This window comes from Lissotriton vulgaris, chromosome 1_1 (assembly GCF_964263255.1).
Source record: "Lissotriton vulgaris chromosome 1_1, aLisVul1.2, whole genome shotgun sequence".
Taxonomy (NCBI): Eukaryota; Metazoa; Chordata; class Amphibia; order Caudata; family Salamandridae; genus Lissotriton; species Lissotriton vulgaris.
In genome coordinates, this window is record NC_141685.1 from 1368764527 (window position 1) to 1368831104 (window position 66578).

Here is a 66578-nt window from a genome sequence, read left to right on the forward strand (position 1 = left end):
GTGCTTTATATTTTTTCCTTGAAGAGCTATATAATAAAGGGGTCCGGGAAAGATTGCATTTATGGAAGATAAAAGAAGGCCCACTTGTCTCACCAAATGCTGTAGAGAAACCTGATGTTTTACTCAAGTTATCCTTAGTTCGTTTTTGTTAGACCTTGCATTCTTAAGGTGGTCCCAACCCCACCTTATTGCTTTTCACCTCCGCATTTTGCGGTATCTTTTTGTTGGCCTTAGGACTCTGATCACTTTATCGCTACTAATCAGTGCTGAAGTGCACATGCTTCTTCCCTAATCATGTGTATAATTGGAGTATACCTGACTGACAGATTTAATTTACTTGAAAGCCCCTTGTAAAGTGGTATACCATATACCCAGGGACTGATTGTGCCGCCCAAAGAAATAGCATTTCAAACCTGTTTCAAGCCTGCTACTGCAGTGCCTGTGCTGCAGTGTACTGCCACTTCGACTTGGCATTTAAAACTACTTTCCAAGCCTTACACTCCAATTTTATTACATATCAGTAACCCCTAAGGTAGGCCCTAGGTAGTCCTAGGGTCATCATGCTATGTAAGTAAAAGGTAAGACATGTACTGTGGTAGTTTGTATGTCCTAGTAGTATCAAACAGTCTATTACATTTTTCACTACTGTGAGGTCTGCCCCTCTCATAGGTTAGCATTGGGTATTCCCTTATACTTTTTGGGGGGTAATTCCATATCAGAGAGGAGAAGCTTTATTTATTTATTGATAAATCCTTTCTACTGGTGAGGTTGGATTTAATCTTACTATTGTATAAATGCCATTTTTAGAGAGTGAGCATTTCTCTGCACTTACTGCTCTATTTGCATGAAAACCTGTCTTCAGTTGACGTCTGGATTGGGCTGCGAGACAGCTACATATGTGCATTCCCTGTAGACAGCCACAACACAGGTCACTCAACTGCAACTGCATTCATCTGCATTCTGATTGGCCTGGGGGAGAGCTCCGCTCCCCTTACCGCAAATATGTTCAAGAACGATAATTTATGTCAGTAAGTACAGTATACCTACATCTTATAATCATGTGTGTTTAAATAATTTGTCGTTAGATCGTTTAAATATTGAAAAGGATCTGTTTTTAATAGACATTTTACAAAAACAACTGGTACATTTGGGAATTCTGTAAAGGAAAAACCCAACTGCTGTGACATTGCCAACCACAATGCCATGACTCGGATTCGAACCGAGGTTGCTGCGGCCACAACGCAGAGTACTAACCACTATACGATCACGGCGAGCTACTTAGGCTCAATAACGTACAGAGACATGAAGAAATTATAATTCGGAACACTCAGGGCTACTCCTGTGATAGGCTGAATGTGTTCATTGCTTCCTCATTCCTTATACAAAGGCTTTATCTCCTCAGTGGTTGATAGGCTGAAAACGTTTCCTGGCCGCCTGCTTGTGAACTGGCAGGAGTCAAAGATCACACATACACTGGTGGGCCTGTGATGGGACACCAATGCAGAGAAACACACCTGGCGCAGATATTCTATTCTGTTTATTAGACCTGCATCTCCACTGTACCTCCTCAAGCCATCTGTATGTGAAGCAAGAAAGAGTTAAGGAGCGGTCCATCTACACTTTTATTGGGAGGATGCTGCCGTGAGCTCCTCCCAGCTAATCACACAAACAGCAGTAAAGCAAGATAACTACACAGTTAGGGGGGACTGCATGGTTAGGTTTTTGAGGAATTATTGAAACTGACCTCAGTGACCCATAATCAGAGCTGTGGCTAATGACTGCATGCCTAATTATGATGAAGCAAGCACCATGGCTCGTAGGGGCCCCACAACACACTTTTCTTAGCTCATTGAATTAAAGTATAAACTTCTGCCATGTGTGAGTGGTAAAGGCTTGTTAATTTTGTTGCTTTTCAAATTCACGTCTGACAACAAGACGAAGGAACATTGGGGCATCAGACGCTTTGGAAAGTAGCCACCAACCGCAGAGAAAGAGAGAAAGAGGGAAAAGACAGTTTGAGGTGTGGAGAAAACAGCAGCAGGTACAAGGAGCTCAAATGAGATTAATGGCGCCTAAATAGAGCACGTAGAGGGACAGTTACAAATCTAAGAAAAGGGAAAGAAAAGACTAGGAAAAAACACAGAAACAGCTTGTAGATGAAATTCTCTTCCAGGAACAGCAGGTTAAGAGAAATTACACAGGGAGCAGTTAAGCTTGTAACACGGGGTAGAATAGAAAAGAAAATGCAGTTTTATGAAGTGTGTTTGCCTAATCCAGCTAGCACTTTTATTTTATTTCTCTATTTGCTTCTATTATTGGTAAAGTAAGTTTCAAGTGCATGCGCAGGTATGACCGAGAGAGCCAGGGTATAATAATTTGAAGCGTTTACACCAGCGCTAATGAAGGACGAGAGTTATAGCAAAGATATGAAAGGGGGAGCGATAATAAATATGTGATATGGCAATAGTGACACCAAAATAAGCCACCTATTTATAAAACTGACATGGAAGAAATACTAAAGGTTAACTTCTGAAATTGTAGCCGATGTTAAAAAGATTCTCGTTGTCGACAGGATTCGAACCTGCGTGGGAGACCCCAATGGATTTCTAGTCTATTGCCTTAACCACTCGGCCACAACAACTGACTGTAAGGCATGTGCACATAATCTGTATGCAAGTTTTCAAGGTGACCCACAGCAAATTCCTGATATTCTGCAATGCACTTTTTAAAAATAATGTTTTTTTCAGCAGGCACATTCTCTCCTAAAAACAAAAATTGCATGCGAATATCTCTAGTTTGGAATACCATAGGCTTGCATGCATACTCTCATGGGTCACTCAAGTTTTTTGGACCCTACTGCACTCTGTTTTCGTGCTGCTTTTAGTATATGGCCCATATTACAGAAGTCTACCATCTTTGAGTATTTGCGGCTCCTTTGTAAGTGCTTTATATTTTTTCCTTGAAGAGCTATATAATAAAGGGGTCCGGGAAAGATTGCATTTATGGAAGATAAAAGAAGGCCCACTTGTCTCACCAAATGGTGTAGAGAAACCTGATGTTTTACTCATGTTATCCTTAGTTCGTTTTTGTTAGACCTTGCATTCTTAAGGTGGTCCCAACCCCACCTTATTGCTTTTCACCTCCTCATTTTGCTGTATCTTTTTGTGGGCCTTAGGACTCTGATCACTTTATCGCTACTAATCAGTGCTGAAGTGCACGTGCTTCTTCCCTAATCATGTGTATAATTGGAGTATACCTGACTGACAGGTTTAATTTACTTGAAAGCCCCTTGTAAAGTGGTATACCATATACCCAGGGACTGATTGTGCCGCCCAAAGAAATAGCATTTCAAACCTGTCTCAAGCCTGCTACTGCAGTGCCTGTGCTGCAGTGTACTGCCACTTCGACTCGGCATTTAAAACTACTTGCCAAGCCTTAAACTCCAATTTTATTACATATCAGTAACCCCTAAGGTAGGCCCTAGGTAGTCCTAGGGGCATCATGCTATGTAAGTAAAAGGTAAGACATGTACTGTCCTAGCTTGGAAAACGAAAACAGATCAATCCAGAAACAATATTTTAAACATATATAATCAGGATCAATCAACCGTCTCTTCAGATGATGTCGCAATAAGAAAGGAATTCTTCAATTTCTTCACTTCAATATATAAGGAGGACACAAATCCAACAGAAGAAGAAATTGAAAATTACCTTGAAAAGATCCAACTCCCGCATTTGACGGAGGAAGAGGCGGAGCTTATGAATTCTGAAATAACAGTAGAAGAAGTAAGGAGCGCCATAAGTCAACTAAAGAAAGGAAAAGCGGCAGGTCCAGACGCATTGCCCAACGAATTTTATACCGCGCTGAAAGAAACACTAATCGAACCTCTAACTGAAACGATGAACAAGATATATCTGGAACATGAAATGATCCCAGACTCATGGAACGATGCCACGATAAGCATACTGCTTAAACCAGGAAAAAACCCAAAGATCTGCGCATCATATAGACCAATATCGCTCCTAAATTGCGATTATAAGATCTTCATGAACATAATAGCAAAAAGAGTATCTAAAGTTATGCCTAAATTAATCGATCAGGACCAAAAGGGTTTTATAAAAGGCAGACAGATACAAGAAATCACGCATGAACTAATAGCAACAATCGACATAGCGATACTGGAAAATCTTTCTCTTACACTTATCACATATGATGCCGCCAAAGCTTTCGATCGTGTAAATTGGGCTTTTCTAATCAAAAGCATAGAGAAAAGCAAGTTCGGTTTCAACTTCATCCACATGGTTAGCGAAATTTATTCGAACCCAAGAACAAAGGTAGCTGTCAACGGCAACCTTACAGAAAATATTGAGATCCAAAGAGGCACAAGTCAGGGATGTCCTTTATCTCCATTACTTTTTAATTTATATATTGAACCCTTGGCATGCTCCATTAGAAATAACATCAATATCACACCTTTCAGATATTTACAATGGACAAGGAAAGTAGCGCTCTACGCAGATGACCTAATGGTGTTCACGGATAATTACAATTTCTCTAAAATGGCAATTGATGAAGAAATGAATAAATTTGGAAAAGTTTCAGGATATCTGATAAATACTGACAAAACGGAGATAATGAGCTGGAACTCACAATTAACTTCACCGCTTTTGAAGGATAAAATAAAATATTTAGGAATTACCATAACACAAGATCTTGGGAAACTAGCGGAAATAAACCTCAACCTAATTATGAATGAAACGAGAAGGCTCTTCAAAATCTGGTCAGGTCTACCATTAAGCTTTTTCGGTAAATCTAATATAATTAAAATGTCAATTATTCCAAAATGTACCTATCTTTTCAATAACATTCCATTAGAATTCGAGAAGGATGCCCTAAAAAAAATACAAGGAGAAATATCTAGCTTTATTTGGTCATCAAAGAGTGCAAGAATTTCATGGAATAAACTCAGGAGAAAGAAGGAACAAGGGGGCATAGCAAGTCCAGATTTATATGAATATTACAGATCCTTCCAATTCAAAAACGCTAGAGTCTTACTGAAAGCACACCAAGCATATCCAATATACTTGCAATACCTGACAAATGGCGAAGATTATTTCCTCTTCAAGTTTGGCCACCCTAAATTTTTCAAAAAAGTCAAACTAAAAGTTCTGAAGAATGCCGTCAAGATCTGGAATCAAATAAGATCCATTACACAGATTCCATATTATAGTAATATGGCTCCAATTTGGGACTCCCCAGGCACCCCTGACTGTTTAAAAGACTCTTTATCAAAACCACTTAGGCAGCATGGCATTGAAAAATGGAAACAACTTTTATCTGGACACTCCCTGATATCATGGGATCATTTGCAAATAATTACAGACCGCAAAATTTCAAAATTTAAATATTATCAACTGAGCAGTTGGGTAAGCAACATTCCAAAGGGAGCCTCAGATCCGGAAAACCTAGAACTAGAAATGGTGGGTGAAACGGTATTAAAGAAGGAAGTATCAAAATGGTATTGGGCATTAATTGAAACAGAAAAAGAAGAATTAACAACTGCTGAAAAAATATGGAAGAAAGACTTACAATATGAAGCTTCAGACCTTTGTCAATTCTGGAAAAAATCAGTAGAAAAATGTTGGTTATGTGTAAAGGCCGCCCCACTAAAGAGGAATCACCTTTTCTCTATACACAGAGCGTACTGGACCCCCAAAAAGTTATCAAAGTTCAAAGGAACTTCCATAAAATCATGCAGCAAATGCGGAGAGGAAAAAGCGGATGATATACATATGTTCTGTGGGTGCCCCTCGCTCACACAATATTGGCAAGAAATTGGTAAGACTCTAACCGCAATACTGGCAACTCCAATAACTGTGAGTATTATTTTAATTATTTTTGGGATATATTGCACTACTCAACTGAATCAGATAAAGTTAGACAATCACCAAGAAAACTTATTATTTGTCATGATCTTGTTAGCTCGCAGAGAGATTTGTATTAATTGGACAAAACCGGTTCCCCCAACACATGAAAGCTGGTTAAACACGGCAATAAGAATTAGTAGTCTAGATAGAAAAGGGAAACAAACCAAAAAAATGAAATACTGGGAGATCCTGGAAAATTATATTAAATCTAGACAATAATCAATAATCTCTTCCTGCCAGAGGCCCCTTTGCCGGTTTCCCTTTTTCTTTTCTTTTCTCTTTTTTTCTTTACTTTTTTTTCTTTTTTTTTTTTTCTAATTCCAATGATTAAGCGGACAATAATTCCTGGCATGACTTGAAGTCTGTCAAACATCCAAAGGGTCACATAACTCCTGAAACAGTGGAATTATTGAGTAAGATGGAGGTGTGCAGAGGAGAACTGATCAGATCAAGAACGAGGCCTACCACTTGTACCTCCCGATAGACGATCAGGGGCAGTTTTGTGAAACACCTTGTTCAGATGTGTATGATCCCCCAAACGCCTTTCTTTTCTTTTTACTTAACCCGCAAAATGAGGATAAAAAAAAAAAAAAAAAGACATGTACTGTGGTAGTTTGTATGTCCTAGTAGTATCAAACAGTCTAGTACATTTTTCACTACTGTGAGGTCTGCCCCTCTCATAGGTTAGCATTGGGTATTCCCTTATACTTTTTGGGGGGTAATTCCATATCAGAGAGGAGAGGCTTTATTTATTTATTGATAAATCCTATCTACTCGTGAGGTTGGATTTAATCTTACTATTGTATAAATGCCATTTTTAGAGAGTGAGCATTTCTCTGCACTTACTGCTCTATTTGCATGAAAACCTGTCTTCAATTGACGTCTGGATTGGGCTGCGAGACAGCTACTTATGTGCATTCCCTGTAGACAGCCACAACACAGGTCACTCAACTGCAACTGCATTCATCTGCATTCTGATTGGCCTGGGGGAGAGCTCCGCTCCCCTTACCGCAAATATTTTCAAGAACGATAATTTATGTCAGTAAGTACAGTATACCTACATCTTATAATCATGTGTGTTTAAATAATTTGTTGTTAGATCGTTTAAATATTGAAAAGGATCTGTTTTTAATAGACATTTTACAAAAACAACTGGTACATTTGGGAATTCTGTAAAGGAAATACCCAACTGCCGTGACATTGCCAACCACAACACCGTGACTCGGATTCGAACCGAGGTTGCTGCGGCCACAACGCAGAGTACTAACCACTATACAATCACGGCGAGCTACTTGGGCTCAATAACGTACAGTGACATGAAGAAATTATAATTAGGAACACTCAGGGCTACTCCTGTGATAGGCTGAATGTGTTCATTGCTTCCTCATTCCTTATACAAAGGCTTTATCTCCTCAGTGGATGATAGGCTGAAACCGTTTCCTGGCCGCCTGCTTGTGAACTGGCAGGAGTCAAAGATCATACATACACTGGTGGGCCTGTGATGGGACACCAATGCAGAGAAACACACCTGGCGCAGATATTCTATTCTGTTTATTAGACCTGCATCTCCCCTGTACCTCCTCAAGCCATCTGTATGTGAAGCAAGAAAGAGTTAAGGAACGGTCCATCTACACTTTTATTGGGAGGATGCTGCTGTGAGCTCCTCCCAGCTAATCACACAAACAGCAGTAAAGCAAGATAACTACACAGTTAGGGGGGACTGCATAGTTAGGTTTTTGAGGAATTATTGAAACTGACCTCAGTGACCCATAATCAGAGCTGTGGCTAATAACTGCATGCCTAATCATGATGAAGCAAGCACCATGGCTCGTAGGGGCCCCACAACACACTTTTCTTAGCTCATTGAATTAAAGTATAAACTTCTGCCATGTGTGAGTGGTAAAGGCTTGTTAATTTTGTTGCTTTTCAAATTCACGTCTGACAACAAGACGAAGGAACATTGGGGCATCAGACGCTTTGGAAAGTAGCCACCAACCGCAGAGAAAGAGAGAAAGAGGGAAAAGACAGTATGAGGTGTGGAGAAAACAGTAGCAGGTACAAGGAGCTCAAATGAGATTAATGGCGCCTAAATAGAGCACGTAGAGGAACAGTTACAAATCTAAGAAAAGGGAAAGAAAAGACTAGGAAAAAACACAGAAAGAGCTTGTAGATGAAATTCTCTTCCAGGAACAGCAGGTTAAGAGAAATTACACAGGGAGCAGTTAAGCTTGTAACACGGGGGAGAATAGAAAAGAAAATGCAGTTTTATGAAGTGTGTTTGCCTAATCCAGCTAGCACTTTTATTTTATTTCTCTATTGCCTTCTTTTATTGGTAAAGTAAGTTTCAAGTGCATGCACAGGTATGACCGAGAGAGCCAGGGTATAATAATTTGAAGCGTTTGCACCAGAGCTAATGAAGGACGAGAGTTATAGCAAAGATATGAAAGGGGGAGCGATAATAAATATGTGATATGGCAATAGTGACACCAAAATAAGCCACCTATTTATAAAACTGACATGGAAGAAATACTAAAGGTTAACTTCTGAAAATGTAGCAGATGTTAAAAAAAATCTCCTTGTCGGCAGGATTCGAACCTGCTCGGGGAGACCCCAATGGATTTCTAGTCCATCGCCTGAACCACTCGGCCACAACAACTGACTGTAAGGCGTGTGCACATAATCTGTATGCAAGTTTTCAAGGTGTCCCACAGCAAATTCCTGATATTCTGCAATGCACTTTTTAAAAATAATGTTTTTTTCAGCAGGCACATTCTTTCCTAAAAACAAAAATTGCAGGCGCATATCTCTAGTTTGGATTACCATAATCTTGCATGCATACTCTCATGGGTCACTCAAGTTTTCTGGACCCTATTGCACTCTGTTTTCGTGCTGCTTTTAGTATATGGCCCATATTACAGAAGTCTACCATCTGTGAGTATTTGAGGCTCCTTTGTAAGTGCTTTATATTTTTTTCCTTGAAGAGCTATATAATAAAGGGGTCCGGGAAAGATTAAATTTATGGAAGATAAAAGAAGGCCCACTTGTCTCACCAAATGCTGTAGAGAAACCTGATGTTTTACTCATGTTATCCTTAGTTCATTTTTGTTAGACCTTGCATTCTTAAGGTGGTCCCAACCCCACCTTATTGCTTTTCACCTCCGCATTTTGCTGTATCTTTTTGTTGGCCTTAGGACTCTGATCACTTTATCGCTACTAATCAGTGCTGAAGTGCACGTGCTTCTTCCCTAATCATGTGTATAATTGGAGTATACCTGACTGACAGATTTAATTTACTTGAAAGCCCCTTGTAAAGTGGTATACCATATACCCAGGGACTGATTGTGCCGCCCAAAGAAATAGCATTTCAAACCTGTCTCAAGCCTGCTACTGCAGTGCCTGTGCTGCAGTGTAATGCCACTTCGACTTGGCATTTAAAACTACTTGCCAAGCCTTAAACTCCAATTTTATTACATATCAGTAACCCCTAAGGTAGGCCCTAGGTAGTCCTAGGGGCATCATGCTATGTAAGTAAAAGGTAAGACATGTACTGTGGTAGTTTGTATGTCCTAGTGGTATCAAACAGTCTATTACATTTTTCACTACTGTGAGGTCTGCCCCTCTCATAGGTTAGCATTGGGTATTCCCTTATACTTTTTGGGGGGTAATTCCATATCAGAGAGGAGAAGCTTTATTTATTTGTTGATAAATCCTATCTACTGGTGAGGTTGGATTTAATCTTACTATTGTATAAATGCCATTTTTAGAGAGTGAGCATTTCTCTGCACTTACTGCTCTATTTGCATGAAAACCTGTCTTCAATTGACGTCTGGATTGGGCTGCGAGACAGCTACATATGTGCATTCCCTGTAGACAGCCACAACACAGGTCACTCAACTGCAACTGCATTCATCTGCATTCTGATTGGCCTGGGGGAGAGCTCCGCTCCCCTTACCGCAAATATGTTCAAGAACGATAATTTATGTCAGTAAGTACAGTATACCTACATCTTATAATCATGTGTGTTTAAATAATTTGTCGTTAGATCGTTTAAATATTGAAAAGGATCTGTTTTTAATAGACATTTTACAAAAACAACTGGTACATTTGGGAATTCTGTAAAGGAAAAACCCAACTGCCGTGACATTGCCAACCACAATGCCGTGACTCGGAATCGAACCGAGGTTGCTGCGGTCACAACGCAGAGTACTAACCACTATACGATCACGGCGAGCTACTTGGGCTCAATAACGTACAGTGACATGAAGAAATTATAATTCAGAGCACTCAGGGCTACTCCTGTGATAGGCTGAATGTGTTCATTGCTTCCTCATTCCTTATACAAAGGCTTTATCTCCTCAGTGGTTGATAGGCTGAAACCGTTTCCTGGCCGCCTGCTTGTGAACTGGCAGGAGTCAAAGATCACACATACACTGGTGGGCCTGTGATGGGACACCAATGCAGAGAAACACACCTGGCACAGATATCCTATTCTGTTTATTAGACCTGCATCTCCCCTGTACCTCCTCAAGCCATCTGTATGTGAAGCAAGAAAGAGTTAAGGAACGGTCCATCTACACTTTTATTGGGAGGATGCTGCCGTGAGCTCCTCTCAGCTAATCACAAAAACAGCAGTAAAGCAAGATAACTACACAGTTAGGGGGGACTGCATGGTTAGGTTTTTGAGGAATTATTGAAACTGACCTCAGTGACCCATAATCAGAGCTGTGGCTAATGACTGCATGCCTAATTATGATGAAGCAAGCACCATGGCTCGTAGGGGCCCCACAACACACTTTTCTTAGCTCATTGAATTAAAGTATAAACTTCTGCCATGTGTGAGTGGTAAAGGCTTGTTAATTTTGTTGCTTTTCAAATTCACATCTGACAACAAGACGAAGGAACATTGGGGCATCAGACGCTTTGGAAAGTAGCCACCAACCGCAGAGAAAGAGAGAAAGAGGGAAAAGACAGTATGAGGTGTAGAGAAAACAGTAGCAGGTACAAGGAGCTCAAATGAGATTAATGGCGCCTAAATAGAGCACGTAGAGGAACAGTTACAAATCTAAGAAAAGGGAAAGAAAAGACTAGGAAAAAACACAGAAAGAGCTTGTAGATGAAATTCTCTTCCAGGAACAGCAGGTTAAGAGAAATTACACAGGGAGCAGTTAAGCTTGTAACACGGGGGAGAATAGAAAAGAAAATGCAGTTTTATGAAGTGTGTTTGCCTAATCCAGCTAGCACTTTTATTTTATTTCTCTATTGCCTTCTTTTATTGGTAAAGTAAGTTTCAAGTGCATGCACAGGTATGACCGAGAGAGCCAGGGTATAATAATTTGAAGCGTTTGCACCAGCGCTAATGAAGGACGAGAGTTATAGCAAAGATATGAAAGGGGGAGCGATAATAAATATGTGATATGGCAATAGTGACACTAAAATAAGCCACCTATTTATAAAACTGACATGGAAGAAATACTAAAGGTTAACTTCTGAAATTGTAGCAGATGTTAAAAAAAGATCTCCTTGTCGGCAGGATTCGAACCTGCGCTGGGAGACCCCAATGGATTTCTAGTCCATCGCCTGAACCACTCAGCCACAACAACTGACTGTAAGGCGTGTGCACATAATCTGTATGCAAGTTTTCAAGGTGTCCCACAGCAAATTCCTGATATTCTGCAATGCACTTTTTAAAAATATTGTTTTTTTCAGCAGGCACATTCTCTCCTAAAAACAAAAATTGCAGGCGTATATCTCTAGTTTGGATTACCATAATCTTGCATGCATACTCTCATGGGTCACTCAAGTTTTTTGGACCCTATTGCACTCTGTTTTCGTGCTGCTTTTAGTATATGGCCCATATTACAGAAGTCTACCATCTTTGAGTATTTGAGGCTCCTTTGTAAGTGCTTTATATTTTTTCCTTGAAGAGCTATATAATAAAGGGGTCCGGGAAAGATTGCATTTATGGAAGATAAAAGAAGGCCCACTTGTCTCACCAAATGCTGTAGAGAAACCTGATGTTTTACTCATGTTATCCTTAGTTCGTTTTTGTTAGACCTTGCATTCTTAAGGTGGTCCCAACCCCACCTTATTGCTTTTCACCTCCGCATTTTGCTGTATCTTTTTGTTGGCCTTAGGACTCTGATCACTTTATCGCTACTAATCAGTGCTGAAGTGCGCATGCTTCTTCCCTAATCATGTGTATAATTGGAGTATACCTGACTGACAGATTTAATTTACTTGAAAGCCCCTTGTAAAGTGGTATACCATATACCCAGGGACTGATTGTGCCGCCCAAAGAAATAGCATTTCAAACCTGTCTCAAGCCTGCTACTGCAGTGCCTGTGCTGCAGTGTACTGCCACTTCGACTTGGCATTTAAAACTACTTGCCAAGCCTTAAACTCCAATTTTATTACATATCAGTAACCCCTAAGGTAGGCCCTAGGTAGTCCTAGGGGCATCATGCTATGTAAGTAAAAGGTAAGACATGTACTGTGGTAGTTTGTATGTCCTAGTAGTATCAAACAGTCTATTACATTTTTCACTACTGTGAGGTCTGCCCCTCTCATAGGTTAGCATTGGGTATTCCCTTATACTTTTTGGGGGGTAATTCCATATCAGAGAGGAGAAGCTTTATTTATTTATTGATAAATCCTATCTACTGGTGAGGTTGGATTTAATCTTACTATTGTATAAATGCCATTTTTAGAGAGTGAGCATTTCTCTGCACTTACTGCTCTATTTGCATGAAAACCTGTCTTCAATTGACCTCTGGATTGGGCTGCGAGACAGCTACATATGTGCATTCCCTGTAGACAGCCACAACACAGGTTACTCAACTGCAACTGCATTCATCTGCATTCTTATTGGCCTAGGGGAGAGCTCCGCTCCCCTTACCGCAAATATGTTCAAGAACGATAATTTATGTCAGTAAGTACAGTATACCTACATCTTATAATCATGTGTGTTTAAATAATTTGTCGTTAGATCGTTTAAATATTGAAAAGGATCTGTTTTTAATAGACATTTTACAAAAACAACTGGTACATTTGGGAATTCTGTAAAGGAAAAACCCAACTGCAGTGACATTGCCAACCACAATGCCGTGCCTCGGATTTGAACCGAGGTTGCTGCGGCCACAACGCAGAGTACTAACCACTATACGATCACGGCCAGCTACTTGGGCTCAATAACGTACAGTGACATGAAGAAATTATAATTCGGAACACTCAGGGCTACTCCTGTGATAGGCTGAATGTGTTCATTGCTTCCTCATTCCTTATACAAAGGCTTTATCTCCTCAGTGGTTGATAGGCTAAAACCGTTTCCTGGCCGCCTGCTTGTGAACTGGCAGGAGTCAAAGATCACACATACACTGGTAGGCCTGTGATGGGACACCAATGCAGAGAAACACACCTGGCGCAGATATTCTATTCTGTTTATTAGACCTGCATCTCCCCTGTACCTCCTCAAGCCATCTGTTTATGAAGCAAGAAAGAGTTAAGGAATGGTCCCTCCAAACTTTTATTTGGAGCATGCTGCCGTGAGCTCCTCCCAGCTAATCACACAAACAGCAGTAAAGCAAGATAACTACACAGTTAGGGGGGACTGCATGGTTAGGTTTTTGAGGAATTATTGAAACTGACCTCAGTGACCCATAATCAGATCTGTGGCTAATGACTGCATGCCTAATTATGATGAAGCAAGCACCATGGCTCGTAGGGGCCCCGCAACACACTTTTCTTAGCTCATTGAATTAAAGTATAAACTCCTGCCATGTGTGAGTGGTAAAGGCTTGTTAATTTTGTTGCTTTTCAAATTCACATCTGACAACAAGACGAAGGAACATTGGGGCATCAGACGCTTTGGAAAGTAGCCACCAACCGCAGAGAAAGAGAGAAAGAGGGAAAAGACAGTATGAGGTGTGGAGAAAACAGCAGCAGGTACAAGGAGCTCAAATGAGATTAATGGCGCCTAAATAGAGCACGTAAAGGAACAGTTACAAATCTAAGAAAAGGGAAAGAAAAGACTAGGAAAAAATACAGAAAGAGCTTGTAGATGAAATTCTCTTCCAGGAACAGCAGGTTAAGAGAAATTACACAGGGAGCAGTTAAGCTTGTAACACGGGGGAGAATAGAAAAGAAAATGCAGTTTTATGAAGTGTGTTTGCCTAATCCAGCTAGCACTTTTATTTTATTTCTCTATTTGCTTCTTTTATTGGTAAAGTAAGTTTCAAGTGCATGCACAGGTATGACCGAGAGAGCCAGGGTATAATAATTTGAAGCGTTTGCACCAGCGCTAATGAAGGACGAGAGTTATAGCAAAGATATGAAAGGGGGAGCGATAATAAATATGTGATATGGCAATAGTGACACCAAAATAAGCCACCTATTTATAAAACTGACATGGAAGAAATACTAAAGGTTAACTTCTGAAATTGTAGCCGATGTTAAAAAGATTCTCGTTGTCGGCAGGATTCGAAACTGCGCGGGGAGACCCCAATGGATTTCTAGTCCATCGCCTTAACCACTCGGCCACAACAACTGACTGTAAGGCGTGTGCACATAATCTGTATGCAAGTTTTCAAGGTGTCCCACAGAAAATTCCTGATATTCTGCAATGGACTTTTTAAAAAAAATGTTTTTTTCAGCAGGCACATTCTCTCCTAAAAACAAAAATTGCATGCGTATATCTCTAGTTTGGAATACCATAGGCTTGCATGCATACTCTCATGGGTCACTCAAGTTTTTTGGACCCTATTGCACTCTGTTTTCGTGCTGCTTTTAGTATATGGCCCATATTACAGAAGTCTACCATCTTTGAGTATTTGAGGCTCCTTTGTAAGTGCTTTATATTTTTTCCTTGAAGAGCTATATAATAAAGGGGTCCGGGAAAGATTGCATTTATGGAAGATAAAAGAAGGCCCACTTGTCTCACCAAATGCTGTAGAGAAACCTGACGTTTTACTCATGTTATCCTTAGTTCGTTTTCGTTAGACCTTGCATTCTTAAGGTGGTCCCAACCCCACCTTATTGCTTTTCACCTCCGCATTTTGCTGAATCTTTTTGTTGGCCTTAGGACTCTGATCACTTTATCGCTACTAATCAGTGCTGAAGTGCACGTGCTTCTTCCCTAATCATGTGTATAATTGGAGTATACCTGACTGACAGATTTAATTTACTTGAAAGCCCCTTGTAAAGTGGTATACCATATACCCAGGGACTGATTGTGCCACCCAAAGAAATAGCATTTCAAACCTGTCTCAAGCCTGCTACTGCAGTGCCTGTGCTGCAGTGTACTGCCACTTCAACTTGGCATTTAAAACTACTTGCCAAGCCTTAAACTCCAATTTTATTACATATCAGTAACCCCTAAGGTAGGCCCTAGGTAGTCCTAGGGGCATCATGCTATGTAAGTAAAAGGTAAGACATGTACTGTGGTAGTTTGTATGTCCTAGTAGTATCAAACAGTCTATTACATTTTTCACTACTGTGAGGTCTGCCCCTCTCATAGGTTAGCATTGGGTATTCCCTTATACTTTTTGGGGGGTAATTCCATATCAGAGAGGAGAAGCTTTATTTATTTATTGATAAATCCTATCTACTGGTGAGGTTGGATTTAATCTTACTATTGTATAAATGCCATTTTTAGAGAGTGAGCATTTCTCTGCACTTACTGCTCTATTTGCATTGAAACCTGTCTTCAATTGACGTCTGGATTGGGCTGCGAGACAGCTACATATGTGCATTCCCTGTAGACAGCCACAACACAGGTCACTCAACTGCAACTGCATTCATCTGCATTCTGATTGGCCTGGGGGAGAGCTCTGCTCCCCTTACCGCAAATATGTTCAAGAACGATAATTTATGTCAGTAAGTACCGTATACCTACATCTTATAATCGTGTGTTTAAATAATTTGTCATTAGATCGTTTAAATCTTGAAAAGGATCTGTTTTTAATAGACATTTTACAAAAACAACTGGTACATTTGGGAATTCTGTAAAGGAAAAACCCAAATGCCGTGACATTGCCAACAACAATGCCGTGACTCGGATTCGAACCGAGGTTGCTGCGGCCACAACGCAGAGTACTAACCACTATACGAGCACGGTGAGCTACTTGGGCTCAATAACTTACAGTGACATGAAGAAATTATAATTCGGAACACTCAGGGCTACTCCTGTGATAGGCTGAATGTGTTCATTGCTTCCTCATTCCTTATACAAAGGCTTTATCTCCTCAGTGGTTGATAGGCTGAAACCATTTCCTGGCCGCCTGCTTGTGAACTGGCAGGAGTCAAAGATCACACATACACTGGTGGGCCTGTGATGGGACACCAATGCAGAGAAACACACCTGGCGCAGATATTCTATTCTGTTTATTAGACCTGCATCTCCCCTGTACCTCCTCAAGCCATCTGTATGTGAAGCAAGAAAGAGTTAAGGAACGGTGCATCTACACTTTTATTGGGAGGATGCTGCCGTGAGCTCCTCCCAGCTAATCACACAAACAGCAGTAAAGCAAGATAACTACACAGTTAGGGGGGACTGCATGGTTAGGTTTTTGAGGAATTATTGAAAGTGACCTCAGTGACCCATAATCAGAGCTGTGGCTAATGACTGCATGCCTAATTATGATGAAGCAAGCACCATGGCTCGTAGGGGCCCCACAACACACTTTTCTAAGCTCATTGAATTAAAGTATAAACTTCTGCCATGTGTGAGTGGTAAAGGCTCGTTAATTTTGTTGCTTTTCAAATTCACGTCTGACAACAAGACGAAGGAACATTGGGGCATCAGACGCTTTGGAAAGTAGCCACCAACTGCAGAGAAAGAGAGAAAGAGGGAAAAGACAGTATGAGGTGTGGAGAAAACAGCAGCAGGTACAAGGAGCTCAAATGAGATTAATGGCGCCTAAATAGAGCACGTAAAGGAACAGTTACAAATCTAAGAAAAGGGAAAGAAAAGACTAGGAAAAAACACAGAAAGAGCTTGTAGATGAAATTCTCTTCCAGGAACAGCAGGTTAAGAGAAATTACACAGGGAGCAGTTAAGCTTGTAACACGGGGGAGAATAGAAAAGAAAATGCAGTTTTATGAAGTGTGTTTGCCTAATCCATCTAGCACTTTTATTTTATTTCTCTATTTGCTTCTTTTATTGGTAAAGTAAGTTTCAAGTGCATGCACAGGTATGACCGAGAGAGCCAGGGTATAATAATTTGAAGCGTTTGCACCAGCGCTAATGAAGCACGAGAGTTATAGCAAAGATATGAAAGGGGGAGCGATAATAAATATGTGATATGGCAATAGTGACACCAAAATAAGCCACCTATTTATAAAACTGACATGGAAGAAATACTAAAGGTTAACTTCTGAAATTGTAGCCGATGTTAAAAAGATTCTCGTTGTCGGCAGGATTTGAACCTGCGCGGGGAGACCCCAATGGATTTCTAGTCCATCGCCTAAACCACACGGCCACAACAACTGACTGTAAGGTGTGTGCACATAATCTGTATGCAAGTTTTCAAGGTGTCCCACAGCAAATTCCTGATATTCTGCAATGCACTTTTTAAAAATAATGTGTTTTTTCAGCAGGCACATTCTCTCCTAAAAACAAAAATTGCATGCGTATATCCCTAGTTTGGAATACCATAGGCTTGCATGCATACTCTCATGGGTCACTCAAGTTTTTTGGACCATATTGCACTCTGTTTTCGTGCTGCTTTTAGCATATGGCCCATATTACAGAAGTCTACCATCTTTGAGTATTTGAGGCTCCTTTGTAAGTGCTTTATATTTTTTCCTTGAAGAGCTATATAATAAAGGGGTCCGGGAAAGATTGCATTTATGGAAGATAAAAGAAGGCCCACTTGTCTCACCAAATGCTGTAGAGAAACCTGACGTTTTACTCATGTTATCCTTAGTTCGTTTTCGTTAGACCTTGCATTCTTAAGGTGGTCCCAACCCCACCTTATTGTTTTTCATCTCCGCATTTTGCTGTATCTTTTTGTTGGCCTTAGGACTCTGATCACTTTATTGCTACTAATCAGTGCTGAAGTGCACGTGCTTCTTCCCTAATCATGTGTATAATTGGAGTATACCTGACTGACAGATTTAATTTACTTGAAAGCCCCTTGTAAAGTGGTATACCATATACCCAGGGACTGATTGTGCCGCCCAAAGAAATAGCATTTCAAACCTGTCTCAAGCCTGCTACTGCAGTGCCTGTGCTGCAGTGTACTGCCACTTCGACTTGGCATTTAAAACTACTTGCCAAGCCTTAAACTTCAATTTTATTACATATCAGTAACCCCTAAGGTAGGCCCTAGGTAGTCCTAGGGGCATCATGCTATGTAAGTTAAAGGTAAGACATGTACTGTGGTAGTTTGTATGTCCTAGTAGTATCAAACAGTCTATTACATTTTTCACTACTGTGAGGTCTGCCCCTCTCATAGGTTAGCATTGGGTATTCCCTTATACTTTTTGGGGGGTAATTCCATATCAGAGAGGAGAAGCTTTATTTATTTATTGATAAATCCTATCTACTGGTGAGGTTGGATTTAATCTTACTATTGTATAAATGCCATTTTTAGAGTGAGCATTTCTCTGCACTTACTGCTCTATTTGCATTGAAACCTGTCTTCAATTGACGTCTGGATTTAGCTGCGAGACAGCTACATATGTACATTCCCTGTAGACAGCCACAACACAGGTCACTCAACTGCAACTGCATTCATCTGCATTCTGATTGGCCTGGGGGAGAGCTCCGCTCCCCTTACCGCAAATATGTTCAAGAACGATAATTTATGTCAGTAAGTACAGTATACCTACATCTTATAATCATGTGTGTTTACATAATTTGTCATTAGATCGTTTAAATATTGAAAAGGATCTGTTTTTAATAGACATTTTACAAAAACAACTGGTACATTTGGGAATTCTGTAAAGGAAAAACCCAACTGCCGTGACATTGCCAACCACAATGCCATGACTCGGATTCGAACCGAGGTTGCTGCGGCCACAACGCAGAGTACTAACCACTATACGATCACGGCGAGCTACTTGGGCTCAATAACGTACAGTGACATGAAGAAATTATAATTCGGAACACTCAGGGCTACTCCTGTGATAGGCTGAATGTGTTCATTGCTTCCTCATTCCTTTTACAAAGGCTTTATCTCCTCAGTGGTTGATAGGCTGAAACTGTTTCCTGGCTGCCTGCTTGTAAACTGGCAGGAGTCAAAGATCACACATACACTGGTGGGCCTGTGATCGGACACCAATGCAGAGAAACACACCTGGCGCAGATATTTTATTCTGTTTATTAGACCTGCATCTCCCCAGTACCTCCTCAAGCCATCTGTATGTGAAGCAAGAAAGAGTTAAGGAACGGTCCATCTACACTTTTATTGGGAGGATGCTGCCGTGAGCTCCTCCCAGCTAATCACACAAACAGCAGTAAAGCAAGATAAGTACACAGTTAGGGGGGACTGCATGGTTAGGTTTTTGAGGAATTATTGAAACTGACCTCAGTGACCCATAATCAGAGCTGTGGCTAATGACTGCATGCCTAATTATGATGAAGCAAGCACCATTACTCCATTACTCGTAGGGGCCCCACAACAGACTTTTCTTAGCTCATTGAATTAAAGTATAAACTTCTGCCATGTGTGAGTGGTAAAGGCTTGTTAATTTTGTTGCTTTTCAAATTCACGTCTGACAGCAAGACGAAGGAACATTGGGGCATCAGACGCTTTGGAAAGTAGCCACCAACCGCAGAGAAAGAGAGAAAGAGGGAAAAGACAGTATGAGGTGTGGAGAAAACAGCAGCAGGTACAAGGAGCTCAAATGAGATTAATGGCGCCTAAATAGAGCACGTAAAGGAACAGTTACAAATCTAAGAAAAGGGAAAGAAAAGACTAGGAAAAAACACAGAAAGAGCTTGTAGATGAAATTCTCTTCCAGGATCAGCAGGTTAAGAGAAATTACACAGGGAGCAGTTAAGCTTGTAACACGGGGGAGAATAGAAAAGAAAATGCAGTTTTATGAAGTGTGTTTGCCTAATCCAGCTAGCACTTTTATTTTATTTCTCTATTTGCTTCTTTTATTGGTAAAGTAAGTTTCAAGTGTATGCACAGGTATGACCGAGAGAGCCAGGGTATAATAATTTGAAGCGTTTGCACCAGCTCTAATGAAGCACGAGAGTTATAGCAAAGATATGAAAGGGGGAGCGATAATAAATATGTGATATGGCAATAGTGACACCAAAATAAGCCACCTATTTATAAAACTGACATGGAAGAAATACTAACGGTTAATTCTGAAATTGTAGCTGATGTTAAAAAGATTCGCGTTGTCGGCAGGATTCGAACCTGCGCGGGGAGACCCCAATGGATTTCTAGTCCATCGCCTTAACCACTCGGCCACAACAACTGACTGTAAGGTATGTGCACATAATCTGTATGCAAGTTTTCAAGGTGTCCCACAGCAAATTCTTGATATTCTGCAATGCACTTTTTAAAAATAATGTTTTTTTCAGCAGGCACATTCTCTCCTAAAAACAAAAATTGCATGCGTATATCTCTAGTTTGGAATACCATAGGCTTGCATGCATACTCTCATGGGTCACTCAAGTTTTTTGGACCCTATTGCACTCTGTTTTCGTGCTCCTTTTAGTATATGGCCCATATTACAGAAGTCTACCATCTTTGAGTATTTGAGGCTCCTTTGTAAGTGCTTTATATTTTTTCCTTGAAGAGCTATATAATAAAGGGGTCCGGGAAGGATTGCATTTATGGAAGATAAAAGAAGGCCCACTTGTCTCACCAAATGCTGTAGAGAAACCTGATGTTTTACTCATGTTATCCTTAGTTCATTTTTGTTAGACCTTGCATTCTTTTTTTTTTTTTTTTAATTTTTGAAAACCTTTATTGTGCATTAAGAACAGAACAAGTACGGGCCTACAACCATCAGGCCGGCCACGAATACTGTTGAAGCACCAGAGCGCGCAATACGGCGACACAGTATCACATTATACATAGGCAGGCATTTAAAGGTTACACTGTAGACCATCGTGATACCATGTCCCAGGAGCAATGAAGGTTAATTTTCAATGTTTTTGTTGCAACTATTAAGTTCGACATTCCCAATTTGCATTTTAAAACATAAACTATATACTAAAAAGGCGGAGTCCGTGCAGGCACAGCGTGACAGTAGCGACAAATTCACCACCTAGGCAACAAACTAAAAGTCAAGTCCCCCCAGGCGGAATGGCGGCTCAAAGTATTTGCAACAGGGTATCAGATCCAACATAGTAGACAATGTCCACCGCCACCCGCCCACTAGCATTCCCAAACACGGACCCAAGATAGAATAAAGAAGACGAAAAGAAACGAAGAGAAACAAGGCACCATAGAAACTGAAACAAACTAAAAACCCATCCCCTAACCCCCCACCCTACACGCATGCAGAGGCTACGGCCTACCCCCCCCCCCCCCCCCCCCCCAGCAGTGTGTCTGTCGCCCAATAAACCCGAAATATAGGACAAGAAAAGAGAGAAGAGAAAGAAAAAGAAATACAGTAATACCTGAAATAAAGGTAGGAAGAAAAGAGTATCCTAATCCAAACCTCCCATAGAACATCTAAGACCGGAGGAGGGCCAATACCACTTAATCTCTGACCCCCCAACCCGCACCAAACCTCCACCCCAACAGCTAAGATCAATCAAAGAAACAACCAGCTTGTGAACCCTCGGCCACCCATTCCCGGAACCCCGAACCATAGAGAAACACAAGTAACCAACTCCACAGTTTATGTCCTGCAACCCCGACAGTACACTCTACCGCAAATCAGGATAGTAGGAGCATCTTCAGCCCTGGCCCCTGCGATCTGGGGCACCGACGTGGTCCGGTTGTACAGTGGCCATATTGAACTGGAGAGATAGACGGAGCGATCCCGGCAGGGTATAACGCCGCCCATCAGAGCATGTCCACACCAAAGTCCTGCGAGCAACGATGATAGGAAGGGGGACCCCACGTTGGTTCAGAGCACTCAAATCAGTCTGCCAAAACAAAGTCATCCGCCTCAGGAGAAAGTTGCAATCGACACCAGCCGAACACAAAGGAAAAACCAAACATGGCGTCTGAGGACGGCTCACCAGCCACACCTCAGGACCCTCGTCCACAGGTAGCCGCTCCTTCATGTCAATCCGCGCCGGAACATCACCAGTCTCACTCACTCCCAGGTTATCTGGACACAACTGGGTAGGCTCCCCACTGTGATCGGGGTCAGGATGTGGAGAAGTGTCCTGCAGACGGGCGCCATCAAAGACCACCGGAGTAGCATAGGAAGCATTAACATCAAGGCGATCAATTAAGTCCCGGGCATTGTCCAGCATTTCAGATCGGAAAGAGCTCAATGCCCGCATGATGTCTCCTACACTAAATGGTAACGCAGAGGTGTACCGGGCAGCAGGTCTCTGCACACAGGGCTCGTAACAGGGTCGCAGCTCTCGAGGCCGGTCACCACCGTCTCTCCCATCTAGGTAGACGTCCAGTCCGGGTACAGGATGTGCGTTTTCAGGGAGCACAGAAGCAGCACACGCCACTCCGGTGCCACGCACGGCGCCAATACAGCAGGAACAGCAGGGCATCTCTCCGGCAGCAGCCCGGAAGAATCACAGGAGCAAGGGGCACAGTCAGCAGTATGGCTTCCACCCCTTCGCCGTCGGAGAGTAGCGAGCCAGCTGCGCCAAGCATGAACCAAGGCGCAGATACACTGTTGCACTGCCGACCCCAACAGTATCAAGGCACAAGATCAATCAAGGCTAAGCTGAGCCCCGCAGCGGTAAACACAGCGCCGCTACTTTTCCCCGCCGGTCAGATCGTCTCCGTGGCAAGATCCGTAAAAAGTGCAAACATGGCCGGCCATGTCGAGAACAAAGGAAACGTCCCTCTGCCGCCAGCGCCGAGGGGGAGACAAGGGCGTCCCGGTACTTCTGCTTCACGGAACGAGCAGGGAAGCACACCGCTGGATGCCAAATCGTCTCCCGGTCCCGAGAATGCAGTTTGAAGACAGGATGGACAGCAGGAGAAATCGCGGGCCGGGAGAAAAGCGGAGGGATCGGCGGAGCCGAGGGATCAGGCGGCCATCTCGGATTTAGGCTAGGCTCCTCCCCAGACCTTGCATTCTTAAGGTGGTCCCAACCCTACCTTATTGCTTTTCACCTCCGCATTTTGCTGTATCTTTTTGTTGGCCTTAGGACTCTGATCACTTTATCGCTACTAATCAGTGCTGAAGTGCACATGCTTCTTCCCTAATCATGTGTATAATTGGAGTATACCTGACTGACAGATTTAATTTACTTGAAAGCCCCTTGTAAAGTGGTATACCATATACCCAGGGACTGATTGTGCCGCCCAAAGAAATAGCATTTCAACCCTGTCTCAAGCCTGCTACTGCAGTGCCTGTGCTGCAGTGTACTGCCACTTCGACTTGGCATTTAAAACTACTTGCCAAGCCTTAAACTTCAATTTTATTACATATCAGTAACCCCTAAGGTAGGCCCTAGGTAGTCCTAGGGGCATCATGCTATGTAAGTAAAAGGTAAGACATGTACTGTGGTAGTTTGTATGTCCTAGTAGTATCAAACAGTCTATTACATTTTTCACTACTGTGAGGTCTGCTCCTCTCATAGGTTAGCATTGGGTATTCCCTTATACTTTTTGGGGGGTAATTCCATATCAGAGAGGAGAAGCTTTATTTATTTATTGATAAATCCTATCTACTGGTGGGGTTGGATTTAATCTTACTATTGTATGAATGCCATTTTTAGAGAGTGAGCATTTCTCTGCACTTACTGCTCTATTTGCATGAAAACCTGACTTCAATTGACGTCTGGATTGGGCTGCGAGACAGCTACATATGTGCATTCCCTGTAGACAGCCACAACACAGGTCACTCAGCTGCAACTGCATTCATCTGCATTCTGATTGGCCTGGGGGAGAGCTCCGCTCCCCTTACCGCAAATATGTTCAAGAACAATAATTTATGTCAGTAAGTACAGTATACCTACATCTTATAATCATGCGTGTTTAAATAATTTGTCTTTTGATCGTTTAAATGTTGAAAAGGATCTGTTTTTAATAGACATTTTACAAAAACAACTGGTACATTTGGGAATTCTGTAAAGGAAAAACCCAACTGCCGTGACATTGCCAACCAAAATGCCGTGACTCGGATTGGAACCGAGGTTGCTGCGGCCACAACGCAGAATACTAACCACTATACGATCACGGCGAGCTACTTGGTCTCAATAAGGTACAGTGACATGAAGAAATTATAATTCGGAACACTCAGGGCTACTCCTGTGATAGGCTGAATGTGTTCATTGCTTCCTCATTCCTTATACAAAGGCTTTATCTCCTCAGTGGTTGATAGGCTGAAACCGTTTCCTGGCAGCCTGCTTGTGAACTGGCAGGAGGCAAAGATCACACATACACTTGTGGGCCTGTGATGGGACACCAATGCAGATAAACACACCTGGCGCAGATATTCTATTCTGTCTATTAGACCTGCATCTGCCCTGTACCTCCTCAAGTCATCTGTATGTTAAGCAAGAAAGAGTTAAGGAGTGGTCCATCTACACTTTTATTGGGAGGATGCTGCCGTGAGCTCCTCCCAGCTAATCACACAAACAGCAGTAAAGCAAGATAACTACACAGTTAGGGGGGACTGCATGGTTAGGTTTTTGAGGAATTATTGAAACTGACCTCAGTGACCCATAATCAGAGCTGTGGCTAATGACTGCATGCCTAATTATGATGAAGCAAGCACCATGGCTCGTAGGGGCCCCACAACACACTTTTCTTAGCTCATTGAATTAAAGTATAAACTTCTGCCATGTGTGAGTGGTAAAGTCTTGTTAATTTTGTTGCTTTTCAAATTCACGTCTGACAACAAGACGAAGGAACATTGGGGCATCAGACGCTTTGGAAAGTAGCCACCAACCGCAGAGAAAGAGAGAAAGAGGGAAAAGACAGTATGAGGTGTGGAGAAAACAGCAGCAGGTACAAGGAGCTCAAATGAGATTAATGGCGCCTAAATAGAGCACGTAAAGGAACAGTTACAAATCTAAGAAAAGGGAAAGAAAAGACTAGGAAAAACACAGAAAGAGCTTGTAGATGAAATTCTGATCCAGGAACAGCAGATTAAGAGAAATTACACAGGGAGCAGTTAAGCTTGTAACACGGGGGAGAATAGAAAAGAAAATGCAGTTTTATGAAGTGTGTTTGCCTAATCCAGCTAGCACTTTTATTTTATTTCTCTATTTGCTTCTTTTATTGGTAAAGTAAGTTTGGAGGTGCGGAGGCGCTGTTCGCCGAGAGTACCTGGCGCCGATGGTGTCTGCAACCCATCGCTAAGACCGGAGACAGGAGACCAAGGCTAGCTGAGGAGAGGAGAGGAGAGAGAACACGGACAACGCGAAGGTGGCCTGAGGCGGTGAGCGGGAGCGGAGGAGCGACGTCGAGATTTACAGGAGATGGCGAGAACCCGCGGGTGAGAGGCATAGCAGGGAGGAGGAATAAAAGGGAAAGAAAACTATTGTGGCAGCACTCGAAGCGGCGCGCCTGACTTTAAAATGGCGGCCGCTTGAGACACAAGTAGTCCTTCCTCTCTCTGCAGGAAGTAAACAACCAAGAGGCAAGAAAGGGAAAAGGGACAAATAGGGTCTAAACAGAGAAGAAGGAGCCTATAACTGAGTCCAAGTCGAGACAAGAAATGGAAAATGGACTAATTGAAAGAAAGAATGAAAAGAGAAAAAGCCCCTGCCTATAGTAAGCACCAAAACGGCGGACATTTTGTAATACCCAGTTTTCAAACGTTTTAGAGCACAATAAGGGCTGTATAATTACTGCTACCTGAAATCACAACTAACAAAGTGCCAAGAAAATTAACTGGAAGAGAAACTGGCATGACTACTATATTAGAAGGAAATTACTAATAATAGATAAACTTGGATTTAACACTACCTTTGAAGAAAAATTTACCTAATGAGATATCTATGCATGCCACGATTTAACTCTAACCCCTGGAACATATAAGAGACTTATAGAGAAAAGCCACCATAAGATCTATAACACGAATCAAATATGGGCGAAAGGTACCGAGACGACTCAAACGCCCAGGTCATAAAATATCCATCTGATTTATCTAAAAACTGAGCCAAAAAATGTAAGCACAATACCCTGAAGAAAAACGCGGACTCACTGTTCGCCGACCCATACTTTAATTCAGATAAAGGCACTATAACGCATGACTTGATCTTTTACACTAATAAAACGGCTAAATGGCGCAATGCCTTCACAAGGACGCTCAACATAAAAGGTACGAAAAACATCCCACATGGCACAAAAATAATGACCTCACCATCAAGAAGATGCAGAGCAGAACTATGCATCACCATATATAAAACCGGAATAGTGCTGATACAGGCAGCGAACAGTGAACTCATGAAGTTCGACAAGATATTCCCTTCTATAAAAGAATCACTAGAGGGCTTAAGACACCAAATACACCCAACCCCACCAGAAGCCACTCATGATACGATTTATATCAATCGAACGGGAGGCTGCGTGGAGCCAGCTACTAAACCTGGAAAGAAAACTGAAACAGGAGAGATTATATCGAAAAATAAGACAGAACGGACAGGAAGATCGACGAGTCTTGAGAATAAAGAACAAGACCAACTCCAAAGAGAAGAGTCGACACCGCTTCCAAACACCGAGCCTTCCCACGCAGAACACACAGTGGTGCCGAGTGAACCACTCGATGTAAACTAAGAAACAGATAAGATAGGAGACAACAACCGTGCGCTACCTACCGCTAATACTATACTAAAACCAGGTAGAACCTCACCTACAAAAACTCTCCTATCTTTACATAACTCAGACAACTCACACAACATCCCAAGAAGGAATGGAACAGACGACCAAACAGAGGATATACAGGAAATGACTGAGGCACTAAGAAAAGATCGAAAACCGAGAAAAGCGACATACAACCCCTGGACACACAGGCTAACCATCCCCAAGAAACTAATCAGGAACCAGAAGGCTACTAATGATCTTCAGAAACTAGTCAGCAACATGACACAAATCACAATTAGTACTCTACAAGCGATGAAAGAAATACTGGAAATGACAGCAAGCACCCATTCTAAGATCACAAATATTCAAGATCTTGTACACTCCATACATAGAAAGAGCAAAGAAATTGACATATCACTAGCGAATAGGAACAACCGACCAAAAAGGACGAAGGCCCTGTCGAAGGAAGATGCCATTGCCTTACTCTAATCCTATGAATCGCCTGATCATGAAGAAGAGGAGAACATCAAAACAGTTCCGATTGACCCTAAAAGAACATCAAGAAAGAACGATAGGAAACTTAACCATAACAACTTACAACAAGTCCTGCTTAATTCCGAACACGAAACGCTGAAGATTAAGAACCCTGGGAAACAACTGACATGCCTCCTACTCAACTGTCGATCGGCTACAAAACATGCGTCAGACATAGCAGACCTCATCATCAACAAAGAAATTGATCTGGCAATTCTTACAGAAACGTGGCTATCGGAATCATCATCCCCAACCATGGATCTCTTAGTACCACCTGAATATAGCATTGTGAGACTAGATAGACCTATAAAGACGGGAGGAGGAATTGCCTGCATTCACCGATCAGAGATAGAGGTCAATCAAATTCAATCTGACCCTCTAGAATCTTGCGAATACTTAGGTCTCAATATAAAATCAGCAACGAATCAAAGATGCAATCTACATGCGTTTTACCACCCACCAGGAGAGAACGCTAAGTTCATAGAACAGTAAATGGAGATTATTATGATCAACTCTAACACGAATGCCAATAACATATTCTTAGGAGATTTTAACTTACACTGGGACGACTGCAATGACAAGCTAGTCAACACGCTTAAGGATTTCCTTGTTGAGCTAAAACTCAACCAAGCATGCACAGAACCCACACACTCAAAAGGAGCAACACTTGACTGGATTATTTCAGATATCAAAAATACATCAATCCTCTCAATAGCCCCATGTGACTGGTCGGACCACTATGCAATAACATTCCGGATACCCATATTGAAAAAGGGCAAGACTGTTCAACCTGCCAATGTTAAAAAATGGATCCGAGACACTAGAGACACTAATATTGAAGTACTAGTACAAAGCTGTGAGAGTGACTTAAAGCCACCCAGCAACTTACAGAATGCAAACGAGTTGACAGAGCATTATATAACCTCAATCGGGAACATCGTCAACAACACCATGCCATTAAAACTAAAAAGAATAACGGAAAAGACGAAGAATCCATGGTTTGACGGATCATTGAACGAAGATAGGCGCAAACTAAGAATGGCCGAAAGAAAATGGAGACAAAACCCTTCATCCCCTGAGCTGAAAGCCCTCAGAAAAATTAGAAACCAATATAACAAAAAGATCATCAACTCCAAAAAGGAATTCATAAGATCGGAACTGGATAATGCCAAAAACAGACCACGGAAACTGTTTGAAATCCTGAAACAACAATCAAACAAACTAACCAAAACAGCGCATGAAAACGTAAAAACATCCATAAGTAGCGAGGAATTTTCTATATTTTTCACGGAAAAACCAAAGCGCTGGAAACGGAGCTCTTAAGCGCAGCAAATAACCTCCCCATTCAACCACTGACTACGAACGATCCCAATTCGACTACAGTGTGTAGCACAACAAAAAACAATGTAAACTGGGACATATTCGAATTATACAATCAGAACATGATCGCCAAAATGCTCGTGAAAAATCAAACCCAACAACCACTACCAAGATCCCCTACCTGCGAAATGCTTAAGAGAAATCAGCCACATTGTGGTGCCAATCTGGACCAAAATAATAAATGCATCACTGTCACAAGGGACCCACCCAGACTGTCTAAAAACTGGTCAAGTTGTTCCATTGATCAAAAAACCTACTGCAGATGCTACAAACCCGAACAACTTTTGACCAGTAACCAACGTCCCTCTATTGGCCAAACTAATTGAGAAATGCGTGCAGGGCCAGCTGAGCCAACACATCAACAAGTTTTCCCTACTAGATGATTGCCAATCAGGATTCAGATCAGGGCATAGCACGGAAACAGCGATCCTCCATATTGTCGACGACGCGCTACTGGCTCTTGATCGAAATCAAGCATGCTTGCTAATTCTCCTGGACCTGTCATCGGCATTTGACACAGTAAATCACGAAGCTTTACTGGCCAGGCTACAAGACAGGATGGGAGTGTCTGGAAATGTGTTGAAATGGTTCGAATCTTTCCTACGGAACAGAACACAACGTTTCCTGGTCAATCATTCAATTTCACCATCCTGCCCTAACTCAATTGGAGTCCCACAAGGATCGACATTATCCCCTGATCTGTTTAACTTGTATGTTGAACCTCTTACAACAATTCTCAGTAACTCACAGGTATCTTATCATATGTATGCGGATGACACGCAAATATATATAAAGATCACCTCCCTTGAAGACATTGAGCGAATGAATGAAATATTAAAAAGGGCATTGCAATGGCTAACTACCAATCTTCTGAAGCTAAATGCTCAAAAAACAGAATTCTTACTAATCTCTCCACCAAAGTGCGTTACGGAAATAAAGGAATGGACCAAGTTGGTGACTGCGCTCAACTGCACCCCGACTCTAGTCAACTCAGCTAAGTCGCTAGGAATCACTTTAGACGAGAGTCTTGACATGAAAACTCATATTAATTCAATGGCAAAAAACGCCCGCTTCCACCTGAACTACCTAAGAAAATTGAAACCATTCATCTCTGAAGCAGATCTGAAACTGGCAATCCAATCTTTAGTCATCTCTAGGATTGAATATGGTTGCACCACCTTAGCAGGTCTACCAAAAATATCCACAGCACCACTAAAAGCCTGCCTCAATGCTGCGGCGAGACTCATCACCGGATCTAGGAAGTTTGACCACATCTCCCCTCACCTGAAAGCGTTGAATTGGCTACCCTATGAGGCCAGAATTCAACTAAAGATAGCATGTATCACCCACAGAGCACTCCACTACAATACTCCTAGATACCAATCCAAGAAAATTGAGCTATCAGGAGGCAACAGACCAGCCAGGAGTGCCAAAGAGTTGGTGCTGTGCCCAGCCATATTCAGAAAGAAAAAAACTTATGACAGAGCGTTCTCAGGAGCTGCCCCCAGGATTTGGAATTCATTGCCTCCAAGCATTAGGAAGATTCCTAATACCTCAAAATTTAAGCGAGAAGTGAAGAGCTTCTTAATGAGTAAATACCTTATATAGACAAGGTTATGTCTCACTATGAGATCGAATGCTAGCAGAAAGGGAAGGACTGCCGTGAAATAGATGAAAGATAATGATGGTCTGATACTGTCAACTTTCCTTTTGTAACTAAACTGTATACCAATTGCTACCTCTTGTCAAAACTAATTCATACAACTATCTCACATCCTGAAACTATATAACCGCTACCTCATAGGTATGACAAAAAGGACAAATGACATAACCTCATGTTGTAGAGTTAATTTGTATTATAATCGACGAACCTGAGTGGAATGTAGTTACTTAAGCACTCACTATAGCCATATAACTTTCTACCTCATATCTATTTGTTTGTTTAATGGTTATCTTCTTGTTAATATTTAAACTACTTTTATGTGAAGCGCTCTGATACCCACGGGTCTTGTTCGCGCTATATAAAACTTTAAATAAATAAATAAGTTTCAAGTGCATGCACAGGTATGACCGAGAGAGCCAGGGTATAATAATTTGAAGTGTTTGCACCAGCGCTAATGAAGGACGAGAGTTATAGCAAAGATATGAAAGGGGGAGCGATAATAAATATGTGATATGGCAATAGTGACACCAAAATAAGCCACCTATTTATAAAACTGACATGGAAGAAATACTAAAGGTTAACTTCTGAAATTGTAGCCGATGTTAAAAAGATTCTTGTTGTCCGCAGGATTCGAACCTGCGCGGGGAGACCCCAATGGATTTCTAGTCCATCACCTTAACCACTCGGCCACAACAACTGACTGTAAGGCGTGTGCACATAATCTGTATGCAATTTTTCAAGGTGTCCCACAGCAAATTCCTGATATTCTGCAATGCACTTTTTAAAAATAATGTTTTTTTCAGCAGGCACATTCTCTCCTAAAAACAAAAATTGCATGCGTATATCTCTAGTTTGGAATACCTTAGGCTTGCATGCATACTCTCATGGGTCACTCAAGTTTTTTGGACCCTATTGCACTCTGTTTTCGTGCTGCTTTTAGTATATGGCCCATATTACAGAAGTCTACCATCTTTGAGTATTTGAGGCTCCTTTGTAAGTGCTTTATATTTTTTCCTTGAAGAGCTATATAATAAAGGGGTCCGGGAAAGATTGCATTTATGGAAGATAAAAGAAGGCCCACTTGTCTCCCCAAATGCTGTAGAGAAACCTGATGTTTTACTCATGTTATCCTTAGTTCGTTTTTGTTAGACCTTGCATTCTTAAGGTGGTCCCAACCCCACCTTATTGCTTTTCACCTCCGCATTTTGCTGTATCTTTTTGTTGGCCTTAGGGCTCTGATCACTTTATCGCTACTAATCAGTGCTGAAGTGCACGTGCTTCTTCCCTAATCATGTGTATAATTGGAGTATACCTGACTGACAGATTTAATTTACTTGAAAGCCCCTTGTAAAGTGGTATACCATATACCCAGGGACTGATTGTGCCGCCCAAAGAAATAGCATTTCAACCCTGTCTCAAGCCTGCTACTGCAGTGCCTGTGCTGCAGTGTACTGCCACTTCGACTTGGCATTTAAAACTACTTGCCAAGCCTTAAACTTCAATTTTATTACATATCAGTAACCCCTAAGGTAGGCCCTAGGTAGTCCTAGGGGCATCATGCTATGTAAGTAAAAGGTAAGACATGTACTGTGGTAGTTTGTATGTCCTAGTAGTATCAAACAGTCTATTACATTTTTCACTACTGTGAGGTCTGCCCCTCTCATAGGTTAGCATTGGGTATTCCCTTATACTTTTTGGGGGGTAATTCCATATCAGAGAGGAGAAGCTTTATTTATTTATTGATAAATCCTATCTACCGGTGAGGTTGGATTTAATCTTACTATTGTATAAATTCCATTTTTAGAGAGTGAGCATTTCTCTGCACTTACTGCTCTATTTGCATGAAAACCTGTCTTCAATTGACGTCTGGATTGGGCTGCGAGACAGCTACATATGTGCATTCCCTGTAGACAGCCACAAGACAGGTCACTCAACTGCAACTGCATTCATCTGCATTCTGATTGGCCTGGGGGAGAGGTCCGCTCCCCTTACCGCAAATATGTTCAAGAACGATAATTTATGTCAGTATGTACAGTATACCTACATCTTATAATCATGTGTGTTTAAATAATTTGTCGTTAGATCGTTTAAATATTGAAAAGGATCTGTTTTTAATAGACATTTTACAAAAACAACTGGTACATTTGGGAATTCTGTAAAGGAAAAACCCAACTGCCGTGACATTGCCAACCACAATGCCGTGACTCGGATTCGAACCGAGGTTGCTGCGGCCACAACGCAGAGTACTAACCATTATACGATCACGGCGAGCTACTTGGGCTCAATAATGTACAGTGACATGAAGAAATTATAATTCGGAACACTCAGGGCTACTCCTGTGATAGGCTGAATGTGTTCATTGCTTCCTCATTCCTTATACAAAGGCTTTATCTCCTCAGTGGTTGATAGGCTGAAACCGTTTCCTGGCCGCCTGCTTGTGAACTGGCAGGAGTCAAAGATCACACATACACTGGTGGGCCTGTGATGAGACACCAATGCAGAGAAACACACCTGGCGCAGATATTCTATTCTATTTATTAGACCTGCATCTCCCCTGTACCTCCTCAAGCCATCTGTATGTGAAGCAAGAAAGAGTTAAGGAACGGTCCATCTACACTTTTATTGGGAGGATGCTGCCGTGAGCTCCTCCAGCTAATCACACAAACAGCAGTAAAGCAAGATAACTACACAGTTAGGGGGGACTGCATGGTTAGGTTTTTGAGGAATTATTGAAACTGACCTCAGTGACCCATAATCAGAGCTGTGGCTAATGACAGCATGCCTAATTATGATGAAGCAAGCACCATGGCTCTTAGGGGCCCCGCAAAACACTTTTCTTAGCTCATTGAATTAAAGTATAAACTCCTGCCATGTGTGAGTGGTAAAGGCTTGTTAATTTTGTTGCTTTTCAAATTCACGTCTGACAACAAGATGAAGGAACTTTGGGGCATCAGACGCTTTGGAAAGTAGCCACCAACCCCAGAGAAAGAGAGAAAGAGGGAAAAGCCAGTATGAGGTGTGGAGAAAACAGCAGCAGGTACAAGGAGCTCAAATGAGATTAATGGCGCATAAATAGAGCACGTAAAGGAACAGTTCAAATCTAAGAAAAGGGAAAGAAAAGACTCGGAAAAAACACAGAAAGAGCTTGTAGATGAAATTCTCTTCCAGGGACAGCAGGTTAAGAGAAATTACACAGGGAGCAGTTAAGCTTGTAACACGGGGGAGAATAGAAAAGAAAATGCAGTTTTATGAAGTGTGTTTGCCTAATCCAGCTAGCACTTTTATTTAATTTCTCTATTTGCTTCTTTTATTGGTAAAGTAAGTTTCAAGTGCATGCACAGGTATGACCGAGAGACCCAGGGTATAATAATTTGAAGCGTTTGCACCAGCGCTAATGAAGGACGAGAGTTATAGCAAAGATATGAAAGGGGGAGCGATAATAAATATGTGATATGGCAATAGTGACACCAAAATAAGCCACCTATTTATAAAACTGACATGGAAGAAATACTAAAGGTTATCTTCTGAAATTGTAGCCGATGTTAAAAAGATTCTCGTTGTCGGCAGGATTCAAACCTGCGCGGGAAGACCCCAATGGATTTCTAGTCATTCCTTAACCACTCGGCCACAACAACTGACTGTGAGGCTTGTGCACATAATCTGTATGCAAGTTTTCAAGGTGTCCCACAGCAAATTCCTGATATTCTGCAATGCACTTTTTAAAAATAATGTATTTTTCAGCAGGCACATTCTCTCCTAAAAACAAAAATTGCATGCGTATATCTCTAGTTTGGAATACCATAGGCTTGCATGCATTCTCCCATGGGTCACTCAAGTTTTTTGGACCCTATTGCACTCTGTTTTCGTGCTGCTTTTAGTATATGGCCCATATTACAGAAGTCTACCATCTTTGAGTATTTGAGGCTCCTTTGTAAGTGCTTTATATTTTTTCCTTGAAGAGCTATATAATAAAGGGGACCGGGAAAGATTGCATTTATGGAAGATAAAAGAAGGCTCACTTGTCCCACCAAATGCTGTAGAGAAACCTGATGTTTTACTCATGTTATCCTTAGTTCGTTTTTAGGTCTCGCCTGTCGATGCGCATGCGCATCGAGCAAGGCGAGAGTATTGGGACTTATCTACTTTTTATCCACACTGCAAGGAATCGTGGCGATTCCTTGCAGTGCCCGTGACTTTTAAGCTCAATGCGCATGCGCATTGAGCTTAAAAGCGCGTGCACGTCCGTCTTTGTTTACCCGCTCCGCCCCCTCCCCGCCGTCTCGCATTTCCCCTGCCGCATCAAAGGCTTTCACGGCCGGCCGGCCATGCTTTCAGTTTCACGACCGGCCGGCCGTGTCAATTACATTCCAAAGCCCGCTCTCCCTGCTCCGCCCCCTGCTCCGGCCGAGACGTGCAATTTCATGTCAACAACGTAAGTACGGAGAGGCATTTTTTTACTCTATGCTTTAAAAACGCAATTTGTTATTTACTAAGACACCTTTCCCTTGCTAAAATGCCCCTTAATTGTGTGTCTGATGTTAGCTGCGTGCCCAATACACCTACCGTAACATTCAAGCACAACTAAACTTAAAGCCACCATATGAGCCACCGCATAAAATGTGCCCCCTCCCCACCAATAAAGGACTTAGGTGAACAATTTCTCGTGCCCCGTTTCTTTCACTTTGCGGTGTGCAAAAATAACATGAAAGGGTTTAGCGATTTCTTTACAATCCAATTTGATTTTTTGTTGTTGTCCAATTAAACAGCTGCCAGATCTAATCGAATGCGCTATGTAACTTCCTGGTCCGTCACTCAGAGCGCCACGTCAGACCAGCCCCACACACATTTCCCTTGCTTTAGTGACACTTGGGCACCCACCACCTGGCATGTATTTATCTCCGCTCGCTCACAATGGCGTATTATACATTTTTAAAGTGGGGTTTGTTTTATAAGTCATAACTCCCCTCCCCCATGCTTGTCTCCCCTCCCCCTGTCTGGAAAAGTGTCTCTTGCCTTTGGCAGCAAGCGGATGTTTTTGTATGTGCTGGCAAATTGGCACATCCCATTTCCCCCTCCCATCCCCCAAGCCCCCTCCTCTTCTCTGTGATGGATGCAGCTAATTGCACTCAGCTCCTTCTCAGCAGAGGCTGCGAGCATCTCCCCTCCCCCTCTCCGTGCATTTTTGTGAATGGGGCTCATTATCTATGCAGGTTCCCCTCGCTCCATTCAAGCCTCTCTCCCTCCTCTGCTCTTTTCTACAGACCCCGTGGGGAGGAGGAAGTGCTCTCTTCATGACCACAAACTTTAACGCCCTCGCAATCTCCTACTTTGGCACCATTGGTGCACCGATTTTATATAATTGTCTGTGCGCGTATATGCCTTTGTTTTTAAAATAAATTAAATACTGCTCTTAGTCCCAAGTCAGACACTCTATCACTGACGCTTTGGGAGCTTACGGGATTATTGCCCCAGCTACCATGTCAGGGAGGGAACGAGAGAAGCACCGGGAAGCCAGCAGCTCCCAGTGCAGGATATGGGCTGCCACGGTATACAAAAAGAGAATGATAGTAGGAGACTTACGAGTCTCCTACTATCATTCTCTTTTTGTATACCCTGGCAGCCCATATCCTGCACTGGGAGCTGCTGGCTTCCCGGTGCTTCTCTCGTTCCCTCCCTGACATGGTAGCTGGGGCAATAATCCCGTAAGCTCCCAAAGCGTCAGTGATAGAGTGTCTGACTTGGGACTAAGAGCAGTGTTTAATTTATTTTAAAAACAAAGTTATGCCCGAAGCTCTGCTCAGAAGCCCACGGTTGTACGAGTAAATCTCGTCTCGCCTGATATCGAGGCGGATGGTCTTAAATACAGGTCATGACTCATTAATCCACTGCCAGACACCTTACATTCCAACACACCCAGTTCAGATCGAAGACTACTGATTTCAAAGCTACCTCCCGAATACCGATTTGAACACTCACTCACACTCACTCACTCACCCTCACTCACCCTCACTCACCCTCACTCACCCTCACTCACCCTCACTCACCCTCACTCACCCTCAACCCCTCACCCTCACTCAGCCTCACTCACCCTCACTCACCCTCACTCACCCTCACCCTCACTCACCCTCACCCTCCCTCACCCTCACCCACCCTCACTCACCCTCACCCTCACTCACCCTCACCCTCACTCACCCTCACTCACCCTCACCCTCACTCACCCTCACTCACCCTCACCCTCACTCACCCTCACCCTCACTCACCCTCAACCCCTCACCCTCACTCACCCTCAACCCCTCACTCACCCTCACTCCCTCACCCTCACTCACCCTCACACTCACTCACCCTCAACCCCTCACCCTCACTCACCCTCAACCCCTCACCCTCACTCACCCTCACTCACCCTCAACCCCTCACCCTCAACCCCTCACCCTCACTCACCCTCACCCTCACTCACCCTCAACCCCTCACCCTCACTCACCCTCACTCACCCTCACCCACCCTCACTCACCCTCAACCCCTCACTCTCACTCACCCTCACTCACCCTCACTCACCCTCACTCACCCTCACTCACCCTCACTCACTCACCCTCACTCACCCTCACTCACTCACCCTCACTCACCCTCACTCACCCTCACTCACCCTCACTCACCCTCACTCACCCTCACTCACCCCCTCACCCTCAACCCCTCACTCACCCTCACTCTCACTCATCCTCACTCACCCTCAACCCCCCACCCTCACCCTCACTCACCCTCAACCCCTCACCCTAACTCACCCTCACCCTCACTCACCCTCAACCCCTCACTCACCCTCACTCACCCTCAACCCCTCAACATCAACCCCTCACCCTCACTCACCCTCACCCTCAATCACCCTCACTCACCCTCACCCTCACTCACCCTCACCCTCACTCACCCTCACCCTAACTCACCCTCACTCACCCTCACCCTCACTCACCCTCACCCTCACTCACCCTCACCCTCACTCACCCTCACTCACCCTCACCCTCACTCACCCTCACCCACTCTCACCCTCACTCACCCTCACTCTCACTCACCCTCACTCACCCTCACTCACCCTCACTCTCACTCACCCTCAACCCCTCACTCACCCTCACTCACCCTCAACCCCTCAACATCAACCCCTCACCCTCACTCACCCTCACCCTCACTCACCCTCACCCTCACTCACCCTCACCCTCACCCTCACTCACCCTCACCCTCACTCACCCTCACCCTCACTCACTCACCCTCACCCTCACTCACCCTCACCCTCACTCACCCTCACCCTCACTCACCCTCACTCACCCTCAACCTCACTCACCCTCACCCACTCTCACCCTCACTCACCCTCACTCACCCTCACTCACCCTCACTCTCACTCACCCTCAACCCCTCACTCACCCTCACTCACCCTCACCCACCCTCACCCACCCTCACCCTCACTCACCCTCAACCCCTCACCCTCACACAGTGCAATAGGTCTCGGAGCATTTGAGTTAGAGCTTTTAGAAATGTTTATGGCTTTTGTTTTTAATTCTTTAGCATTGGCTACAGGAAACAAAAATGCTAAAGATTTACAAAAAAACCCATAAACAATTCTAAAAGCACTAACTCTAATGCTGCGAGACCTATTGCATTTCCAATGCTTGTTGTTAGACCTTGCATTCTTAAGGTGGTCCCAACCCCACCTTATTGCTTTTCACCTCCGCATTTTGCTGTATCTTTTTGTTGGCCTTAGGACTCTGATCACTTTATCGCTACTAATCAGTGCTGAAGTGCACATGCTTCTTCCTTAATCATGTGTATAATTGGGGTATACCTGACTGACAGATTTAATTTACTTGAAAGCCCCTTGTAAAGTGGTATACCATATACCCAGGGACTGATTGTGCCGCCCAAAGAAATAGCATTTCAAACCTGTCTCAAGCCTGATACTGCAGTGCCTGTGCTGCAGTGTACTGCCACTTCGACTTGGCATTTAAAACTACTTGCCAAGCCTTAAACTCCAATTTTATTACATATCAGTAACCCCTAAGGTAGGCCCTAAGTAGTCCTAGGGGCATCATGCTATGTAAGTAAAAGGTAAGACATGTACTGTGGTAGTTTGTATGTCCTAGTAGTATCAAACAGTCTATTACATTTTTCACTACTGTGAGGTCTGCCCCTCTCATTGGTTAGCATTTGGTATTCCCTTATACTTTTTGGGGGGTAATTCCATATCAGAGAGGAGAAGCTTTATTTATTTATTGATAAATCCTATCTACTGGTGAGGTTGGATTTAATCTTACTATTGTATAAATGCAATTTTTAGAGAGTGAGCATTTCTCTGCACTTACTGCTCTATTTGCATGAAAACCTGTCTTCAATTGACGTCTGGATTGGGCTGCGAGACAGCTACATATGTGCATTCCCTGTAGACAGCCACAACACAGATCACTCAACTGCAACTGCATTCATCTGCATTCTGATTGGCTTGGGGGAGAGCTCCGCTCCCCTTACCGCAAATATGTTCAAGAACGATAATTTATGTCAGTAAGTACAGTATACCTACATCTTATAATCATGTGTGTTTAAATAATTTGTCGTTAGATCGTTTAAATATTGAAAAGGATCTGTTTTTAATAGACATTTTACAAAAACAACTGGTACATTTGGGAATTCTGTAAAGGAAAAACCCAACTGCCGTGACATTGCCAACCACAATGCCGTGACTCAGATTCGAACCGAGGTTGCTGCGGCCACAACGCAGAGTACTAACCACTATACGATCACGGCAAGCTACTTGGGCTCAATAACGTACAGTGACATGAAGAAATTATAATTCGGAACACTCAGGGCTACTCCTGTGATAGGCTGAATGTGTTCATTGCTTCCTCATTCCTTATACAAAAGCTTTATCTCCTCAGTGGTTGATAGGCTGAAACCGTTTCCTGGCCGCCTGCTTGTGAACTGGCAGGAGTCAAAGATCACACATACACTGGTGGGCCTGTGATGGGACACCAATGCAGAGAAACACACCTGGCGCAGATATTCTATTCTGTTCATTAGACCTGCATCTCCCCTGTACCTCCTCAAGCCATCTGTATGTGAAGCAAGAAAGAGTTAAGGAACGGTCCATCTACACTTTTATTGGGAGGATGCTGCCTTGAGCTCCTCCCAGCTAATCACACAAACAGCAGTAAAGCAAGATAACTACACAGTTAGGGGAGACTGCATGGTTAGGTTTTTGAGGAATTATTGAAACTGACCTCAGTGACCCATAATCAGAGCTGTGGCTAATGACAGCATGCCTAATTATGATGAAGCAAGCACCATGGCTCGTAGGCGCCCCGCAACACACTTTTCTTAGCTCATTGAATTAAAGTATAAACTCCTGCCATGTGTGAGTGGTAAAGGCTTGTTAATTTTGTTGCTTTTCAAATTCACGTCTGACAACAAGACGAAGGAACATTGGGGCATCAGACGCTTTGGAAAGTAGCCACCAACCGCAGAGAAAGAGAGAAAGAGGGAAAAGACAGTATGAGGTGTGGAGAAAACAGCAGCAGGTACAAGGAGCTCAAATGAGATTATTGGCGCCTAAATAGAGCACGTAAAGTAACAGTTCAAATCTAAGAAAAGGGAAAGAAAAGACTAGGAAAAAACACAGAAAGAGCTTGTAGATGAAATTCTCTTCCAGGGACAGCAGGTTAAGAGAAATTACACAGGGAGCAGTTAAGCTTGTAACACGGGGGAGAATAGAAAAGAAAATGCAGTTTTATGAAGTGTGTTTGCCTAATCCAGCTAGCACTTTTATTTTATTTCTCTATTTGCTTCTTTTATTGGTAAAGTAAGTTTCAAGTGCATGCACAGGTATGACCGAGAGAGCCAGGGTATAATAATTTGAAGCGTTTGCACCAGCGCTAATGAAGGACGAGAGTTATAGCAAAGATATGAAAGGGGGAGCGATAATAAATATGTGATATGGCAATAGTGACACCAAAATAAGCCACCTATTTATAAAACTGACATGGAAGAAATACTAAAGGTTATCTTCTGAAATTGTAGCCGATGTTAAAAAGATTCTCGTTGTCGGCAGGATTCGAACCTGCGCGGGGAGACCCCAATGGATTTCTAGTCCATCGCCTTAACCACTCGGCCACAACAACACATTGTAAGGCGTGTGCACATAATCTGTATGCAAGTTTTCAAGGTGTCCCACAGCAAATTCCTGATATTCTGCAATGCACTTTTTAAAAATAATTTATTTTTCAGCAGGCACATTCTCTCCTAAAAACAAAAATTGCATGCGTATATCTCTAGTTTGGAATACCATAGGCTTGCATGCATACTCCCATGGGTCACTCAAGTTTTTTGGACCCTATTGCACTCTGTTTTCGTGCTGCTTTTAGTATATGGCCCATATTACAGAAGTCTACCATCTTTGAGTATTTGAGGCTCCTGTGTAAGTGCTTTATATTTTTTCCTTGAAGAGCTATATAATAAAGGGGTCCGGGAAAGATTGCATTTATGGAAGATAAAAGAAGGCCCACTTGTCCCACCAAATGCTGTAGAGAAACCTGATGTTTTACTCATGTTATCCTTATTTTTATTTTTTTAATATATTTTTTTAAATATATTTTTATTGCAGGAATTAGTAAATTGTTACATATCTGACCAGCATTATAGATCAATCAAAATCAGTGGAATACAACCCTCCGTCCCCCAGAGGATGAACCCTTACACAGCCATTCAGCCCACAATCCAATGGTCGGGCGGCGATATCCAATGGGGACTCAACAGGGAGTCGAAGCTGGTCCGGATGATCCACTGTCCGTCATCTGCTTTTCCAAACAATCCTACAAAACCAAAAGAAAAACCCCTCCCTCAAAACACTATGCACCAAATTAACCCCTGCCCAACCCCGCCACCAGTGCACGGCAACAACCGTAATAGGATCTGTGGGAGGACCCACGAGGAAAGCAACAGACCTGTAAAGTGCAATCGCCTATCGGGACTCGGGGCGAGCTGCTTCCTCACTTTCGGAATCGCTGGGGGCGCAATAATCCCTGAGGGCCTGCACTAATGTCTCCCATTCTAGCGCTGCCTCCTGCGCCTTCTCGTTGTGTTGTCTCCTAGCTAACTGGTACCTCAGCGTGCTTTCTCCCGCCGCCCATTTCAAGAGTTCGCTGTGCCATCGGGCCCCCGTCGGACCAACCCGTGCCTTCCAGTTCCTGGTCACCTCTCGTTTAGCAAGGAGAAGCCCCAAATCAATGAATTTACTGGTAAATTTGTTTTTGGGGGTATGTGGAAACCAGTGTAGGAGTCCCACTGCCGCATCAACCGATAAGGATCTCCCCGTTACCTCCTCCAGGGTCTTCCCCACTTCCAGCCAGTAGGAGGACAATCCCGGGCAGGACCACAACATGTGGAGGAGGTCTGCATCCGGCGCCTGGCATCTGGGGCAGTCCGCGGAGCCTGTGGCAAAATACTGTTGGATTTTCGCCGGGGTCAAATATGCCCTATGGAGTACGTAGTAGTGGACCAATTGAAAGCGGGCGTGGTGCGTGCCATTCCAGGCTCGCCGCACGAGTTGGGACCAGGTCGTCTCTGGGATCTCCTTACCTATGTCTTCCTCCCAACGGGTTCTTAAGGTAGTGAGGGGGGCCAACCCCTCATTGAGCAGTCTACTGTATAGGCAAGTGACCGCCTTCACCGTACCCGCAGACATCATGACATATTGGCACACCGGTGACGTAGGAGGTTCCTCCTGCCCGTGCTTCCAGTGCGCCTGGATCGCTCGGACCAGGGCCGAGTGCAAAAGAAAGTCGCCGCGAGGAACCTCGAAGCGATCAATGAGCTCCTGAAAGGGCAAAAGCGCCCCGTCCTTCTAGAGGTCACCCACCAATTGTAGGCCCGCGTCCTCCCAGTCCGCTAATCGTGACCAATCACCGCCATGAGGCAGGGCCGTCAGCATACCCAAAGGTATTTCGGGTGCATACGGTGTTCGCAACTGGCCCCGGGCGTGGACTCGGTTCCAACACAGGCGAATGGTCTTCTCCTCAAGCGTCAAGTCCTGCAAGGCCAAACGCTGTCGCAGCGATATGAATGAGAGAACATGCCTGGCCATCCCCGTGCCTCTTCTGTCCTCCGGGCCTCGGAATTCCCTGGCGACCTCCTGGGTGAGGGTCTGTAGCTGCGCCGCCAAGTAGTACTTTTCAAAGTCCGGCACCGCAAGCCCACCCTCAGCTTTCGGCCTCATCAGGGTCTTGAGGGCCACTCTTCGGCGGCCCGAACCCCAGAGGAATCCGACCACCATTGACCGTAACAGTCGAAATGCGGCCGGTGGGACCCAGATCGGTAGCGCCCGGAAATAATACAGCAACCGGGGGAGCGCCACCATTTTGAGCAAAGCGATCCGCCCTGCCACCGAAAGTGGTAGAGCAGCCCAGAAGTCCATGCTACCCCGCAGCGCTCGAGTGCTGCGAGCTATGTTCCCATCCGGGAGATCAGATGGTTCATGGTAGACGTACACCCCCAGGTACTTAAAGCAGTCAGGTTCCCACCTAATCTCTCTACTGATATCAGGGCTAGGTGTGCCCTTGCGAACCGGGAAAAGACAGGTCTTAGCCCAATTCACCCGAAGGCCCGAGACCTCCCCAAACGCCGTGAGCGCCGTCGCAGCTCCATTCAGGGCAGCAACCGGGTCCTCAAGGAAGAGCAACAGGTCATCGGCGTACAGCGAGATGTAGTGTGGGCCCGAAGGTGTCCACAATCCATTATAATGGACTCCCGATCGGAGTAGCAGCGCCAGAGGCTCCACCGCTAACGCAAAGAGAAGCGGGGATAATGAACAACCCTGTCTCGTGCCTCTCGCCACCGGGTATTGTGAGGAGATCAGCGGGCCTGCCTGAACCCTGGCCGATGCCCAGGCATATAGGACCGTGGTCCATCTGACGAAACCCTCACCGAGGCCGAATCGCAGTAACACAGTGCGCAGGTAGTCCCATTCCAGGCTGTCAAAAGCCTTCTCCAAATCTACCGATAGGACCACCGGGCATGGGGCGTCCACGAGCGGTTCTCCCAGCAAGCGGAACAACCTACGGATGTTCATGGTCGTGTTTCGTCTGGGGATGAATCCAGCCTGGTCCTCATGTACCAGGGAGCTCATGTGACGTAGCAACCTCGAAGCCAAGATGCTGCTCAGTATTTTATAATCGACCGTCAGCATTGATAAAGGACGGTAGGACGCCGGATCGGACGAGTCCCTTCCCGGCTTGAGGAGGGGAACCACTAAGGCCTCGCACATTGAGCCGGGGAGCCGACCAAGCCGCTTCGCCTCTCTATACACTATCAGCAACCTTGGTGCTAGGAGATCAGCATAAGCTGCATAAAATTCAACAGGAAGGCCGTCCAGGCCCGGGGTCTTATTCCTCGCCATCTTTTGAATGGCGCTGCGAATCTCCCCCAGTTCTATGTCGGACCCCAGGGCTTTCGCTACGTCAGGCTCCACTGTTGGGAGCTCCAGGGGTCGCAGATAATCATCGAGCAGGTCAGGGTCTCTGGCAGAACGACTGCGGTACAAACGTTCGTAGTAGTGCAGGTAACAGCTCAGAATCTCAGGCTGAGTGTGTACTTCGGTCCCGTCCGCCGTGCGCATGGACGTCGTCAGAGAGGTCTGGCGCGTAGGGTTAGCTAGCCATGCCAGCAATGCGCTCGATCTATCCCCCTCTGCGAGGGACCTAACAGTATAGGCCTTGTAGTCGAAACAGCGCAGCCGTTCGACCTCCGCCGCTACCGCCTCCTTCGCCTCTGCCGTGCGTTCCTGGAGTTCAGGGCGCCCGGGGCGGCGGAGTTCCAACTCACGGAGTTTCCGATCAGCTGTATCTAAGTCGTCAAGGATAACTCGCCTCATGCCTACCTTTTTGGAGATGCAGTAACCCCTTACCACCACCTTAAAAGCGTCCCATTCCAGCGCCCTCGAACTCGCAGTGCCCCCGTTGGACGCGAAGTATTCTGAGATCTTATCTCCTAGGTCCGCTTTGAATACACTGTCCTCTAGGATTTCGGGACGCAACTTCCAGGTGGGCACTGCAGGCACCCCAGGAAACCAGCGAAGGTCCAGCAGGAGAGGGTTATGATCTGAGATGGTCCTGGTCAAATATTCAGACCGGACCGCCGCTGAAACCAATTCAGTCGAGCCAAGAAATCCGTCCAGTCGGACGTGTAACTCGTGCAGGCCTGAGAAGTAGGAATAGTCTCTAGTGTCGGGGTGTTGCGCCCTCCAGATATCCGTCAGGCCCCAGTGTGTCTGCCAGTCCATACGACCTTTAGCCACACGGCGAACCGGAGAGGCAGGGAGGGGGGGGTGTGAGCGGTCATTCTCCACATCTACTACTGAATTGAAATCCCCACCGATCAGGAGGGTCCCGGAGAAGAAGTGGGCCAACGAGCCCGATAACCTGGAAAGGAAGGCAAGCTGGTCCACATTGGGCGCGTAAACACAGCAAACGTTTAGGTCCCTCCCCCCAGAGTGCCCGAAATGGCCACGTAGCGCCCCTCCGGATCCACCACTGATTTCGTGACCTGGAAGGGAACCCCAGCTCTGATCCAAATTAGCGCCCCCCTGGCATACGCGGAGTACGAAGTACAAAAGACCTGCCCTCTCCACCTACGCTGTAGCGCCGCCCCTTCCGCCTTGTTCAGATGGGTCTCCTGCAGCAGCGCTATTTGTACCCCTCTACGCACTAAATAAGCGTGGACTTTGTGACGCCTAGACATGGTGTGAAGCCCCCGCACGTTCCAAGTAATACATTTCACATTAGCAACATCAGCCATTGTCCCACATTGTTCGTGCAAAGTCTCCCCATCGGGGTCCCAACAAAGAAAGAGCAACAATCGACCCAGCGCTGATGGCAGCCATTTTCCCCAACCAAAACTCAACAACCCCGATTCGACCCAAAACCCTGCCCACCCTCCCCAGAACAGGACCCAAACAACACCATCTAGTTCCCATCCAAACCATACCCCCAGAAAACCCCCTATCCCCGACTAATCCTGCGGTCGCCACCGTAGGAAGGCCTTAAGGGCCAGGTGTGGGCTGGGCGTTGGCAGTGGGCCCTCGATGCTCGGGCTACCAGGACTAAAGCAAGCCCAAAACAGTAAAAGAAACCCTCAGGGCACGAGCATGGCACCCCACCTCCACTTCCCCGGGATTCATGATCAATCACCGGCCCCCGCCACCCCCGCTGCGGGCCCCCACCCAAATGGATGCAGCTCACCCCGTCAACCCTGTCCATCCAGAAGGTCCTCACCCGATTTCGGTGTGATCACCGGCGTGTGGACGCTATCGGTCACCGATTCCTCCGAGTCCGTTGGCACCCCCTCGTCACCAGGGTCCGCTTCCTCTTCAATGGTACCGTCCCGTGAGCCAGACAGCGCAGACAACACCTCCAACACTCCCTTCCGCTCCGTCGACGTCTCCGCAGTCGAGGGTCCACCTGACCGGCCACGGCGACTCCGAATCCTTTTGGACCGCCGTCGCTGTCCAGGCTCCACTGCTAGCTGAGATGAGGAGCCAAAGCCATCTTTTCCGGCTCTATAGAGTTCGAGCCAGTTACAGACATCCTCCGGGGAATCAAAGAATTGAGTCTTGTCATCGACAATTATGCGGAGCCTTGCAGGAAACAGGAGCGAGTATTGGATGCCCTCGCTCCGGAGCTCGCGCTTGACCGCCAGGAATGAGAACCGCCTGCGTTGGGTCTCATAGGTGTAGTCCGGGAAGATGTTCACCTGGCTGTTCGCCACCTTGAAGGGGCCATTATGTCTGGCGGCATTAAGGATGAGGTCTCTGTCCCGAAAGTGCAATAACCGTGCCACCACCGGTCGCGGGGCACGGCCCTGTTGCGGTGGCCTCGCTGGGACTCTATGTGCTCGCTCCAGGGTGTAGAAGGAGGATAGACCCTCCGGGGCCACCGTGTCTCGGAGCCAGGCTTCCAAGTAGGCCACCATGTCGCCATCTTCAATCTTCTCCGGCAGGCCCACCACTCGAATGTTGTTTCGCCTGTTACGGCCTTCCGCGTCTTCCGCTCGCTGCTCCAGGGCATCAATCCGGGATAGGGCATCCTTCATTGTCGCGGCCAGGGTTCGCTGTGCTGGCTCCAAGGTTTTTATCGAGCCCTCCACTTCCTTGACCCTATCCGAGAGCTTGCCGTGATCCGCTCTAAGGAGGCCCAGACTTGTCGCCACCTGGGCAATGTCCTGCTGGAGGGCCGAGCGTGTGGTCACGATCGCCTCCAAGACATGGTCAAATTGTTGCTGCAATGGTGCGCCACCAGAACTCTCCGGGTCTCCATGTTCCTCTTTGTCCGGGGCCTCCGAGTCTGAGGCGGCTGGGGTAGTCCCCTTGGCTCCCCTCCGTTTCCCCATGTCGCAGGAATCACACGGTGGGGAGTCAGGTAGAGGCGCCACCGAGTGCGGGCGTCGGCTATGTCTCTCCCGGTTGGTGGTCTTCGGGCCGAGGGCCAGCGATCTCCGTCTCCAGGGCCTATTGGACCTCCACAGCTTCGGGCTGCGCCACCACCACGTCGTCGGAGGGCACTGAGGAGGAGGCGGAGACAATCGGCGCCAGGTCGGGCAGGCCCGTTTGGCTGATGAGGACCTGGAGCGAGGGTCACCAACACCACCGGAGACTTTGTGGCGCCAAGGGGCCGTGCTGCCCATGGACGTCAGTCGATCGGGGAGATGCAGCCAAGTGCGGCTCGGGGGGTCGGCACCGCGGCTAGGGCCGCCAGGCGTCCGTGGGTCGAGGTCCACTATAGTGAGGGCACCCGACCATCTAGGAGCGATCCCCGTTGCCAGAGTCCAATCAGATCGATACCCGGACCATCATATCACAGGGAGATAAAAGGGTGGAGGGTGCGCTGTAGCTAGCGATGCTCCTCCAGTCTAATGGTCCCGACCAAGGGGACAAAGAGGTCCGGGCGCCATGTTGGGTCACACTCCGCGGATCCACAAACTTCGATTTTCCGTCGGATCAAATCATGTTCGAGTTGTGCCAGGTGCTTCGGCAGGTCCCAATCGGTCCGATCAACGGTTTGCGGGGATTAGGGTGCCCCACGGCCGCCGATTTACAGGATAATCCCGGGCTCAGTCCCGGAGCCGAGCTCTCAGGCGACCATCGCCATCGGCGTCCAAGCCACGCCCCCCCTCATGTTATCCTTAGTTCGTTTTTGTTAGACCTTGCATTCTTAAGGTGGTCCCAACCCCACCTTATTGCTTTTCACCTCTGCATTTTGCTGTATCTTTTTGTTGGCCTTAGGACTCTGATCACTTTATCAGTACTAATCAGTGCTGAAGTGCACGTGCTTCTTTCTTAATCATGTGTATAATTGGAGTATACCTGACTGACAGATTTAATTTACTTGAAAGCCCCTTGTAAAGTGGTATACCATATACCCAGGGACTGATTGTGCCGCCCAAAGAAATAGCATTTCAAACCTGTCTCAAGCCTGCTACTGCAGTGCCTGTGCTGCAGTGTACTGCCACTTCGACTTGGCATTTAAAACTACTTGCCAAGCCTTAAACTCCAATTGTATTACATATCAGTAACCCCTAAGGTAGGCCCTAGGTAGTCCTAGGGGCATCATGCTTTGTAAGTAAAAGGTAAGACATGTACTGTGGTAGTTTGTATGTCCTAGTAGTATCAAACAGTCTATTACATTTTTCACTACTGTGAGGTCTGACCCTCTCATAGGTTAGCATTGGGTATTCCCTTATACTCTTTGGGGGGTAATTCCATATCAGAGAGGAGAAGCTTTGTTTATTTATTGATAAATCCTATCTACTGGTGAGGTTGGATTTAATCTTACAATTATATAAATGCCATTTTTAGAGAGTGAGCATTTCTCTGCACTTACTGCTCTATTTGCATGAAAACCTGTCTTCAATTGACGTCTGGATTGGGCTGCGTGACAGCTACATATGTGCATTCCCTGTAGACAGCCACAACACAGGTCACTCAACTGCAACTGCATTCATCTGCATTCTGATTGGCCTGGGGGAGAGCTCCGCTCCCCTTACCGTACATATGTTCAAGAACGATAATTTATGTCAGTAAGTACAGTATACATACATCTTATAATCATGTGTGTTTAAATAATTTGTCGTTAGATCGTTTAAATATTGAAAAGGATCTGTTTTTAATAGACATTTTTACAAAAAAAACTGGTACATTTCGGAATTCTGTAAAGGAAAAACCCAACTGCCGTGACATTGCCAACCACAATGCCGTGACTCGGATTCGAACCGAGGTTGCTGCGGCCACAACGCAGAGTACTAACCACTATACGATCACGGCGAGCTACTTGGGCTCAATAAAGTACAGTGACATGAAGAAATTATAATTCGGAACGCTCAGGGCTACTCCTGTGATAGGTTGAATGTGTTCATTGCTTCCTCATTCCTTATACAAAGGCTTTATCTTCTCAGTGGTTGATAGGCTGAAACCGTTTCCTGGCCGCCTGCTTGTGAACTGGCAGGAGTCAAAGATCACACATACACTGGTGGGCCTGTGATGGGACACCAATGCAGAGAAACACACCTGGCGCAGATATTCTATTCTGTTTATTAGACCTGCATCTCCCCTGTACCTCCTCAAGCCATCTGTATGTGAAGCAAGAAAGAGTTAAGGAACGGTCCATCTACACTTTTATTGGGAGGATGCTGCCGTGAGCTCCTCCCAGCTAATCACACAAACAGCAGTAAAGCAAGATAACTACACAGTTAGGGGGGACTGCATGGTTAGGTTTTTGAGGAATTATTGAAACTGACCTCAGTGACCCATAATCAGAGCTGTGGCTAATGACTCCATGCCTAATTATGATGAAGCAAGCACCATGGCTCGTAGGGGCCCCACAACACACTTTTCTTAGCTCATTGAATTAAAGTATAAACTTCTGCCATGTGTGAGTGGTAAAGGCTTGTTAATTTTGTTGCTTTTCAAATTCACGTCTGACAACAAGACGAAGGAACATTGGGGCATCAGACGCTTTGGAAAGTAGCCACCAACCGCAGAGAAAGAGAGAAAGAGGGAAAAGACAGTATGAGGTGTGGAGAAAACAGCAGCAGGTACAAGGAGCTCAAATGAGATTAATGGCGCCTAAATAGAGCACGTAAAGGAACAGTTACAAATCTAAGAAAAGGGAAAGAAAAGACTAGGAAAAAACACAGAAAGAGCTTGTAGATGAAATTCTCTTCCAGGAACAGCAGGTAAGGAGAAATTACACAGGGAGCAGTTAAGCTTGTAACACGGGGGAGAATAGAAAAGAAAATGCAGTTTTATGAAGTGTGTTTGCCTAATCCAGCTAGCACTTTTATTTTATTTCTCTATTTGCTTCTATTATTGGTAAAGTAAGTTTCAAGTGCATGCACAGGTATGACCGAGAGAGCCAGGGTATAATAATTTGAAGCGTTTGCACCAGCGCTAATGAAGGACGAGAGTTATAGCAAAGATATGAAAGGGGGAGCGATAATAAATATGTGATATGGCAATAGTGACACCAAAATAAGCCACCTATTTATAAAACTGACATGGAAGAAATACTAAAGGTTGTCTTCTGAAATTGTAGCCGATGTTAAAAAGATTCTCGTTGTCGGCAGGATTCGAACCTGCGCGGGGAGACCCCAATGGATTTCTAATCCATCGCCTAACCACTCGGCCACAACAACTGACTGTAAGGCGTGTGCACATAAGCTGTATGCAAGTTTTCAAGGTGTCCCACAGAAAATTCCTGATATTCTGCAATGCACTTTTTAAAAATAATGTATTTTTCAGCAGGCACATTCTCTCCTAAAAACAATAATTGCATGCGTATATCTCTAGTTTGGAATACCATAGGCTTGCATGCATACTCCCATGGGTCACTCAAGTTTTTTGGACCATATTGCACTCTGTTTTCGTGCTGCTTTTAGTATATGGCCCATATTACAGAAGTCTACCATCTTTGAGTATTTGAGGCTCCTTTGTAAGTGCTTTATATTTTTTCCTTGAAGAGCTATATAATAAAGGGGTCCGGGAACGATTGCATTTATGGAAGATAAAAGAAGTCCCACTTGTCTCACCAAATGCTGTAGAGAAACCTGATGTTTTACTCATGTTATCCTTAGTTCGTTTTTGTTAGACCTTGCATTCTTAAGGTGGTCCCAACCCCACCTTATTGCTTTTCACCTCTGCATTTTGCTGTATCTTTTTTTTGGCCTTAGGACTCTGATCACTTTATCGCTACTAATCAGTGCTGAAGTGCACATGCTTCTTCCCTAATCATGTGTATAATTGGAGTATACCTGACTGACAGATTTAATTTACTTGAAAGCCCCTTGTAGAGTGGTATACCATATACCCAGGGACTGATTGTGCCGCCCAAAGAAATAGCATTTCAAACCTGTCTCAAGCCTGCTACTGCAGTGCCTGTGCTGCAGTGTACTGCCACTTCGACTTGACATTTAAAACTACTTGCCAAGCCTTAAACTCCAATTTTATTACATATCAGTAACCCCTAAGGTAGGCCCTAAGTAGCCCTAGGGGCATCATGCTATGTAAGTAAAAGGTAAGACATGTACTGTGGTAGTTTGTATGTCCTAGTAGTATCAAACGGTCTATTACATTTTTCACTACTGTGAGGTCTGCCCCTCTCATAGGTTAGCATTGGGTATTCCCTTATACTTTTTGGGGGGTAATTCCATATCAGAGAGGAGAAGCTTTCTTTATTTATTGATAAATCCTATCTACTGGTGAGGTTGGATTTAATCTTACTATTGTATAAATGCCATTTTTAGAGAGTGAGCATTTCTCTGCACTTACTGCTCTATTTGCATGAAAACCTGTCTTCAATTGACGTCTGGATTGGGCTGCGAGACAGCTACATATGTGCATTCCCTGTAGACAGCCACAACACAGGTCACTCAACTGCAACTGCATTCATCTGCATTCTGATTGGCCTGGGGGAGAGCTCTGCTCCCCTTACCGCAAATATGTTCAAGAACGATAATTTATGTCAGTAAGTACAGTATACCTACATCTTATAATCATGCGTGTTTAAATAATTTGTCGTTAGATCGTTTAAATATTGAAAAGGATCTGTTTTTAATAGACATTTTACATAAACAACTGGCACTTTTGGGAATTCTGTAAAGGAAAAACCCAACTGCCGTGACATTGCCAACCACAATGCCGTGACTCGGATTCGAACCGAGGTTGCTGCGGCCACAACGCAGAGTACTAACCACTATACGATCACGGCGAGCTACTTGGGCTCAATAACGTACAGTGACATGAAGAAATTATAATTCAGAACAATCAGGGCTACTCCTGTGATAGGCTGAATGTGTTCATTGCTTCCTCATTCCTTATACAAAGGCTTTATCTCCTCAGTGGTTGATAGGCTGAAACCGTTTCCTGGCCGCCTGCTTGTGAACTGGCAGGAGTCAAAGATCACACATACACTGGTGGGCCTGTGATGGGACACCAATGCAGAGAAACACACCTGGCGCAGATATTCTATTCTGTTTATTAGACCTGCATCTCCCCTGTACCTCCTCAAGCCATCTGTATGTGAAGCAAGAAAGAGTTAAGGAACGGTCCATCTACACTTTTATTGGGAGGATGCTGCTGTGAGCTCCTCCCAGCTAATCACACAAACAGCAGTAAAGCAAGATAACTACACAGTTAGGGGGGACTGCATGGTTAGGTTTTTGAGGAATTCTTGAAACTGACCTCAGTGACCCATAATCAGAGCTGTGGCTAATGACAGCATGCCTAATTATGATGAAGCAAGCACCATGGCTCGTAGGGGCCCCGCAACACACTTTTCTTAGCTCATTGAATTAAAGTATAAACTCCTGCCATGTGTGAGTGGTAAAGGCTTGTTAATTTTGTTGCTTTTCAAATTCACGTCTGACAACAAGACGAAGGAACATTGGGGCATCAGACGCTTTGGAAAGTAGCCACCAACCGCAGAGAAAGAGAGAAAGAGGGAAAAGACAGTATGAGGTGTGGAGAAAACAGCAGCAGGTACAAGGAGCTCAAATGAGATTATTGGCGCCTAAATAGAGCACGTAAAGGAACAGTTCAAATCTAAGAAAAGGGAAAGAAAAGACTAGGAAAAAACACAGAAAGAGCTTGTAGATGAAATTCTCTTCCAGGGACAGCAGGTTAAGAGAAATTACACAGGGAGCAGTTAAGCTTGTAACACGGGGGAGAATAGAAAAGAAAATGCAGTTTTATGAAGTGTGTTTGCCTAATCCAGCTAGCACTTTTATTTTATTTCACTATTTGCTTCTTTTATTGGTAAAGTAAGTTTCAAGTGCATGCACAGGTATGACCGAGAGAGCCAGGGTATAATAATTTGAAGCGTTTGCACCAGCGCTAGTGAAGGACGAGAGTTATAGCAAAGATATGAAAGGGGGAGCGATAATAAATATGTGATATGGCAATAGTGACACCAAAATAAGCCACCTATTTATAAAACTGACATGGAAGAAATACTAAAGGTTAACTTCTGAAATTGTAGCCGATGTTAAAAAGATTCTCGTTGCCGGCAGGAATCGAACCTGCGCGGGGAGACCCCAATGGATTTCTAGTCCATCGCCTTAACCACTCGGCCACAACAACTAATTGTAAGGCGTGTGCACATAATCTGTATGCAAGTTTTCAAGGTGTCCCACAGCAAATTCCTGATATTCTGCAATGCACTTTTTAAAAATAATGTATTTTTCAGCAGGCACATTCTCTCCTAAAAACAAAAATTGAATGCGTATATCTCTAGTTTGGAATACCATAGGCTTGCATGCATACTCCCATGGGTCACTCAAGTTTTTTGGACCCTATTGCACTCTGTTTTCGTGCTGCTTTTAGTATATGGCCCATATTACAGAAGTCTACCATCTTTGAGTATTTGAGGCTCCTTTGTAAGTGCTTTATATTTTTTCCATGAAGAGCTATATAATAAAGGGGTCCGGGAAAGATTGCATTTATGGAAGATAAAAGAAAGCCCACTTGTCTATCCAAATGCTGTAGAGAAACCTGATGTTTTACTCATGTTATCCTTAGTTCGTTTTTGTTAGACCTTGCATTCTTAAGGTGGTCCCAACCCCACCTTTTTGCTTTTCACCTCTGCATTTTGCTGTATCTTTTTGTTGGCCTTACGACTCTGATCACTTTATCGCTACTAATCAGTGCTGAAGTGCACATGCTTCTTCCTTAATCATGTGTATAATTGGAGTATACCTGACTGACAGATTTAATTTAATTGAAAGCCCCTTGTAGAGTGGTATACCATATACCCAGGGACTGATTGTGCCGCCCAAAGAAATAGCATTTCAAACCTGTCTCAAGCCTGCTACTGCAGTGCCTGTGCTGCAGTGTACTGCCACTTCGACTTGGCATTTAAAACTACTTGCCAAGCCTTAAACTCCAATTTTATTACATATCAGTAACCCCTAAGGTAGGCCCTAGGTAGTCCTAGGGGCATCATGCTATGTAAGTAAAAGGTAAGACATGTACTGTGGTAGTTTGTATGTCCTAGTAGTATCAAACAGTCTATTACATTTTTCACTACTGTGAGGTCTGCCCCTCTCATAGGTTAGCATTGGGTATTCCCTTATACTTTTTGGGGGGTAATTCCATATCAGAGAGGAGAAGCTTTATTTATTTATTGATAAATCCTATCTACTGGTGAGGTTGGATTTAATCTTACTATTGTATAAATGCCATTTTTAGAGAGTGAGCATTTCTCTGCACTTACTGCTCTATTTGCATGAAAACCTGTCTTCAATTGACTTCTGGATTGGGCTGCGAGACAGCTACATATGTGCATTCCCTGTAGACAGCCACAACACAGGTCACTCAACTGCAACTGCATTCTGATTGGCCTGGGGGAGCGCCCCGCTCCCCTTACCGCAAATATGTTCAAGAACGATAATTGATGTCAGTAAGTACAGTATACCTACATCTTATAATCATGAGTGTTTAAATAATTTGTCGTTAGATCGTTTAAATATTGAAAAGGATCTGTTTTTAATAGACATTTTACAAAAACAACTGGTACATTTGGGAATTCTGTAAAGGAAAAACCCAACTGCCGTGACATTGCCAACCACAATGCCGTGACTCGGATTCGAACCGAGGTTGCTGCGGCCACACCGCAGAGTACTAACCACTATACGATCACAGCGAGCTACTTGGGCTCAATAACGTACAGTGACATGAAGAAATTATAATTCGGAACACTCAGGGCTACTCCTGTGATAGGCTGAATGTGTTCATTGCTTCCTCATTCCTTATACAAAGGCGTTATCTCCTCAGTGGTTGATAGGCTGAAACCGTTTCCTGGCCGCCTGCTTGTGAACTGGCAGGAGTCAAAGATCACACATACACTGGTGGGCCTGTGATGGGACACCAATGCAGAGAAACACACCTGGCGCAGATATCATATTCTGTTTATTAGACCTGCATCTCCCCTGTACCTCCTCAAGCCATCTGTATGTGAAGCAAGAAAGAGTTAAGGAACGGTCCATCTACACTTTTATTGGGAGGATGCTGCCGTGAGCTCCTCCCAGCTAATCACACAAACAGCAGTAAAGCAAGATAACTACACAGTTAGGGGGGACTGCATGGTTAGGTTTTTGAGGAATTATTGAAACTGACCTCAGTGACCCATAATCAGAGCTGTGGCTAATGACTGCATGCCTAATTATGATGAAGCAAGCACCATGGCTCGTAGGGGCCCCGCAACACACTTTTCTTAGCTCATTCAATTAAAGTATAAACTCCGGCCATGTGTGAGTTGTAAAGGCTTGTTAATTTTGTTGCTTTTCAAATTCACGTCTGACAACAAGACGAAGGAACATTGGGGCATCAGACGCTTTGGAAAGTAGCCACCAACCGCAGAGAAAGAGAGAAAGAGGGAAAAGACAGTATGAGGTGTGGAGAAAACAGCAGCAGGTACAAGGAGCTCAAATGAGATTAATGGCGCCTAAATAGAGCACGTAAAGGAACAGTTACAAATCTAAGAAAAGGGAAAGAAAAGACTAGGAAAAAACACAGAAAGAGCTTGTAGATGATCTTCTCTTCCAGGAACAGCAGGTTAAGAGAAATTACACAGGGAGCAGTTAAGCTTGTAACACGGGGGAGAATAGAAAAGAAAATGCAGTTTTATGAAGTGTGTTTGCCTAATCCAGCTAGCACTTTTATTTTATTTCTCTATTTGCTTCTTTTATTGGTAAAGTAAGTTTCAAGTGCATACACAGGTATGACCGAGAGAGCCAGGGTATAATATTTTGAAGCGTTTGCACCAGCGCTAATGAAGGACGAGAGTTATAGCAAAGATATGAAAGGGGGAGCGATAATAAATATGTGATATGGCAATAGTGACACCAAAATAAGCCACCTATTTATAAAACTGACATGGAAGAAATACTAAAGGTTAACTTCTGAAATTGTAGCCGATGTTAAAAAGATTCTCGTTGTCGGCAGGATTCGAACCTGCGCGAGAAGACCCCAATGGATTTCTAGTCCATCGCCTTAACCACTCGGCCACAACAACTGACTCTAAGGCGTGTGCACATAATCTGTATGCAAGTTTTCAAGGTGTCCCACAGCACATTCCTGATATTCTGCAATGCACTTTTTAAAAATAATGTATTTTTCAGCAGGCACATTCTCTCCTAAAAACAAAAATTGCATGCGTATATCTCTAGTTTGGAATACCATAGGCTTGCATGCATACTCCCATGGGTCACTCAAGTTTTTTGGACCCTATTGCACTCTGTTTTCGTGCTGCTTTTAGTATATGCCCATATTACAGAAGTCTACCATCTTTGAGTATTTGAGGCTCCTTTGTAAGTGCTTTATATTTTTTCCTTGAAGGGCTATATAATAAAGGGGTCCGGGAAAGATTGCATTTATGGAAGATAAAAGAAGGCCCACTTGTCTCACCAAATGCTCTAGAGAAACCTGATGTTTTACTCATGTTATCCTTAGTTCGTTTTTGTTAGACCTTGCATTCTTAAGGTGGTCCCAACCCCACCTTATTGCTTTTCACCTCCGCATTTTGCTGTATCTTTTTGTTGGCCTTAGGACTCTGATCACTTTATCGCTACTAATCAGTGCTGAAGTGCACGTGCTTCTTCCTTAATCATGTGTATAATTGGAGGATACCTGACTGACAGATTTAATTTACTTGAAAGCCCCTTGTAAAGTGGTATACCATATACCCAGGGACTGATTGTGCCGCCCAAAGAAATAGCATTTCAAACCTGTCTCAAGCCTGCTACTGCAGTGCCTGTGCTGCAGTGTACTGCCACTTCGACTTGGCATTTAAAACTACTTGCCAAGCCTTAAACTCCAATTTTATTACATATCAGTAACCCCTAAGGTAGGCCCTAAGTAGTCCTAAGGGCATCATGCTATGTAAGTAAAAGGTAAGACATGTACTGTGGTAGTTTGTATGTCCTAGTAGTATCAAACAGTCTATTACATTTTTCACTACTGTGAGGTCTGCCCCTCTCATAGGTTAGCATTGGGTATTCCCTTATACTTTTTGGGGGGTAATTCCAAATCAGAGAGGAGAAGCTTTATTTATTTATTGATAAATCATATCTACTGGTGAGGTTGGATTTAATCTTACTATTGTATAAATGCCATTTTTAGAGAGTGAGCATTTCTCTGCACTTACTGCTCTATTTGCATGAAAACCTGTCTTCAATTGACGTCTGGATTGGGCTGCGAGACAGCTACATATGTGCATTTGATGTAGACAGCCACAACACAGGTCACTCAACTGCAACTGCATTCATCTGCATTCTGATTGGCCTGGGGGAGAGCTCCGCTCCCCTTACCGCAAATATGTTCAAGAACGATAATTTATGTCAGTAAGTACAGTATACCTACATCTTATAATCATGTGTGTTTAAATAATTTGTCGTTAGATCGTTTAAATATTGAAAAGGATCTGTTTTTAATAGACATTTTACAAAAACAACTGGTACATTTAGGAATTCTGTAAAGGAAAAACCCAACTGCCGTGAGATTGCCAACCACAATGCCGTGACTCAGATTCGAACCGAGGTTGCTGCGGCCACAACGCAGAGTACTAACCACTATACGATCACGGCGAGCTACTTGGGCTCAATAAGGTACAGTGACATGAAGAAATTATAATTCGGAACACTCAGGGCTACTCCTGTGATAGGCTGAATGTGTTCATTGCTTCCTCATTCCTTATACAAAGGCTTTATCTCCTAAGTGGGTGATAGGTTGAAACCGTTTCCTGGCCGCCTGCTTGTGAACTGGCAGGAGTCAAAGATCACACATACACTGGTGGGCCTGTGATGGGACACCAATGCAGAGAAACACACCTGGCGCAGATATTCTATTCTGTTTATTAGACCTGCATCTCCCCTGTACCTCCTCAAGCCATCTGTATGTGAAGCAAGAAAGAGTTAAGGAACGGTCCATCTACACTTTTATTGGGAGGATGCTGCCGTGAGCTCCTCCCAGCTAATCACACAAACAGCAGTAAAGCAAGATAACTACACAGTTAGGGGGGACTGCATCGTTAGGTTTTTGAGGAATTATTGAAACTGACCTCAGTGACCCATAATCAGAGCTGTGGCTAATGACAGCATGCCTAATTATGATGAAGCAAGCACCATGGCTCGTAGGGGCCCCGCAACACACTTTTCTTAGCTCATTGAATTAAAGTATAAACTCCTGCCATGTGTGAGTGGTAAAGGCTTGTTAATTTTGTTGCTTTTCAAATTCACGTCTGACAACAAGACGAAGGAACATTGGGGCATCAGACGCTTTGGAAAGTAGCCACCAACCGCAGAGAAAGAGAGAAAGAGGGAAAAGACAGTATGAGGTGTGGAGAAAACAGCAGCAGGTGCAAGGAGCTCAAATGAGATTAATGGCGCATAAATAGAGCACGTAAAGGAACAGTTCAAATCTAAGAAAAGGGAAAGAAAAGACTAGGAAAAAACACAGAAAGAGCTTGTAGATGAAATTCTCTTCCAGGGACAGCAGGTTAAGAGAATTTACACAGGGAGCAGTTAAGCTTGTAACACGGGGGAGAATAGAAAAGAAAATGCAGTTTTATGAAGTGTGTTTGCCTAATCCAGCTAGCACTTTTATTTTATTTCTCTATTTGCTTCTTTTATTGGTAAAGTAAGTTTCAAGTGCATGCACAGGTCTGACCGAGAGAGCCAGGGTATAATAATTTGAAGCGTTTGCACCAGCGCTAATGAAGGACGAGAGTTATAGCAAAGATATGAAAGGGGGAGCGATAATAAATATGTGATATGGCAATAGTGACACCAAAATAAGCCACCTATTTATAAAACTGACATGGAAGAAATACTAAAGGTTAACTTCTGAAATTGTAGCCGATGTTAAAAAGATTTTCGTAGTCGGCAGGATTCGAACCTGCATGGGGAGACCCCAATGGATTTCTAGTCCATCGCCTTAACCACTCGGCCACAACAACTGACTGTAAGGCTTGTGCACATAATCTGTATGCAAGTTTTCAAGGTGTCCCACAGCACATTCCTGATATTCTGCAATGCACTTTTTAAAAATAATGTTTTTTTCAGCAGGCACATTCTCTCCTAAAAACAAAAATTGCATGCGTATATCTCTAGTTTGGAATACCATAGGCTTGCATGCATACTCTCATGGGTCACTCAAGTTTTTTGGACCCTATTGCACTCTGTTTTCGTGCTGCTTTTAGTATATGGCCCATATTACAGAAGTCTACCATCTTTGAGTATTTGAGGCTCCTTTGTAAGTGCTTTATATTTTTTCCTTGAAGAGCTATATAATAAAGGGGACCGGGAAAGATTGCATTTATGGAAGATAAAAGAAGGCCCACTTGTCTCACCAAATGCTGTAGAGAAACCTGATGTTTTACTCATGTTATCCTTAGTTCATTTTTGTTAGACCTTGCATTCTTAAGGTGGTCCCAACCCCACCTTATTGCTTTTCACCTCCGCATTTTGCTGTATCTTTTTGTTGGCCTTAGGACTCTGATCACTTTATCGCTACTAATCAGTGCTGAAGTGCACGTGCTTCTTCCTTAATCATGTGTATAATTGGAATATACCTGACTGACAGATTTAATTTACTTGAAAGCCCCTTGTAAATTGGTATACCATATACCCAGGGACTGATTGTGCCCACAAAGAAATAGCATTTCAAACCTGTCTCAAGCCTGCTACTGCAGTGCCTGTGCTGCAGTATACTGCCACTTCGACTTGGCATTTAAAACTACTTGCCAAGCCTTAAACTCCAATTTTATTACATATCAGTAACCCCTAAGGTAGGCCCTAAGTAGTCCTAGGAGCATCATGCTATGTAAGTAAAAGGTAAGACATGTACTGTGGTAGTTTGTATGTCCTAGTTGTATCAAACAGTCTATTACATTTTTCACTACTGTGAGGTCTGCCCCTCTCATTGGTATTTACAACAAGGGGTGGTGAGGGACAGAGTCTCTGAATTAAGCAGAAAGCTCTCACCCAGTCAAGAGATCAGGGCTAGATCCAACACCGTTTTTTAGCTCACTGCACCATCCCAGTTTCAGAACCTGGCTGTATGCAAATTAGTCTGTTCCTGTTCCAGTGCATGATGGGAACAGGGCAAACCAAACTACAAAAGCCAATTCTTACACTGGGAAGGAAACAAGCTCCCGGGGACCGGTTTCTGGCATTACAGCCGTCTTCGGCCCGGTTTGCTTGAATCCTGATGGTGCAATGAGCAAGGGTCTCACATCTGAGAATACCCTTCCACGCTTAGGGTGGACAAAAATATTTACAACAAGGGGTGGTGAGGGACAGAGTCTCTGAATTAAGCAGAAAGCTCTCACCCAGTCAAGAGATCAGGGCTAGATCCAACACCGTTTTTTAGCTCACTGCACCATCCCAGTTTCAGAACCTGGCTGTATGCAAATTAGTCTGTTCCTGTCCCAGTTCATTTTTGGCCACTATAGGTGTGGCAGGGTATACTCAGACATGAGTCCCTTTCTCACTGCTCCATCAGGATTCAAGCAAGCCGGGCCGAAGAAGGCTGAAATGCCAGAAACCGGTCCCCGGTAGCTTGTCTCCTTTCTGGTGAAGAATTGGCTTGGTAGTTTAGTCTGCCCTGTTCCCATGATGCACTGGGCCAGGGACTAACTGATTTACATATAGCCAGGTTCTAAGCTGGGATGGGGCAGTGAGATAAATAACGGTGATGGATCAAGCCCTGATCTTTGGACTGGGTAAGAGTGGTCTGCTTAACTCAGACACTCTGTTCATCACCACCCCCTTTTCTAAATCGTTTTAGGCCACTATAGGTGTGGCAGGGTATACTCAGACATGAGTCCCTTTCTCACTGCTCCATCAGGATTCAAGCAAGCCGGGCCGAAGAAGGCTGAAATGCCAGAAACCGGTCCCCGGTAGCTTGTCTCCTTTCTGGTGAAGAGTTGGCTTGGTAGTTTAGTCTGCCCTGTTCCCATGATGCACTGGGCCAGGGACCGACTGATTTGCATATAGCCAGGTTCTAGGCTGGGATGGGGCAGTGAGATAAATAACGGTGATGGATCAAGCCCTGATCTTTGGACTGGGTAAGAGTGGTCTGCTTAACTCAGACACTCTGTTCATCACCACCCCCTTTTCTAAACCTCTCATTGGTTAGCATTGGGTATTCCCTTATACTTTTTGGGGGGTAATTCCATATCAGAGAGGAGAAGCTTTATTTATTTATTGATAAATCCTATCTACTGGTGAGGTTGGATTTAATCTTACTATTGTATAAATGCTATTTTTAGAGAGTGAGCATTTCTCTGCACTTACTGCTCTATTTGCATGAAAACCTGTCTTCAATTGACGTCTGGATTGGGCTGCGAGACAGCTACATATGTGCATTCCCTGTAGACAGCCACAACACAGGTCACTCAACTGCAACTGCATTCATCTGCATTCTGATTGGCCTGGGGGAGAGCTCCGCTCCCCTTACCGCAAATATGTTCAAGAACGATAATTTATGTCAGTAAGTACAGTATACCTACATCTTATAATCATTTGTGTTTAAATAATTTGTCGTTAGATCGTTTAAATATTGAAAAGGATCTGTTTTTAATAGACATTTTACATAAACAACTGGTACATTTGGGAATTCTGTAAAGGAAAAACCCAACTGCCGTGACATTGCCAACCACAATGCCGTGGCTCGGATTCGAACCGAGGATGCTGCGGCCACAACGCAGAGTACTAACCACTATACGATCACGGCGAGCTACTTGGGCTCAATAACGTACAGTGACATGAAGAAATTATAATTCGGAACACTCAGGGCTACTCCTGTGATAGGCTGAATGTGTTCATTGCTTCCTCATTCCTTATACAAAGGCTTTATCTCCTCAGTGGTTGATAGGCTGAAACTGTTTCCTGGCTGCCTGCTTGTGAACTGGCAGGAGTCAAAGATCACACATACACTGGTGGGCCTGTGATGGGACACCAATGCAGAGAAACACACCTGGTGCAGATATTCTATTCTGTTTATTAGACCTGCATCTCCCCTGTACCTCCTCAAGCCATCTGTATGTGAAGCAAGAAAGAGTTAAGGAACGGTCCATCTACACTTTTATTGGGAGGATGCTGCCGTGAGCTCCTCCCAGCTAATCACACAAACAGCAGTAAAGCAAGATAACTACACAGTTAGGGGGGACTGCATGGTTAGGTTTTTGAGGAATTATTGAAACTGACCTCAGTGACCCATAATCAGAGCTGTGGCTAATGACAGCATGCCTAATTATGATGAAGCAAGCACCATGGCTCGTAGGGGCCCCGCAACACACTTTTCTTAGCTCATTGAATTAAAGTATAAACTCCTGCCATGTGTGAGTGGTAAAGGCTTGTTAATTTTGTTGCTTTTCAAATTCACGTCTGACAACAAGACGAAGGAACATTGGGGCATCAGACGCTTTGGAAAGTAGCCACCAACCGCAGAGAAAGAGAGAAAGAGGGAAAAGACAGTATGATGTGTGGAGAAAACAGCAGCAGGTACAAGGAGCTCAAATGAGATTAATGGCGCATAAATAGAGCACGTAAAGGAACAGTTCAAATCTAAGAAAAGGGAAAGAAAAGAATAGGAAAAAACACAGAAAGAGCTTGTAGATGAAATTCTCTTCCAGGGACAGCAGGTTAAGAGAAATTACACAGGGAGCAGTTAAGCTTGTAACACGGGGGAGAATAGAAAAGAAAATGCAGTTTTATGAAGTGTGTTTGCCTAATCCAGCTAGCACTTTTATTTTATTTCTCTATTTGCTTCTTTTATTGGTAAAGTAAGTTTCAAGTGCATGCACAGGTATGACCGAGAGAGCCAGGGTATAATAATTTGAAGCGTTTGCACCAGCGCTAATGAAGGACGGGAGTTATAGCAAAGATATGAAAGGGGGAGCGATAATAAATATGTGATATGGCAATAGTGACACCAAAATAAGCCACCTATGTATAAAACTGACATGGAAGAAATACTAAAGGTTAACTTCTGAAATTGTAGCCGATGTTAAAAAGATTCTCGTTGTCGGCAGGATTCGAACCTGCGCGGGGAAGACCCCAAAGCATTTCTAGTCCATCGCCTTAACCACTCGGCCACAACAACTGACTGTAAGGCGTGTGCACATAATCTGTATGCAAGTTTTCAAGGTGTCCCACAGCACATTCCTGATATTCTGCAATGCACTTTTTAAAAATAATGTTTTTTTCAGCAGGCACATTCTCTCCTAAAAACAAAAATTGCATGCGTATATCTCTAGTTTGGAATACCATAGGCTTGCATGCATACTCTCATGGGTCACTCAAGTTTTTTGGACCCTATTGCACTCTGTTTTCGTGCTGCTTTTAGTATATGGCCCATATTACAGAAGTCTACCATCTTTGAGTATTTAAGGCTCCTTTGTAAGTGCTTTATATTTTTTCCTTGAAGAGCTATATAATTAAGGGGTCCGGGAAAGATTGCATTTATGGAAGATAAAAGAAGGCCCACTTATCTCACCAAATGCTGTAGAGAAACCTGATGTTTTACTCATGTTATCCTTAGTTCGTTTTTTTAGACTTTGCATTCTTAAGGTGGTCCCAACCCCACCTTATTGCTTTTCACCTCCGCATTTTGCTGTATCTTTTTGTTGGCCTTAGGACTCTGATCACTTTATCGCTACTAATCAGTGCTGAAGTGCACGCGCTTCTTCACTAATCATGTGTATAATTGGAGTATACCTGACTGACAGATTTAATTTACTTGAAAGCCCCTTGTAAAGTGGTATACCATATACCCAGGGACTGATTGTGCCGCCCAAAGAAATAGCATTTCAAACCTGTCTCAAGCCTGCTACTGCAGTGTCTGTGCTGCAGTGTACTGCCACTTCGACTTGGCATTTAAAACTACTTGCCAAGCCTTAAACTCCGATTTTATTACATATCAGTAACCCCTAAGGTAGGCCCTAGGTAGTCCTAGGGGCATCATGCTATGTAAGTAAAAGGTAAGACATGTACTGTGGTAGTTTGTATGTCCTAGTAGTATCAAACAGTCTATTACATTTTTCACTACTGTGAGGTCTGACCCTCTCATAGGTTAGCATTGGGTATTCCCTTATACTTTTTGGGGGGTAATTCCATATCAGAGAGGAGAAGCTTTGTTTATTTATTGATAAATCCTATCTACTGGTGAGGTTGGATTTAATCTTACTATTATATAAATGCCATTTTTAGAGAGTGAGCATTTCTCTGCACTTACTGCTCTATTTGCATGAAAACCTGTCTTCAATTGACGTCTGGATTGGGCTGCGAGACAGCTACATATGTGCATTCCCTGTAGACAGCCACAACACAGGTCACTCAACTGCAACTGCATTCATCTGCATTCTGATTGGCCTGGGGGAGAGCTCCGCTCCCCTTACCGCAAATATGTTCAAGAACGATAATTTATGTCAGTAAGTACAGTATACATACATCTTATAATGATGTGTGTTTAAATAATTTGTCGTTAGATCGTTTAAATATTGAAAAGGATCTGTTTTTAATAGACATTTTACAAAAAACACTGGTACATTTGGGAATTCTGTAAAGGAAAAACCCAACTGCCGTGACATTGCCAACCACAATGCCGTGACTCGGATTCGAACCGAGGTTGCTGCGGCCACAACGCAGAGTACTAACCACTATACGATCACGGCGAGCTACTTGGGCTCAATAACGTACAGTGACATGAAGAAATTATAATTTGGAACACTCAGGGCTACTCCTGTGATAGGATGAATGTGTTCATTGCTTCCTCATTCCTTATACAAAGGCTTTATCTCCTCAGTGGTTGATAGGCTGAAACCGTTTCCTGGCCGCCTGCTTGTGAACTGGCAGGAGTCAAAGATCACACATACACTGGTGGGCCTGTGATGGGACACCAATGCAGAGAAACACACCTGGCGCAAATATCCTATTCTGTTTATTAGACCTGCATCTCCCCTGTACCTCCTCAAGCCATCTGTATGTGAAGCAAGAAAGAGTTAAGGAACGGTCCATCTACACTTTTATTGGGAGGATGCTGCCGTGAGCTCCTCCCAGCTAATCACACAAACAGCAGTAAAGCAAAATAACTACACAGTTAGGGGGGACTGCATGGTTAGGTTTTTGAGGAATTATTGAAACTGACCTCAGTGACCCATAATCAGAGCTGTGGCTAATGACTGCATGCCTAATTATGATGAAGCAAGCACCATGGCTCGTAGGGGCCCCGCAACACACTTTTCTTAGCTCATTCAATTTAAGTATAAACTCCGGCCATGTGTTAGTTGTAAAGGCTTGTTAATTTTGTTGCTTTTCAAATTCACGTCTGACAACAAGACGAAGGAACATTGGGGCATCAGACGCTTTGGAAAGTAGCCACCAACCGCAGAGAAAGAGAGAAAGAGGGAAAAGACAGTATGAGGTGTGGAGAAAACAGCAGCAGGTACAAGGAGCTCAAATGAGATTAATGGCGCCTAAATAGAGCACGTAAAGGAACAGTTACAAATCTAAGGAAAGGGAAAGAAAAGACTAGGAAAAAACACAGAAAGAGCTTGTAGATGAAATTCTCTTCCAGGAACAGCAGGTTAAGAGAGATTACACAGGGAGCAGTTAAGCTTGTAACACGGGGGAGAATAGAAAAGAAAATGCAGTTTTAGGAAGTGTGTTTGCCTAATCCAGTTAGCACTTTTATTTTATTTCTCTATTTGCTTCTTTTATTGGTAAAGTAAGTTTCAAGTGCATGCACAGGTATGACCGAGAGAGCCAGGGTATAATAATTTGAAGCGTTTGCACCAGCGCTAATGAAGGACGAGAGTTATAGCAAAGATATGAAAGGGGGAGCGATAATAAATATGTGATATGGCAATAGTGACACCAAAATAAGCCACCTATTTATAAAACTGACATGGAAGAAATACTAAAGGTTAACTTCTGAAATTGTCGCCGATGTTAAAAAGATTATCGTTGTCGGCAGGATTCGAAACTGCGCGGGGAGACCCCAATGGATTTCTAGTCCATCGCCTTAACCACTCGGCCACAACAACTGACTGTGAGGCATGTGCACATAATCTGTATGCAAGTTTTCAAGGTGTCCCACAGCAAATTCCTGATATTCTGCAATACACTTTTTAAAAATAATGTTTTTTTCAGCAGGCACATTCTCTCCTAAAAACAAAAATTGCATGCGTATATCTCTACTTTGGAATACCATAGGCTTGCATGCATACTCTCATGGGTCACTCAAGTTTTTTGGACCCTATTGCACACTGTTTTCGTGCTGCTTTTAGTATATGGCCCATATTACAGAAGTCTACCATCTTTGAGTATTTGAGGCTCCTTTGTAAGTGCTTTATATTTTTTCCTTGAAGAGCTATATAATAAAGGGGTCCGGGAAAGATTGCATTTATGGAAGATAAAAGAAGGCCCACTTGTCTCACCAAATGCTGTAGAGAAACCTGAAGTTTTACTCATGTTATCATTAGTTCGTTTTTGTTAGACCTTGCATTCTTAAGGTGGTCCCAACCCCACCTTATTGCTTTTCACCTCCGCATTTTGCTGTATCTTTTTGTTGGCCTTAGGACTCTGATCACTTTATCGCTACTAATCAGTGCTGAAGTGCACGTGCTTCTTCCTTAATCATGT

The 66578-nt window shown here is 43.9% G+C and overlaps 12 non-coding genes across 12 annotated transcripts; all 12 read right to left on the reverse strand.

Annotated features, from left to right (window-relative positions):
* Positions 1-1199: 1199 nt before the first annotated feature.
* On the reverse strand, positions 1200-1271 carry TRNAH-GUG (transfer RNA histidin (anticodon GUG)). Its single transcript has one exon. It is a non-coding gene; the product is annotated as a tRNA-His (tRNA).
* An 8812-nt stretch (positions 1272-10083) lies between these two features.
* On the reverse strand, positions 10084-10155 carry TRNAH-GUG (transfer RNA histidin (anticodon GUG)). Its single transcript has one exon. It is a non-coding gene; the product is annotated as a tRNA-His (tRNA).
* An 8752-nt stretch (positions 10156-18907) lies between these two features.
* Positions 18908-18979, reverse strand: TRNAH-GUG (transfer RNA histidin (anticodon GUG)). The gene has a single exon. It is a non-coding gene; the product is annotated as a tRNA-His (tRNA).
* Positions 18980-20275: 1296 nt separating this feature from the next.
* TRNAS-AGA (transfer RNA serine (anticodon AGA)) lies at positions 20276-20357 on the reverse strand. Its single transcript has one exon. It is a non-coding gene; the product is annotated as a tRNA-Ser (tRNA).
* A 10626-nt stretch (positions 20358-30983) lies between these two features.
* On the reverse strand, positions 30984-31065 carry TRNAS-AGA (transfer RNA serine (anticodon AGA)). Its single transcript has one exon. It is a non-coding gene; the product is annotated as a tRNA-Ser (tRNA).
* Positions 31066-32564: 1499 nt separating this feature from the next.
* TRNAH-GUG (transfer RNA histidin (anticodon GUG)) lies at positions 32565-32636 on the reverse strand. The gene has a single exon. It is a non-coding gene; the product is annotated as a tRNA-His (tRNA).
* Positions 32637-40434: 7798 nt separating this feature from the next.
* TRNAS-AGA (transfer RNA serine (anticodon AGA)) lies at positions 40435-40516 on the reverse strand. Its single transcript has one exon. It is a non-coding gene; the product is annotated as a tRNA-Ser (tRNA).
* An 8117-nt stretch (positions 40517-48633) lies between these two features.
* On the reverse strand, positions 48634-48705 carry TRNAH-GUG (transfer RNA histidin (anticodon GUG)). Its single transcript has one exon. It is a non-coding gene; the product is annotated as a tRNA-His (tRNA).
* Positions 48706-49994: 1289 nt separating this feature from the next.
* On the reverse strand, positions 49995-50075 carry TRNAS-AGA (transfer RNA serine (anticodon AGA)). Its single transcript has one exon. It is a non-coding gene; the product is annotated as a tRNA-Ser (tRNA).
* Positions 50076-51574: 1499 nt separating this feature from the next.
* On the reverse strand, positions 51575-51646 carry TRNAH-GUG (transfer RNA histidin (anticodon GUG)). Its single transcript has one exon. It is a non-coding gene; the product is annotated as a tRNA-His (tRNA).
* Positions 51647-52934: 1288 nt separating this feature from the next.
* TRNAS-AGA (transfer RNA serine (anticodon AGA)) lies at positions 52935-53016 on the reverse strand. Its single transcript has one exon. It is a non-coding gene; the product is annotated as a tRNA-Ser (tRNA).
* An 11521-nt stretch (positions 53017-64537) lies between these two features.
* Positions 64538-64609, reverse strand: TRNAH-GUG (transfer RNA histidin (anticodon GUG)). The gene has a single exon. It is a non-coding gene; the product is annotated as a tRNA-His (tRNA).
* Between the last annotated feature and the right edge of the window lie 1969 nt (positions 64610-66578).